Source organism: Phyllobates terribilis, unplaced genomic scaffold (assembly GCF_046119375.1).
Source record: "Phyllobates terribilis strain yellow unplaced genomic scaffold, ASM4611937v1 Scaffold_5__5_contigs__length_657084704, whole genome shotgun sequence".
Classification (NCBI taxonomy): domain Eukaryota; kingdom Metazoa; phylum Chordata; class Amphibia; order Anura; family Dendrobatidae; genus Phyllobates; species Phyllobates terribilis.
The window spans coordinates 382,075,584-382,147,672 of record NW_027362765.1 but is presented as its reverse complement, the minus strand read 5'-3'; positions in this window follow the sequence as shown (position 1 = coordinate 382,147,672).

Genomic DNA, 72,089 nt, shown 5'->3' with positions numbered 1-72,089 from the left:
CAAAAAGTGAGCATCCTGGTGGCCCAACTAACAGGGGCAGCCAAAAGGGAAGTAAAATCCTGGCCACCTGGGAGGAAGACTGTCGCAGGGATACTAACCCGGCTGAAGGACACCTTTGATACCCGCACCTCAGCCGAGATTAAGCTTAGATTCTACGGGTGCAAGCAGCGAGCGCATGAGAGTATAAGGGACTATGCACTAAACCTACAAGAGGCCCTGAGGGCCATAAAGCAGACCGACCCTGATGGGGTGGGAAACGAGGACAGGCTGTTGACTGAACAATTTATAGAGGGTTTATATTGCAATGCCCACCGAACCCAGTTGCGGGCAATGGCCTTACAGGATCCCCATCTGGACTTTGCACAGTTCAAGGACAGAGCCATCCGGGTGCTCCGAGAACCGGCACCAGGTGGCGTTGTGACCCACAGACGCCCCACTACCACTTACTACCAGGAGGCGGCGCCCTTGTCAGCAGGGCCTGTGGGAGCTGATGCGCAGGCTTTGGACAATGACCCGGCTCCAGACCTACACCATCAGGTCCAAGAGCTAGCTAAGAGCGTTGCTGCGCTAACCCGAACTGTGCAGTCTTTACAGGTTTCCACCCCAGGGAAGATCCAGCTGGCATCCGGACCGGAGGACATCCCGTGGCGTCGACCAAGGAGGACCCCACCAGCCAGAGGAAGACCCAGTGACCGATACAGTGAGGACGGACGACCCATCTGCCGCCGCTGCAATCAACCCGGACATATGGCAAGGTACTGTTCTTTAAACGGGCACAACCTGGGGTAGAGGGCCAACCCCCAGGAAAAAGATCACCAGGCCCATCGAACTGGCGCGACAGATATGTGGGAGGACGTCCAGTCTTGCCTGTGGTACTGGATGGCATTCCCATGAGTGCCCTACTGGACACCGGGTCACAGGTCACCACCATCCCGTACGTGCTCTTCAAGCAGTACTGGAATGACTCGGATATTACCCGCTACCCCGACGACGACTTGAGTATCATCGCCAGCAATGGTCAGCCCGTGCCACAGATCGGATTTAAAGAGGTGACCATCAAAATTGGTAGAGTCGAACTGGCCGCACAGGGACTGATCATTGTAGATATTGATAAACATGAGAGTCACCCAAAAATAACTCTAGGAACTAATGTAATTGAAAATTGTCTTGCAGAGGTGATTTTCCTTTTACAGCAGGTTGCCAAGAATGCCAGCTCCGGCGAGCAGCGGGTGCTCCAGAAAGAGATCCGGGCACTGATGCAACGGCAACAAGTGGAACTCTCCGGCGGTGAGATTGGTAGCGTAAGAATGTGTGACCCTTTTCCTATTGCCATGCCCCCAAAAAGTGAAATGATGATTTGGTGCCGGGCAGCTATTGGTCTGAGAGGTAGAGATTACCAGGCAATGGTAGAACCAGTTTACTCAGACAGTAGGCCCACCATTTTGACAGCACGGGGGGTCGTCAATGTACGCCATGGGAGGGTGCCCGTTCGCATAATAAATATCGGGGAGAGGGAAGTGTACCTGCCCCGGTATGCCACGCTAGCCAAATTATATATCACTAATCAAAATTCTATACAATCTGTGGAACCCTTGCCTCCATCTCACCCGGAGGAAGGTAACGGCTCTAAGAAAGACATGGAGGACTGGTGTCAGCAACTACATCTGGGTACTGACTCCACTCCCTCACATCAGAAACAAGGAGTCTATCGGGTGGTTCAAGAGTATGAGAGAGTGTTTAGTAAACACCCGTTAGACTTCGGGCGAGTCAAGGGGGTAGAACATCGCATCCCCACGGGAGATCATCCTCCCATAAAAGAGAGGTATCGACCCGTACCCCCTGCACATTACCAACACGCCAAGGGGATGCTTAGAGACATGAAGGAGGCTGGGGTAATCCGGGATAGTTGTAGCCCCTGGGCAGCCCCATTAGTTTTAGTCAAGAAGAAAGACAACACCATGAGGATGTGTGTAGATTACCGGAAAATCAACCGTATCACACACATGGATGCGTACCCCTTACCAAGGATAGAGGAGTCATTGGCTGCTTTAAGATCTGCTAACTTCTTCTCTACCTTGGATCTCACTAGCGGGTACTGGCAGGTTCCTGTAGCAGAGGCGGACCGGGAGAAGACCGCATTCACCACCCTGATGGGACTTAGCGAGTTCACCTGCATGCCGTTCGGACTCTGCAACGCACCAGGAACCTTCCAACGCCTAATGGAGTGTTGTCTGGGCCACAGAAACTTCGAGACGGTCCTGTTGTACCTGGACGATGTCATCGTATATTCCAAGACGTATGAGGACCACCTGAAACACCTGGCGGAAGTGTTCGAGGCTCTGGCGAGTTACGGCCTAAAGGTGAAACCCTCCAAGTGTCACCTCCTGAAACCAAAGGTGCAGTACCTGGGACACGTAGTGAGCGCTGACGGAGTGGCTCCCGACCCTGATAAAATCACCGCAATTAAGGAATGGCCAAGCCCCTCCAGCGTAAAAGAAGTGCGGCAGTTCCTCGGGTTGGTAGGCTACTACCGAAGGTTTATTCCCGGTTTCACCAAAAAGGCAGCACCTATGCAGGACCTCCTGATAGGCCAGTCCCGGAAGGCCAAGAACCAGAAGCCGCCCTTCAAATGGGAAGAGCTGGAAGAAGAGTCCTTCCGCCAGCTGAAGATGGCCCTCACGGGGGACGAAATCCTGGCGTACCCGGATTATAGCCAGCCCTTTATCCTCTACACCGACGCCAGTAACATCGGGCTAGGAGCCGTACTGTCCCAGATCCAGCAGGGGAAGGAACGAGTAATCGCCTACGCCAGCCGAAAACTGCGACCCACCGAAAGGAACCCCGAGAATTACAGCTCATTTAAGTTAGAGTTCCTGGCCGTAGTATGGGCAATCACTGAGCGCTTTAAGCATTACCTCGCTTCTTCCCGGTTCACCGTGTACACGGATAACAACCCGCTGACACACCTGGACACGGCAAGACTCGGTGCCCTGGAGCAGAGGTGGATGGCCCGTCTGTCCAACTACGAGTTCACAGTTAAATACCGGGCAGGACGCTCCAATACCAACGCGGACGCCCTGTCCAGGATGCCCAACCTGCCGGACGGAGGAGAAGATCCGGAGGGACTGGAAGAAGTTGAACTCCCTGCGTTCCACCGTCATGGGACTATTCAGTATTCCCACCGGGTAAGGAGTAAGCAGGCTGCTACGTTGAACCCCTTACCCCACTACAACTGGGCGGAAACGCAAGACAGCGACCCTGCCGTCCGACTGGTGAAGGAGATGCTGACTCGGCCGGAGGCTCGCCTTGAACCAGACGCTCCGGAGGAAGCCAAACAACTATGGGCAGAGAAGAGTCGACTGTTCCTTTACAAAGGGAAGTTGTGCCGCAGAATGGTTAACTCCCGGACGCATGAATTACTCTGGCAAGTAGTGGTGCCACGAAGAGACGCAGCCATGGTGATGGAGGCATACCACGACGGAGCTGGACACTTTGGGTGGAAAAAGCTGGAGTTCCTGCTGCGCGAGCGGTTCCACTGGGTAGGCATGAGGGGAACCATCGAGAAGTGGTGCAGAGATTGTGGCCCGTGCAACCTGAGAAGGAAGGACCGAGCCAGCCAGCAGACTCCCCTGCAGTCCATCGTCACCCGGCAACCATTGGAACTGGTAGCCTTGGATCATGTAAAACTGACCCCAAGCAGAAGTGGCTACGTCTACGCGTTAACCATCGTGGATCATTACTCCCGGTTCTTGGTTGTCGTCCCCGTCAAGGACTTAACGGCTCAAACAGCAGCTAGAGCCTTCCAGCAGCACTTCTGCCGTCCACACGGGTACCCGGACCAAGTGCTGACGGACCAGGGACCTGCCTTTGAAGCGGAGGTCTTTCAGGAATTCTGCAATCTGTATGGCTGCCGGAAGATAAGGACGACACCCTACCATCCGCAGACTAATGGACTTTGTGAAAAAATGAACCAGGTGGTAATGGATCTTCTAAAAACGTTGCCCCTGGAAGAACGCAGTCTGTGGCCTGAAAAGTTGCCCGATCTGGTGGACCTATACAACCACATCCCGGTAGGTTCCACCAACTGTACCCCGGCTTACCTAATGAGGGCAAGACCTGGTAAGTTACCTGTTGACCTGGAAATGGGAGTCCTGACCCCCGAGGACACTTCACCAGAAACAGACTGGGACACAGAGAGGCAGCAGCAGTACCGGAGAGTACAGGAGAGCGTGGAGCGAAGTCTCTGTCAGGCTAGGGAAAGACAAGAGAAAACTTACAACCAGTATGCTCCCGCTGTTCCCCTGGTACCCGGAGAGCAGGTCTTGAAGAGGAAGAGACGGCTCCACAAGTTGGACGACCAGTGGGAGAAGGACCCGTACACCGTACTGCCCTCAAGCCACGAGAACCCGAAGGTCTGTACCATCAGTAAAGACGGAGGGGAAACCACAGCCATTGTATCCCGGGACCACCTGAAGAAGTGTCCCGAACAACTGAGGAACCCTGAAGAGGAACAAGAAGACCATCGACCCATGGAAGAAAGGGAAGATATGGTTAGTACCGTGCTCGGGGACTTCCCTCAGTCTTGGACTCAAGTCAATGGTGCAGTTGTGGTACCCGTACTCACCTTCCTCCAACCATCATCCCAAGAACCTACGGCGCAACGGGTAGAGCTGGAAGAACAGCCGGTCCAGGAGGCAGAAGACTCCACACAAGCAGAACAGGAGACTCAACCCTCTGCTTATAGTGAGCCTGCCGTACCCCTAGTGAGACAAAGAGCCGGTAGACAGCTGCCCAGTTTACCCTTGACAGCTCCTACACCCTGTAGTTCAGGGCCAGACAGTCAGCTCCGTAGGTCCACTCGGGCCACTAGAGGCCAGTTACCCGCACGCTGGAGAATTTAAAGTGTATAAATTGTTTTATTTATGTTTTTCTGTGTCTTGTTGCTTGTGTATAATTTTGTGTTTCTAGTTATTTTTAGGAATCCTTGGTGGATTTACCGGGAATCCTTGTACATAGTTGGAGCGTAACCCAGGATGGACTAGAGACTGTTAAGGACTCGGGGTAGGACAGACCCCTACCTGGTTACGTCTCCCTGTGTTGGTGAAATGGACACCTTGCTCTCTTCAGAGACTGCACCCGGTTGCGGACACGCCGTAACCATCTTTATATGTTTTCTTATTGTATTATTAATGTTTTTGCCTTGTTATGTTTTTCTAAATGTGTTTAGTCCCGGAGTACTAAATTTCACTAGGGGGGAATGTGGCACCCCAGGGGTCTGGTTTTCCACAGTAATGTAATGTTATGTCTGAGAGCAGGTGGGAGGTCCTTTGGTCAGGGATCCTGTGCATGCCACACCTCCTGCCCAGTCTTGGGAGGGGAAGAACTTCCCCTGTATAAACCCGGGGCTGAGGCAGGGTGAGTCAGACAAGTGGAGTAGAGACAAGAAGCAGCATAGGAAACAGCAGAGTTACAAGGAGTCAGGGGCTGGCAGCTGCAGAGCTCGCCCTGACTAAGAAGACTTCTTACCGGACCCGGAGTCCGAGGCTGTGGGGACTAACTCCTACCCAGCAGCAGAATCCGTCAGGCAGGGGATTTCAGGTCCTCTGGCCCAGAAGCCCGAAGGCACGGTCACACGCGTGGGACCAGCACCGCCATCGTGGAGCGGAAGCCATTAGAAGGCCCCGAGTCACCGGCCATACGGGTGAGCACCACACGGTACACTCAGGGACGTGGGCTACTTACATCAGCTTCTAGCAAGGTAGCCAGAAGAGTACAGTCAGTTTGGGAGGCCTACAACTACGCCTGGCCAGGGGAGATCCCATCTGCTCAAGGACTGACCAGGCCCCGTTCGCTAGCAAGTACTCCGGGAGGGTCTATCGTTGTTACCAGTAAAGACCCTGAACTACACCGTACCGTCTCTGAGTGGTTCCTGCTACCCCCATCATCCACGTCGGCTGCCCTGAGACCATACCCCTCCCGTTGGGGGTTATACTATCACGCTGCATAATCCTACCATCGGCCTCAGCGGTCTGCCCCGCAGCAGCAGCTCCCTGGCTGCACTCAACGGGTGGCGTAGTCATCAACTATTTACTACTAGTAGACTGCCGTCCAGTTTGACTCCCTGGGCACGGACCGGGTCACCGCCACGAGACTACAACCCTCCACGGATCCGGCTCCGGGTAAGCTCCCGCGTGCGCACCGCAGCGCGACACAGGCCCAGGGGCGCGTCAGACACACTTGACAAGAGTCCTCATAAACGGTAGAACAGTAGCATTTAAAAAGAAGCCGCACAGCCAGTGCAAGTTAAGTCTTATGAGCAATAGGCTCCAGTGACAAAGAGTACAGTTTCCTTAGCAGCACAGAAGTTCACAGTCTTCCCAGTAGTACAGGACAGCACAGTTCTAATGCAAAGGCACATTAATGAACACAGCATTCTTTACAGCACAGTGAGATGGAGGAGGGGGAGGGTTTGCTGAAGGAGATTATCCCTGTGACACCATTTCTTCCAGTCCTTATCTGTCTGCCTGACAGTACTCTGCACTGCTAGTTCAGGAACTCGACCTGACCTTTGCTTAGCTTCACTCCTGACTTGAATCCTTTTCACTTGCAAGGGAGCTTCTGAACACACACACCACCTTTCTCTTCTGCTCCAGCCAGACCGTAAACAACTTCCCCACAATCCCCCTGGTGCTCTTCTAAAACACTCCCCTTCTCCTGTGACTGTGTTAACCCCTCTAGTTGCTGGATGTTTCTGGAGCACAACACTTTCGGTCTCCTGTGCCTGTGTTACCTCTAATAGTTGCTGAATGCTTTTAAAGCAACAGCACTACTTCTGCATGTCACATATAAAATATATATAAGCATGTTATATAAAAATGCATCACATCAGACAGGATTCGAACTGACTGAGAGTTGTTTTCATGCTTACCAAAACTACTAATTATGTGAAGTGCCACACACAGGATTCGATTGCTCCCTTAGGAAGAAAAAGATGCTGCAGAAGAGAGGAGATCTTTATTTATATAAGGAAAGATGTGGCTCAAAATGAGTTTATGTAGACTATGTGGAATGGTTCATCATATTACCTACTATTGCCAAGCACGAGAATAGGAAAAGGAAAAGAACTGATGAAGATCACACATCGACAAGACCCGGAGCGACCCGCATCCAAAAAACAACATCAGAAAAAAACAGAAGAAAATGAACAGAAGATGACATCATGATTATACAAAAATTACATGAGTTTTGAAAGATTTATAATATTAAAGCATTAATAGATAGTGAATCAATTATTTTGATTGTTACTTATCACCGTTAGAAGTATATGATTTTTATAAAGTAAGAATAACAAAAAACAATCTAGTTTCATGATGTATTAATCTATAAAAATACTGTCAGACAGGATTCAACCTAACTGACTGAAACAGTATTCTTACTGAACATGTTGGTCTTCTTTGGGAGGAAGTCGGCGTTATCATGAACTCGGAATCCTGCTACTATCTAAAAGGTATACCTCAAAAGGGCCTATAAAAGCTTTATTTATAATAACTTCTATTCTAAAAGCCAGAAGCTAGAGGGGAGAAGAAAACAAAAATTAAGGACAACATGCCGACAAAAACCCCCGCAAAAAACGGAAGTCAGAGCAAAGGATAATACCATTATAAATTATTATTGTATTGAATAAATTTTTATAAAAAGGACACTTATAAAATGGTTACTTAGGAGATTAATTATCAATAGGATCACAGTTGTTATTAGCTATTTCTGGAAACCACTGAAAAGAATCATGTATATTAAATAAAAAATTTTTTTTTATGGATTAAATGTTTTATTATTATTAAATATTTCTGGATATTACTAGAAGAGGTCATGTATAACATATGAATCTCCAAACCTGGTTATAATAAACTAGCTATTGAGCCCGTTCTACACTCAGTGGAGAGCATTTTTATTGGCATATGGTTTCCCATCCTGGTATTTGTGCTGCCCCCATCCTGGTATTTGTGCTGCCCCCATCCTGGTATTTGTGCTCCCCAATCCTGTTCCCGCATCCTGTTATGTGCTGCCCTCATCCCTATCCTGGTATGCATGGAACCCTTCACCCCCAATACTAATATGCATGGCACCCCTCACCCTCAATCCTGGTATGCATGGCACCCCCATCACTAATCCTGGTATGCATGGCTTCCCTCATCCCCAATCCTGGTATACATGGCACCCCTCACCCCCAATCCTGGTATGCATGGTCCCCTCACCCCCCCAATCCTGGTATGCATGGTACCCCTCACCCCCCAATACTGGTATGTATGATACCCCTCATCCCCCAATGCTGGTGTGTGTGGCCCCCTCATCCCCCAATCCTGGTATGTGTGGCCCCCTCACCCCCAAATCCTTGTATTTGTGTCCCCCTCATCCCTTTTACGCTGGACACATACAAAAAAAATACTTATACTCACCTTTCTTCCCTGTGCTCCGGCGCTGCTGTGTCATGTTCTGCTGGAGGCCGGGGGAGGAGTGTGGCGCCGGAGTATGCGCATGCCCATACCGCGCTGTCCGGCGCCATTTTGCTGAAGACACACTGCAAATGTGTCTTCAGTAAAATGGCACCGGATAGCGCTATGTGAATGCACCGATTCCGACGCCTTCACTCTTGCCTCAGTCTCCGGCGAGAAGAGAGGCGCCGCAGCAATGCTCCTCCCGGTCAGGTAAGTATGTAAGTATGGCACCGGAGACCGCGGTATGCGTTCAGTGTCTACACCAACCGTGATCTCCAGCGCCATACACTCCTCTTACCTGTAACTTCTGGATGCGGTCATCTGTCTGGAGCCAGACTGCACAGGCGTGTCGCGCTTGCGCAGTCTATAAAGGCTTCAGACAGAGGGACGCTTGCACGATTATATTATAGATTTTAAAAATTGTATGAATTAATATATATGTAATGACCGCTATAAAAATACATCTGTGTTCTCATTGAGCCCATTGGGAATCAGGGTATTGAGTTTATATATCCAATAAATTTCCTTTCTGTTTAGTTGCTCAATACGGTTTGGTGCATGTGGAGTAATCTGCTCTATTGGAAAAAAAATTAAATGTTTGTATTCCTTATTATGTTGGATTGTACAGTGGCGTGACAACCCATGTTTGAGAAAGCCATTTGAGATATTGGATCTATGTGAATTCAGCCTCTTATGAGTAGTGTTGAGCGAATTTGTTCGGCATTTCAAATTCGTGTTCCGACTTGTTCGCGCCAAAAAATCGGCTCCGCCCAAGAACATCCCTGATTTGCCATGCTGTCTCACAGAAGTCATCTGCGTGACAGCATGGCAAATCATAAATGTTCATGGGGTAGCTGATTTTTTGGCGCGAACAAGTCTGAACCCCGAACACAAACACGAATTTGAAATGCCGAATAAATTCGCTCAACACTACTCGTAATTCAGCCACACTACTTATGAGGATGCTGAATTGTTTTCCCAATATATAATTTTTTACAACAGCAAATAATAACATATACAATAAAATTACTAGAACAGGACATATGATTTTTAATCAGAAAGGTTTGACACGTTTGGTCGTGATGAGTGAAAGAAGTAAGCCCATGGCAGATGGTTTCACAACATAAGCAATTTCTCACGATGCATTTAAACACTCCACGGGTATGGTCAGAAACTGTTATCTCCTTTTTACCACTTTTAAGATCACTAGGTGCTAACATGAATGCATGTTTAATAAGTTTCTTTGGATATTTTTGCTCTCGGAACCTCTGCTTTAAAATATCAGCTTGACTAACATAGTAACATAGTTTGTAAAGCCGAATAAAGACTTGCGTCCATCAAGTTCGACCTGTTAGTTCTGTAATTGCTAAAGTTGATCCAGAGGAGGGCAAAAACCCCAAATGATTTGGCCAATCTTCACCTGAGGAAAAATTCCCTCCCGACTCTGAAACCAGCAGTCAGAATAAATCCCTGTATCAACATACTATTTTATTTTATTTTTAAGTATATGCTGAAATCTGCCTGGTATCTAGAAATGCATCCAGTCCCCGCTTGAACTGGTTTAGTGAATCCGACATTACCGTCTCCTCACTCAGTGAATTCCATATTCTCACTGCTCTTACCGTAAAGAACCCCTTCCTATGCTGGTGCTGAAACCTTTTCTCTTCCAGTCTTAGTGAGTGCCCTCTTGTTACCGTAATATCCCTCCTTTTGAACAAATCCCGGGCAAGATCTCTATACTGTCCCCTAACATATTTGTACACATTTATTATGTCCCCCCTCAACCTTCTCTTTTCCAGGCTGAATAGTCCTAGTTTTGCCAACCTCTCTGGGTATTGCAGTCCCTCCATTCCCTTTATTAATTTTGTTGCCCTCCTTTGTACCTTTTCAAGCTCATTTATATCCTTTCTATATATTGGGGCCCATAACTGAGCACAGTATTCCAAGTGTGGTCTGACCAGTGCTTTGTACAGTGGAAGAACAATGTTCTCATCCTTTGCAGCTATACCTCTTCTGATACATCCCATTACCCTGTTTGCCCTTACAGCAGCGGCCTGACTTTGGGCACTCCAATTTAGTTTGCTATCAATCAAGATGCCCAAGTCCTTCTCCATCTCTGAATGCCCCAATGATTTCCCATTCAGTGAGTACTGGTGACTTCCATTTTTCCTTCCCATATGTATGACCTTACATTTCTCCTCGTTAAACCTCATTTGCCATTTAATGCTCCACCTACCCAGCTTATCCAAATCCCTCTGTAGGTCTTCACTATCCTCTTTTGTATTAATTGTTTTACATAACTTTGTGTCATCTGCAAATATTGATATTTTACTATTTATCCCGTTGACTATGTCATTAATAAAGATATTAAATAACATTGGGCCTAGTACAGACCCCTGTGGTACCCCACTAGTGACGCTTACCCAATCTGAGTATATTCCATTTATAACCACCCTCTGCCTTCTATCCTTTAGCCAGTTAGCTACCCACTTGCAGACATTTTCCCCCAGCCCCATCATTCTCATTTTGTATACCAACCTATTATGTGGCTCGCTATCGAACGCTTTTGAGAAGTCGAGATACACGACATCCACTGGTTCCCCCTGATCTACTCGAGAGCTAACCTCCTCGTAGAAGTCAATCAGGTTTGTTTGGCAGGAGCGATTCCTCATGAATCCATGTTGGTTCGGGATTAAAAGATTATTAGCATCAAGATGCTCCGTAATTGCCTCTTTAATGAAGCTTTCAAAAATTTTGCCCACAACGGACGTCAGACTCACCGGCCGATAGTTTCCGGTGTTACTTTTTGCTCCCTTTTTGAATATTGGCACTACATTCGCCTGTCGCCAATCAAGTGGCACAGACCCAGTCTCAACAGAGTCCTTAAATATAAGATATAACGGTCTGTCTATCACATTACTTAGTTCCCTTAGTACCCGTGGGTGTATGCCATCAGGTCCTGGTGATTTGTTTATTTTAATGTTACTGAGGCGTTTCTGTACCCCAGCTTGGGTTAGATTTGTCATACTTAGTGGAGGATTAAGTTTGTCACTTCTCATTTCTCCTGTTAGTTCTTTTTCCTTTGTGAAAGTTGTCGAAAAAAAATTATTTAATAGATTAGCTTTATCCTCATCTTTCTCTATGATTTTGCCTTCCTCACTTTTTATCGGTCCAATATTATCCGATTTAATCCTTTTACTATTTATATACGTAAAGAACAGTTTGGGATTTGATCTACTTTCCCTAGCAATACGTTTCTCTGTTTCCTCCTTCGCTATTTTTATTTGTTTTTTACAGGTTCTCGTTTTTTCCGTGTAACACATTAGTGCCTCCTTACTGTTTTCCTGTTTTAATCTCTTGAATGCCTCTTTTTTGCTATTTAACGCCCCTTTTACGTTCTTGTTCAACCATATTGGTTTCCTCTTATTTCTGGCCCTTTTATTCCCATATGGTATATATCTCTCGCACTGAGTATTCAGAATTCTTTTGAAGGTTTCCCATTTACTATTCGTATTCCTTTGATTAAGAACTTTGTCCCAGTCAATAAGTTGAAGGCTTTTTTTCAGCTGATCAAACTTTGCCCTCCTAAAGTTTAATGTTTTTGTTGTTCCCTTATTGATAACCCTACTGAAGGGCATTTTGTAGTCGATAATATTATGGTCGCTATTACCTAGGTGCCCCCCTATCTGTACCTCAGTTATTCTATCAGGCCTATTAGTCAATATTAAGTCCAACACGGCCTTCCCTCTCGTTGGTTCCTGCACTAGTTGGGAGAGATAATTATCCTTAATATTTGTCAAGAACCTTTTTCCTTTCTGAGATCTACAGGTTTCTGTTTCCCAGTCAATATCCGGGTAGTTGAAATCCCCCATTACAATCACTTCATTATGTTTTGCTACTTTGTCTATTTGTCCTAATAGCAGATTCTCATTCTCCTCTGTTATATTGGGTGGCTTATAGCAGACCCCCAGTAATATTTTATTATTATTTTTAGTTCCCTCGATCTCTACCCACATGGACTCAACCCCCTCTTCTCCCTCTCCTATATCTTCCCTTAGTCTGGGTTTTAGACATGACTTTACATATAAGCAGACTCCTCCACCTTTCCCCTGTTTCCGGTCCCTTCTAAATAAACTATAATCTAATAAATTTACCGCCCAGTCGTAACTATCGTCTAGCAAGTCTCTGTTATACCTACGATGTCATACCTCTCCTCCGATATAAGCGCCTGCAGCTCATCCGCCTTATTGGTCAGGCTTCTTGCGTTGGTCAGCATGCAAGATAAAACTTTGGGGTTATTTAGCATCCTATTCTTCTCTAACGATCTAACTGTACTATCCCCACCCCCCTCTCCACCCTCATTGTATTCACTTCTCCCCTTCCCCCTTGCTTGCCTCACATCCCACCTATTTCCTTGGTTTCCCCCCCCCGTCTCTAGTTTAAAAACTCCTCCAACCTATTAGCCATCTTCTTCCCCAGCACCGCTGCACCCTCCCCATTGAGGTGCAGCCCGTCCCTACGGTAGAGCCTGTAGCCGACCGCGAAGTCGGCCCAGTTCTCCATGAACCCAAACCCTTCTGCCTTGCACCAACTCTTTAGCCACTTATTCACCTCCCTAACTTCCCGTTGGCGCTCCTGTGTGGCTCGCGGGATTGGTAGTATTTCTGAGAAAACTACCTTGGAGGTCCTTGCCCTAAGCTTCCTACCTAGGTCCCTGAAATCATTTTTAAGGACCCTCCATCTACCACTCACTTTGTCATTGGTGCCGATGTGGACCATGACCGCTGGGTCTTCGCCAGCCCCACCCAGTAACCTGTCAACCCGATCCGCGATGTGCCGGACTCGAGCGCCAGGGAGGCAGCACACCGTTCGGCGATCCCGGTCTTTGTGACAGATTGCCCTGTCTGTCCCCCTAATAATAGAGTCACCCACTACCAGAACCTGTCTTGCCTGCCCTACACTTCCCCCCTCCCCCTCATTACTGGAGCATACACTCCCCCGGCGGTCAGAGGATCTGTCGTGCTCCAATAATGCCGGTTCTGAACCAGCCTTCCTATACTTCTTCCCTCTATCCCTCCTAACTGTTATCCAGCTCCCTGCCTGTTCAGCCTGCACTTCCCCTCTATGCTCCACCCCCAGTATTGACCCATTGAGTGACTAATAAAATCAGAAGTTAATGTACAATTTTTATGTATTCTTTTAAACTGATTTATCGGGATATTCTCAAGCCATTTGTTGTAATTTTTCCCCTCTAGCTTCTGGCTTTTAGAAAAGAAGTGAGTATAAATACAGCTTTTTATAGGCCCTTTTGAGGGATATCTTTTATATAGTAGCAGGATTCCGAGTTCATAATGTCGACTTCCTCCCAAAGAAGACCAACATGTTCAGTAAGAATACTGTTTCAGTCAGTTAGGTTGAATCCTGTCTGACAGTATTTTTATAGATTAACACATCATGAAACTAGATTGATTTTTGTTATTCTTACTTTGTAAAAATCATATACTTCTACCAATGCTAAGTAACCATCAAAATAATTGATTCACTATATAATGTTTTTATATTACAAATCTTTCAAAACTCATGTAATTTTTTTGTATAATCATGATGACATCCTGTGTTCATTTTGTTCTATTTTTTTCTGATGTTGTTTTATGGATGTGGGTCGCTCGGTGTCTTGCCGGTGAGTGTTCCGCATTAGTTCTTTTCATTTTCCTACTCTCCTGCTTGGCAATAGTAGCAAATATGGTGAACCATTTCACATAGTCTAGTCAGTATATAAAAAAGATCTACTCTCTTCTGCAGTATCGATTTCTTCCTAATGGAACAAACGAATCCCGTGTGTGGCACTTCACATAATTAGTAGTTTTTGTCAGCATGAAAACAACTCTCAGTCAGTTAGTTTGAATCCTGTCTGGTATGATGCATTTTTATATGATATGCTTATATATATTTTTTTCAGTGAATAATTAGATTAATTTTTTCTTTCAAATGTGTGACGCACCCCCTGGGCCGTGGGGTACTCAGTAGCGGGGCCGGTCGATGATGGGGGATGTCACAGTGGCGGTGACCCGGTCCGTGACCCAGGGCGGTCTATAAAAGGGGTTTTATAGTTTTTGGATTTAATGTTCGTGACGCCACCTGTGGTATGCAGCTATATGGAGCCGCCACTGCGGAGCAGGTCCTCTGGAGCTGATGTTAATGCAGCAGAGTTGGTTCAGCTCTCCACAGGTAAAGCTTAGCTCCAGGGCAGTGCGGTGATGGTAGATGTTGAAGTAACTGTGGTTGTGCAGTGTGGTGCAAGGGATGATGGCGCAGCAATAATTCACAGAGACAATGGGGTGCATTCTTCAGGGTTTACTCACGGTTCACACGTTGCTCCTGGTTACAACTGCAGTTCATAATCACCCACGTCGTCCGGTGTTTACCTCAGGTAATTCCAGAGCACTTAGCGGGACCCCTTTCTATGTTCCTCCTGGTCATCTTCCTGCGCTGGCTCTCACCCTCCTGCCCTGCGCCTCGCAAACAGTGTCCCAAGACGGTAACCGCAGATCTTGGCGGGCAACTTGAAGTTCCCTGAATCTTGTGTGGCTACCTTTTTGGCGATCAATTGCGGCTGTGGCAACTACACCCTGAAAATGTGAAAGCCTCCGGTTCCTAGTTGAATATTGCAATTCTCACTAGTTAGGGGCCGGTCCCCTTTGCGGCCTGATCCTTCCACTCCTGGTAGATTCGGGTGTACGGGTGGCCTGCAGCACGGCCCGTACCCCTAGGTTCTGGAGCCCTCCTTCCTGCTCCTCTCCTCTTCAGTCTGACCTCCTGTGCCTCTCTCACTCAGGCCCGCTCCTCCCTGAGCAGAGCTCGTACAGAGCTCTTGCTCCCACTCCTTCTCCTCAAACTAAGCCCTCACTTCCAAGATGGTTCCCCCTTTTATATCCTCCTTCTGCCTGTGCTCCCCTAAACTACGTCCTCCACCCACACCCACTACATAGTTCCACCCTCCAGTTAGGGACCAGGGACTGTGCTCTCCCTTAGGAGCAATCTCGCCCTGCCCTACTGAAGTGGAATGTGTTGGATGCAGGTGTTTGGGTCCCGGGCAGTACTCCATCCTTACATGAGAGTGAGATACCACACCTCTGGGTGAGATGCAGTACCTCTGTGGCGACTGAACCAGCAGGGGCACCATATGTGCAATATATATAGTGCTATTAATGTAACATAACATGTTTTATTATGAAATGTGCAATGTTTTGCCGTGCCACAGCTGAACTTTGACACTTGCCCTATTATGTGTACCCCCCCCTCTTTTTTTGACGCTTGTTTTTGAATCTTTGGAGTGTAAAACTGAAGGTTTGTAATTGTTGTCTAGTTTGGGTATACCCTATCCTGTTGGATAAACTTCGAAACGCGTTGATTTTATAACCTGAAGAATAAAAAATCCTTTATTGGAACTTATCTTTTTGAGTTAAATCTTTCCACGTGGACCCACCATTTGCGCAAGAAAAGCCGCTTAAACTCCGCATCTACCACCCTTCCTGAGCAGAGACTATTCTGCTGCCTAAGTTTAGGTAAATAGAGCATGTCTGCCACAAATGTACCGTCCTGCGTTCGAGCCTGTCTACCATACAACCATTGCAGCGCGGCTTTTGAAATTGGAACTGATGGAAGGTGATTTGCTGCCGCTCCACAGATATAATCTTGCTAAATGGTGGATGTTGTTTTCTTTATTAAGAATTGTTAGCGATGCCCAAGGAGAAGCCGGCGATGGTGAAACAATAGTTGGACTTGATCCAATGGACATGATGTAAATCTGTTTTTTATTTGAACTCTCAATTGTACAATAAATGTCCTGCAGGAAGAAGCGCTGGGCTGAGGACGTCACTATTGTGTATTGTGCGCTATCGGCTTGTGCACTTTTTCGCACGAGATGAAACAGAAAAGGTCATCGCCGCTGACCTCCGTGCGGCAGATGAGCCGCTAACGGCCGCCATCTTGTTCTGAAATCCCGCGTCGCTGTTTGGCCGCGGCCGGACCAATCAACGACGCGGGATTTCCTGGACGGACAGACAGACGGGATAAGCCGATTATTATATAGTAGATTTCCAGTAAAAGTAGAACCGGTTCTGGTGTTTACTTTTCAATAAGATTCCTGGCAACAGATTCTACTGCTGTTAAACTGTACATAGATCTATAATACAAGCAAATATAAGACATTTTGCTATTTGTATTATAAGAGAAATATTCTTATTTCTTGAATTATGAGCTATTTCTCCCCTGCCTCCTTAAAAAGGTTGTCCAGGCAGAAAAGATTGATGACTTATCTGTCGGATGTGCTGTCAATCTGAGATTGGAGGAGGTCCGACACCTGACACCGTCACTTTCTATCGGCTCAAGACGGCTCCGGTGGCCACCAGATGTAAACACATTGAATAGAGCTGCTGACCTCTGCCAGGTACGGAGACAGCTCCAATTCAACAAGGTTTGATCGGTTCTACAGTATCCTTCAGCGAGCGCTACACATTGAATTTAATGTGTTCACATCTGGTGGCCGCTGGAAATGTTTTCAGTTGATCGGGGGGAGGTCGGATGTTTGTCACCCACTGATCTCATATTAATGAACTATCCTATGGATAGGTCATGAAATTTTTTTACCTAGACAACCCCTTTAACTCGCAATATACTTTGAAAAACTGCTGACATCTGTCTTGATCTAAACAAGATGGATTGCTAGCTCACTGAAGGATAAGATTACAACTATAAGATTTCAGCTATCTATTTAAGTCTATGAAGAGCTTAGTGGTAAAAAGAAGAGACGGGCAGAAAAAGGCAGAGACACATACAGATCCTACTGCTTCTTTCTAGTAAATGTTTTATCTCACCCACCACCAACCCCAATGCTGGATTCACTTCTACACTGCTCAGTACTGCTATATAATGCTATGACTTCTGAACATGAACTGTATAGTGACAGGAAAGCAGCAATCCCTCATGTCTGTGTGTGCTGTGTATGGGAGACATCATAGTAACCAGTCTCCACCCACCAGCTCAGAGACAAGATGAAAATTAGAAACAGAGCCAACAGAGGAGAAAATTTGTGAAAAATGAAGGATACAGGTAATATAATAACTAGAAATAGAGTTATAACTCATAACTCACATGAAACAGATATGGTTATATGTCCATCTCACTTTATGCTGGTTCTTTTTAGAGTAAATGTAAAAACAAGCCAAAGAGGAAGGAAGAGGTGGGGAAAGGATCATTTAGCCGAAAACTGAACATATCTTGGGAAATAAACAGGAAATCTTGCGTCAGCTCTTTCTAAAAACGCTTGTAGAAAGTTAACCCTTTCAGAACGCAGTAGGTTTTCAATTTTGCATAACTGCAACTTGGGGTATATAATATTTATTAACGAATGTATTCATATATTGTGTTTTGACTGTCAATTTTGCAATACTAGTCATTCTGTAAGGTGCTACTTTAGGCAGGTCTGTTGGCCACATAAACAATGTAGACTAGGGGGCACTCAGCTGCCACTGTAACCTAACAGCACCCCAAATTTGCATTTATGTGGCAATGATTAGGTGACAGATGGATTTCTCTTTGTCAAGCCACTTTGAGTCTGTAGCTATTGATTGTAGCGTTTCAAGAGCTAAGCTGAGATCGGAGATAACCACACTTATATACAGTAGATACTGGGAGGTGATGGCTGAATTACAGTCCTCATTATCGGATCTGGGCTGCGCGAACATGTACAACACTGTGCAGCAGCTCCCCGCGTCTGTGCTGTATGTCTGCAGCGCTGTGTAGGATGGGGTTATCCCTAATATCAATATTTAATCCGCAGTTTTCTGGCCTGAAAGCTGCATCCGGTGCTGTTTGGACTTTTGTCTACGTTGTTACACAGTGATACTGTTACACATCTCTTATATAGAATGCTCATATTTAGAAGGGTCAAGTAATTGTGGATATTTGCTGTAATTTTTTCTTGTCAGGCATCACTGTATTCTAAATAAATGCCTAGAATTGACCAAAAGGTATATAGAGATGGGTACTTCCAAAATACATAACAACCAAGAGAAAGAAGCCACCATATGTATCTATCAAAGATATGTGATTTTGATCAAGTTTACATTACAACGCTAATGAGGCTGCAAACAGAAGTACACTTCACAAATATGGCTAATGTGCTGAAATTTCAATGCAGAGGTAAATATGCAAATACACCGCACAAGGAAGGGTAATATCCATTCATAATCATATTGGAAATATAAAGTGAAAAGGTAAGTATTCCAATATCAATATGAGGTAGAAGACAATAAAGTGCTTGTGAAAGATTAGAGGAATCGGATCCAAGAGGTGGATGTTAAAGCAAGACTGATGCAGGAGACGCAGCATAAAGTGATCAAAGACAGAAAGAGGATACTTGTAAAATGATGTGTCTGCTAGCGTAGGCAAAAAAGTCCAGACGTGCTTTTTGCAATCGCTTCTTCCTGGGGGAAGTGATTGTGAAACGCACGTCAGGGCATTTTAGAGGTACAGTAGCATGAGGCGGTGTCTACAGTATAACCCACAGAAGTTGCTCAGGTAGTGCAGCTCATCCAGGGTGGCACATAAATGCGAGCTGTGGCAAGAAGGGTAGCTGTGTCTCTCTGCACAGTGTCCAGAGCATGGAGCAGATACCAGGAGACAGGCCAGCACACCAGGAAAGGCAGAGGGGGCCATAGGAGGGCAACAACTCAGCAGCAGGACCACTACTTTCTCCTTTGTGCAAGGAGAAACAGGAGGAGCAGAGCCAGAATCCTGCAAAATGACCTCCAGAAGGTCTCTAACATTCATGTATCTGCTCAAACTGTCAGAAATAGACTCCATGAGGGTGGTATGAGGGCACGACGTCCACAAGTGGGTGTTGTGCTTTACAGCCCAACACCATGCAGGACGCTTGGCATTGGCCACAGAACACCAGGATTGGCAAAGTCGCCACTGGCGCCCTGTGCTTTTCACAGATGAAAGCAGGTTCACACTGAGCACTTGCGACAGACGTGACAGAGTCTGGAAACGCCGTGGAGAGCGCTCTGCTGCCTGCAACATCCTTCAGCATGACCGGTTTGGCAGTGGGTCAGTAATGGTGTGGGGTGGCATTTCTTTGGAGGGCCGCACAGCCCTCCATGTGCCCTCCAGAGGTAGCCTGACTGCCATTAGGTACCGAGATGAGATCCTCAGACCCCTTGTGAGACCATATGCTGGTGCGGGTGGCCCTGGGTTCCTCCTAATGCAGGACAATGCCAGACCTCATGTGGCTGGAGTGTGTCAGCAGTTCCTGCAAGATGAAGGCATTGAAGCTATGGACTGGCCGCCCGTTCCCCAGACCTGAATCCGATTGAGCACATCTGGGACATAATGTCTCGCTCCATTCACCAACGTCACGTTGCACCACAGACTGTCCAGGAGTTGGCGGATGCTTTAGTCCAGGTCTGGGAGGAGATCCCACAGGAGACCATCCACAACCTCATCAGGAGCATGCCCAGGCATTGTAGGGAGGTCATACAGGCTCGTGGAGGCCACACACAATACTGAGACTCATTTCCTTGTCTTAAGGCATTTCCACTGAAGTTGGATCAGCCTGTAATTTGATTTTTCATTTTGATTTTGAGTATCATTCCAAATCCAGACCTCAATGGGATATTGATTTTGATTTACATTGATCATTTTTATGTTTTATTGTTCTCAATGCATTCCACTATGTAATGAATGAAGATTTGCAACTGGAATATTTCATTCAGTGAAATCTAAGATCTGGTATTTTATTGTTTCCATTATTTGTTTGAGCAGTGTACATGCCCCCAAAAGGTACTGTACCTAGGACAGATTCAAAACATGTGACTATATAAGACTACATGCAAGTGTCCCTTTGGGGGCATGTACTGTAAGTAGGGTATCGGGGGAATAGTTCACAACTCCCTTTTTACCCGTTCTTATTACATATCTGATTCAACCGGCAAAATAAAGGAACAATCTCACTGTGATTTCAGGTGGTGTCCTCACAATTAGAATCCCAGTTTGATCCCTTTACTGATCGAGATGAACGGTGGATCCTATTGGAGATGTGGGGGGCATCATTCAGCAAGCCACACAGTACCCCACCATTGGAACTCCTAAGGATCACACAAGTGGACGCCCCATGGTAATCCTGACGCATTTCATCTGGCGAATCCTCAGGGGAGATACGGACCAAAAGGGAGGTCTCAGATGTCAGTCATTAAGGCTGGAGAAAAAGTACCCACGTCAACCTGTGGGGAGAGTTATCTGGTGGATGTGGGGAGTCGGACTTTTTCTGAGAGGATGAGAGGAAAATCCTCTAGAAGAGAAATTAAGCTGAAATAAGGAGATAGAGGTTCTCCTACCCATTGCAATGTTAAAAAGTACACTGAGACAATTCTTCTGCTGTCTGTGATTTTTATGAAACTATAAACTTACAGTCATGGCGAAAAGTGTTGGCACACTTTAAATAGTTCCAGAAAACAAAGTATTTCTCCCAGGAAATTATTGCAATTACATACAGTGGGGAAAATAACTATTTGATACACTGCCGATTTTGCAAGTTTTCCCATCTACAAAGAATGGAGAGGTCTGTAATTGTTATCGTAGGTCACTTCAACTGTGAGAGATAGAATGTAAAAATAAAATCCAGAAAATCACATTGTATTATTTTTACATAATTAATTTGCATTGTATTGCATGAAATAAGTATTAAATACAATACAACAACAGAGCTTAATATTTGGTACAGAAACCTTTGTTTGCAATTACAGAGGTCAGACGTTTCCTGTAGTTCTTGACCAGGTTTGCACACACTGCAGCAGGGATTTTAGCCTATTCCTCCATACAGATCTTCTCCAGATCTTTCAGGTTTCGGGGATGTCGCTTTGCCACATTGAGTTTCAGCTCCCTCGAAAGACTTTCTGTTGGGTTCAGGTCTGGAGACTGGAGCCAATCCTTAGTTGCATGGGCTGTGTGTTTTGGGTCATTGTCAGGGTGGAAGACTCAGCCACGATCCATGTTAAATGCTCTTACTGAGGGAAGTAGGTTGTTGGCCAAAATCTTGCAATACATGAATCTATCCATCCTCTCTTCAATACGATGCAGTTGTCCTGTCCCCTTTTCAGAAAATCACCCCCAAAGTATGATGTTTTACCACCATGCTTCACGGTTGGGATGGTGTTCTTGGGGTTGTACTCATCCTTTTTCTTCCTCCAAACATGGAGAGTGGAGTTGATGACCACATGACCTTCTCACATGCCTTCTCTGGATCATCCAGATGGTCATTGGCAAACTTCAAATGGGCCTGGACATGTGCTGAGCAGGGCGACCTTGTGTGCCCTGCAGGATTTTAATCCATGACATCGTAGTGTGCTACTAACGGTAATGTTTGAGACTGTGGTACCAGCTCTCTTCAGGTCATTGACCAGGTCCTCCCGTGTAGTTCTGGGCTGATTCCCGACCTTTCTCAGAATCATCCTTACCCCACGCGGCGAGATCTTGTATGGAGCCCCAGATAGAGGATGTTTGACAGTCATTTTGTGTTTCTTCCATTTTCTAATAATTGTGCCAACAGTTGTTGCCTTCTCACCAAGCTGCTTGCCTATTGTCCTGTAGCCCATCCCAGCCTTGTGCAGGTTTACAATTTTGTCCCTGATGTCCTTAGACAGCTCTTTGGTCTAGGCCATGGTAGAGAAGTTGGAGTGTGATTGATTGAGTGTGTGGACAGGTGTCTTTTATACAGGTAATGAGTTCAAACAGGTGAAATTCATACAGGTAATGAGGGCAGAGTAGTAGGGGTTCTTATAAAAAAATTAACAGGTCCGTGAGAGCCAGAATTTTTGCTGGCTGGTCGGTGATCAAATACTTATTTCATGCAATAAAATGCAATTTAATTATGTAAAAATCATACAATGTGATTTTCTGGTTTTCATTTTTAGATTCTGTCTCTCACAGGTGAAGTGTACCTACGATAAAAATAACAGACCTCTCCATTCTTTGTAGGTGGGAAAACTGGCAAAATTGGCAGTGTATCAAATACTTATTTTATCCACTGTATTTTATTATACATATGTTTATTTCCTTTGGGAGTATTGGAATAACACAAAAAAATAGTGAAAAAGGCAAATTGGACAGAATTTCATACAAAGCCTCAAAAATGGGCCAGACAAAATAGTTGGCACCCTCAACTTAATATTTGGTTGCACACCCTTTGGAATAAATAACTGCAATTAATCGCTTCCTATAACCATCAACTGCTTCTTACACCTCTCAACTGGAGTTTTGGACCACTCTTCTTCTTCTTACAAACTGCTCCAGGTCTCTCATATGTGAAGGTGTCTTCTCCCAACAGCAATTGTAAGATCTCTCCACAGGTGATCAATGGGATTTTTATCCAGACACATTGCTGGCCCCGTCAGAACTTTCCAGCGCTTTGTTTCCATCCATTTCTGGGGGCTTCTTGAAGTATTATTGTGTCATAGTCCTGCTGGAAGACCCATGACCTAGGATGCAAACCCAGCTTTCTGACACCAGGCACTACATTGTGACCAAAAATACTTTGGTAATCTTCATATTTCAGAAAAAAAATGTATATATGCAAGCTTTCAGAGCACAGAGGCTCCTTCTTCAGGCAGGATTACAAAGATTACAAGATTTGTAATATTGCCTGAAGGAGCGTGTGTGCTCTGAAATCTTGCATATATACATTTTTTTTCTGGTTAGCCAATAAAGGTATCACTCCGAGAATACTTTTAGCATTTTTGGGCATAAAAGTATTTACATAAATATACATATATATAAAATTGATGCAATGATATACTTATTAAAAAATGATTATAACATTCATTTGTAAATTTCAATATCATTCCTCTGTACACATCAGGGTTCTTGTTTTCCGATTGAAGTTTTCGCAGGACCCATCACATTTCAGAGTCTTGATTATTTTCATGGATGGTATAATGTTCAGAATCATTATCATCAGGTTCCGTTGTCTCCATTCATAGTCCATACATAGTCTTTGTTATGGCAGAGTCAATAAGTCTATGTGCAAGTCCTCTAATGCACGGTATAGCACAATATCCACAAACGGTGAGTACACTAGCTGTGTTGGCAGGAGATATCAGCACTAGTGTTGAGCCACCCCCGTAGTGTTCGGGTTCGGTTCGGTTCGTCGAACACCGGGATGTTCGAGGAACTGTTCGTCGAACTGTTCGTCGAACACCTTAGAACACCGTCGATCACCGTTAAAACCAATGGCAGGCAAACAAAAACACATAGAAACACATAGAAAACACCTTCAAAGGTGTCCAAAAGCTGACAAACTGCTCAGAAGACGCTTTCTTTAAAAAAGCCGGCCGGCAATTCAGCAGCGGCATACACCGGTACCCGACAATTTAGACAAGAAGGAATAGAGCATCACACATAGATTAGATAGATAGAAACATGTCAGTCACATATATATGAAGTACAGTGACAGTGTTGCTTACTGTACTTGTCATTTAGTGTAAAGGATTTATTAAAAAATATAATAGTGTTTTCATGCACCGTCTCTTTAAAAAAGCCGGCCGGCAATTCAGCATCTGTACCCGACAATTTATAACAGACAGAAGAGAGTTTCACACATAGATTAGATAGATAGAAACATGTCAGTCACATATATATGAAGTACAGTGACAATGTTGCTTACTGTACTTGTCATTTAGTGTAAACGATTTATTAAAAAAAATAATAGTGTTTTCATGCACCGTCTCTTTAAAAAAGCCGGCCGGCAATTCAGCATCTGTACCCGACAATTTATAACAGACAGAATAGAGCTTCACACATAGATTAGATAGATAGAAACATGTCAGTCACATATATAGTAAGTACAGTGATAGTGTTGGTTACTGTACTTGTCATTTAGTATTAAAATAAAGGATTTATTATTAAAAAAAATTGGTGTGGGGTTCCCCTTAATTTTAGTCTCTAGCGGAGGTTAAGCAGACAGCTGGGGCAGATGTTTGAAGCCTGGGAAGGGCCCCCAGCTGAATACATAGCCTTTACTAGCTATTAAAATGGGGGACCCCCCCAAAAAAATGACGTGGGGTCCCCCCTAAATTAATAGCTAGCAAAGGCTAGGCAGACAGCTGGGGGCTGATATTAATAGCCCAGGAAGGGTGCCATGAATATTGGCCCCCTCCCAGGCTAGAAACACCAGCCGTCAGCCGCCCCAGAAATGGCGCATTCATAGGATGCGCCAATTCTGGCACTTAGCCTCGCTCTTCCACGCTGCCCTGTAGCGGTGGCAGGGGGTAATAGGACTGGGGTTGATGTCAGCTTATAATGCCAGCTGACATCAAGCCCAGGTTAGTAATGGAGAGGCGTCTATAAGACACCCCCATTACTAACCCCATAGTCAAAGTTAAAAAAAACACAAACACCCAGAATAAAGTCCTTTAATTGAAATAAAGACACAATCCTTTATTGTTCTAAATTAAACCATACACGCCCATTCCAGCTGAAGCCAACGATCTCCTGCAATAAAAGAAAAATAATAAACCAACATCATCCTTACCTTTCCATGGTTCCCACGACAGCTTCAGCTCTGCTACATCGAGATGACAGGCTGGACCGCAGCAGAACGCCGCCATCCAGCCTGTCATCCCGCAGACACTGAGAAGAGCAGGCATGCTTGCGCTCCTCAGTGTCTCGCTGTGACGGCATCCAGATGAGCCGAGGTCATGTCCAATGAACTCAGCTCACCTCCTGCACGTCACTGGCAGCGTGGGAGAATTCTCCTGCACTCAGCGCTTCAGCGTGAGAATTCTCCCACGCTGAAGCGCTGAGTGCAGGAGAATTTTCCCACGCTGTCAGTGACGTGCGTAAGGTGAGCTCATGTCCAATGAACTCAGCTCACCTCCTACACGTCACTGACAGCGTGGGAGAATTCTCCTGCACTCAGCGCTTCAGTGTGAGAATTCTCCCACGCTGAAGCGCTGAGTGCAGGAGAATTTTCCCATGCTGTCAGTGACGTGCATGAGGTGAGCCGATTTCATTGGACATTAACTCGGCTCATCTGGATGCCCTCACAGAGAGACACTGTGAAGCGCAAGCAAGCCTGCGCTTCCCAGTGTCTGCGGGATGACAGGCTGGATGGCAGCGTTCTGCTGCGGTCCAGCCTGTCATCTCGATGTAGCAGAGCTGAAGCTGTCATGGGAACCACGGAAAGGTAAGGATGATGTTGCTTTATTATTTTTCTTTTATTTCAGGAGATCGTTGGCTTCAGCTGGAATGGGTGTGATGGTAAGTATGGTTTAATTTAGAACAATAAAGAATTGTGTGTTTATTTCAATTAAAGGACTTTTTTCTGGGTGTTGTGTTTTTTTTAAATACTTTACTAGAAATTCATGGTGGTCATGTCTAATATTGGCGTGACCCCATGAATTTTGGGCTTAGGGCCAGCTGATAATGCCAAGCTGGCCCTAACCCCTTTATTACCCAGTGAGCCACCGCATCAGGGCCCTGGATGAGTTGGGTACAGCGCCAGAAGATGGCGCTTCTATGAACGCGCCATTTTCCGGGGTGGCTGCGGACTGCAATTTGCAGCGGGGGTGGCCCAGAAAGCTTGGGCCTCCCTGCGCTGCGGATTTCAGCCCCCAGCTGCATAGTTGTACCTGGCTGGACACAAAAACAAGGCGAAGCCCCACGTCAATTTTCTTTAAATTATTTCATGAAATAATTAAGAAAAAAAGGGCTTCCCTATATTGTTGTGTCCGGCCAGGTACAAATAGGCAGCTGGTGGTTGGGGGCAGCCCGTTCCTGCCTGCTGCACCTGACTGGACACAAATATAGTGCGAAGCCCCACGTCAATTTTTTTTTAATTACTTCATGAATTTCCTGAAATAATTTAAAAAAATTGAAGTGGGGCTTCGCACTATATTTGTGTCCAGCCAGGTACAGCAGGCAGGAATGGGCTGCCCCCAACCACCAGCTGCCTATTTGTACCTGGCCGGACACAACAATATAGGGAAAGCCTTTTTTTCTTAATTATTTCATAAATTTCATGAAATAATTAAAAAAAATTGAAGTGGGGCTTCGCACTATATTTGTGTCCAGCCAGGTACAGCAGGCAGGAACGGGCTGCCCCCAACCACCAGCTGACTATTTGTACCTGGCCGGACACAACAATATAGGGAAGGCCTTTTTTTCTTAATTATTTCATGAATTTCATGAAATAATTAAAAAAAAAATACATGGGGCTTCGCCCTATTTTTGTGTCCAGCCAGGTACAACTAGGCAGCTGGGGGCTGGAATCTGCAGCGCAGGGAGGCCCAAGCTTTCTGGGCCCCCCCCGCTGCAAATTGCAGTCCGCAGCCACCCCGGAAAATGGCGCGTTCATAGAAGCGCCATCTTCTGGCGCTGTACCCAACTCATCCAGGGCCCTGGTGCGGTGGCTCACTGGGTAATAAAGGGGTTAGGGCCAGCTTGGTATTATCAGCTCATGTCCAATGAACTCAGCTCACCTCATGCACCTCACTGACAGCGTGGGAAAATTCTCCTGCACTCAGCGCTTCAGCGTGAGAATTCTCCCACGCTGTAAGTGACGTGCATGAGGTGAGCCGAGTTCATTGGACATGACCTCGGCTCATCTTTATGCCGTCACAGAGAGACACTGTGGAGCGCAAGCATGCCTGCTCTTCTCAGTGTCTGCGGGATGACAGGCTGGATGGCGGCGTTCTGCTGCGGTCCAGCCTGTGATCTCGATGTAGCAGAGCTGAAGCTGTCGTGGGAACCATGGAAAGGTAAGGATGAGGTTGCTTTATTATTTTATTTTTATTACAGGAGATCGTTGGCTTCAGCTGGAATGGGCGTGGTGGTAAGTATGGTTTAATTTAGAACAATAAAGAATTGTGTCTTTATTTCAATTAAAGGACTTTATTCTGGGTGTTTGTGTTTTTTTTAACTTTGACTATGGGGTTAGTAATGGGGGTGTCTTATAGACGCCTCTCCATTACTAACCTGGGCTTGATGTCAGCTGGCATTATAAGCTGACATCAACCCCAGCCCTATTACCCCCTGCCACCGCACCAGGGCAGCGTGGAAGAGCGAGGCTAAGTGCCAGAATTGGCGCATCCTATGAATGCGCCATTTCTGGGGCGGCTGACGGCTGGTGTTTCTAGCCTGGGAGGGGGCCAATATTCATGGCTCCCTTCCTGGGCTATTAATATCAGCCCCCAGCTGTCTGCCTAGCCTTTGCTAGCTATTAAATTAGGGGGGACCCCATGTCATTTTTTTGGGGGGGTCCCCCATTTTAATAGCTAGTAAAGGCTATGTATTCAGCTGGGGGCTGATATTAGTATCCTGGGAAGCTCCGTGGGTATTACCCCCTTCCCAGGCTTCATACATCTGCCCCAGCTGTCTGCTTAACCTCCGCTAGAGCCTAAAATTAAGGGGAACCCCACGCCAATTTTTTTAATAATAAATCCTTTATTTTAATACTAAATGACAAGTACAGTAACCAACACTATCACTGTACTTCATATATATGTGACTGACATGTTTCTATCTATCTAATCTATGTGTGAAGCTCTATTCTGTCTGTTATAAATTGTTGGGTACAGATGCTGAATTGCCGGCCGGCTTTCTTAAAGAGACGGTGCATGAAAACACTATTATTTTTTTTAATAAATCCTTTACACTAAATGACAAGTACAGTAAGCAACACTGTCACTGTACTTCATATATATGTGACTGACATGTTTCTATCTATCTAATCTATGTGTGAAGCTCTATTCTGTCTGTTATAAATTGTCGGGTACAGATGCTGAATTGCCGGCCGGCTTTCTTAAAGAGTCGGTGCATGAAAACACTATTATTTTTTTTGATAAATCCTTTACGCTAAATGACAAGTACAGTAAGCAGCACTTTCACTGTACTTCGTATATATGTGGCTGACATGTTTATATCTATCTAATCTATGTGTGATGCTCTATTCTTTCGGTTCTAAATTGTCGGGTACCGGTGTATGCCGCTGCTGAATTGCCGGCTTTTCATGTTTCACTGTTCCCATCGATTTGGGCAATCACTGTAATGTCACAACCACCATGGCTGTGGCATTACAGTGAGTGGCAGACAATCCCTGCATGATTGGTGCTCTAAATAGTGCCAGACATGCAGGACACGCTTTTGGTGCACGAACAGTTATCGAACATAACCTCGAACAGCCGAATTTTTTGCAAATCGTTCGGGTTCGTCGAACAACTCGAACACCGCCCAAAACAGGTCGAATTTAAGATTGGCGAACAGTTCTAGTCGAACACCGCTCATCTCTAATCAGCACAGAAGTGACCAGATCCCAAACCATCCTTCAATTCAGGATGTAAATATGTCATTATATCCAGAGTTCTCAGCCAGTTCATTAGATAGGGCAGTCAGTCCATCAAGGGCCTTGGTGATGCTACCATCAGGAGCTGTATTACTAGGGACAAAAGTGCAACAAATTCCTCCAAGAATCCTACATAAACCTCCTCTTTATGCTAAGAGCATGTCTAGTGCCATTCTATTCTGCCAATCCATGAGTGAAGTTGTTCCTAGCTGCTCAGCTATCCCTTTAACTGCATCTAGAGTGTAATTAACAAATCTCTGTTGGTTATAGCATATGTAGTTTATCCTTCAAACGTGAGATTTCAATTCTTAAAATGCCAATGCTCTGGATTTTCTCACCCTACTGGATTTAATGTTCTCCAGTGTCCCATTACTATGGATATGATTCCAAAAATAACTATCCCTGGGGCATTTTCTTTTTTTTTTCTTTTCTACAGCCTACCCTGTCTCCATCCACCGGGAAAGTGAAGTGGGTTTCTTCACCGGTTTGAAATGAATTCTCCCTTTTGGAGAACCCCCCTTTGTAGCCGGATTTATGCTTCAGGAAATTGGGTTTGTTCCCTTCCTAACTTTCACTCGACTTCTATCAACCCTTTCAATAGTTTACAATAGGATAGATGTATCCATTATGTACCTTCAGAAATTTTGACAGCAGTAGGAGTGGTCAATAGTACTTGGTAAGGACCTTCCCACTTAGGCTGGTGCCAATGTTCCTTCTTTATCACCTTCACAAGGACCCAGTCAGCAGGTTTCATGACCTCAGGTTTTGTTAGTAGTTCTCCTGGAACAAAATTAGGAGTGGACATTTCTTTATGGGTTAGTATCTTAGATTCCCTTGTGAGTTGCTTTTTGCACAAGTAAGGCAGGTTGACTCCACAGAGACGACACCGGGGAGATCACGCAATATCTCACCGTGCCGTCACTATGTCACGGATTTCGTCAGGAATTCGCGAGCACACGATCCAAACTACTCACTACTTAGGTATCGGCAAGCGACCAGTGAGCGTATGGCGTCACACCTCCGGATTCCAACGATTGGAATATGTGTATACGCGCCGTACGGTCACTGTCATCTTCACGATAGCCGATATTTTAAATTATTCGCTGCCACCACCGTCCAGATTTGAAATATAATACAGGCCTGGGCGGACACCTGTGTTCTGGTAGCGTATATGGCTTCAGGGGAGGGAACGATTACAGAACAAAAGAAACAGAACTATTACATTTTATATTTAATCCAAAAGGGAAGCAGTGTTCTGAAAAATATACAAGATGTTACAAAAGGGTACAATACAATACATAAGCAGTTGCACAAAATAATAAGGATTAAAGCAGAAACTTACTATACGATCACTGAGATGATTCAATATAGCTGGAGAGGAGCTCTCCTCTGATTTCAACAGGATTCGTTGCTATAATAAACATAACTCCCGCAATGAATGCTCATCTATCCTCCGTGGATACTCTTATACCTAAGGGGAGACCTGCCCACACACCCCCTGTGCTGACATCACGTGGGATGGACTCTAGCCTGCACATTTTTATTAAGAGAACTGGTTTTTGGGATAACTTCTCGCTGGTTGATCACAGAAGCCCAAAAGTGATACCATATTTTCTATTATGATTTTTCCTTCATTTAGAGACCACGCATGGTGGAGTTGCGATCTGGTATTTTGTTAATTTTGCGCCACAGCCCCTGGGAGGGGCTTATGGCTATGAAAAAATAAGCATCATGTTCCTTGGCTAACCTTGCCACTAAAAATATGGGTCCCAAAAGCCTGGGGACTTCAGTTAAATTCCCTTTGAAGTCCTGGGAATGAAACTTCCTCAGCCACATCTAAATTGTCGCAAACCTGCGTTTAATCATCCCCAGCCTTTATCAGGGGAAAACACACTCGCAATTTAAGTAAGTTGGTGGCACCTCTTGTGTGCCAGTGTTTGTTTAAGTTGCTTCGGCTGTGGGTGATAATTTGCAGAGAGACAGATGCTGGACTGTCAGCTCTTCTATGACAAATGGGGGATAAGGGAGGGGTGAAGAGTGGCTTGGGAGAAAGACTTCTTAATATCTACGACATGGGGAGAAAGAATGTTTTCAATATTTCTCAATATTTCCCTGACAATCACCTGCACAAGGACCCAGTCAGCAGGTTTCATGACATCAGGTTTCGTTAGCAGTTCTCTTGGAACAAAATTAGGAGTGGACACTTCTTTATGGGTTAGTATCTTAGATTCCCTTGTGAGTTGCTTTTTGCACAAGTAAGGCAAGTTGAATAAAAATTTTAGTTAGTAAAGCCGTATGTTGTAAATACTTTAGATATGATATCTACCATCCCTCCTGTTGAGACATAGCAACATAGTAACTTAAGTTGAATAAAGACCTAGGTCCAGGCAGTTCAACCTTTCTCCCCCAATTGTACTCCCTACACTAACTTACTAACTTACTGGGACTATGCCTCACAAATGTATTATTACCATTTTTATTATTGCTACACTGTTACAATTAAAAATTAACAAGGTTATAATTTTTTAATCAGTTTTATATTTTGTATTACTCTTTTGATTCCAATAATGGTATTACTAAAATCCCTATGCATAAATCTGTTGATCCAGAAGAAGGAAAACACTCAAGGACACATTCAGCCAATTTGCATCACGGGGAAAAATTCCTTCTTGACCCCGAGAAAAGGTGATCAGTAGAGATGAGCGTTGTTCTACTCGAACTGTTCGCCAATCTCAAATTCGAGCTGTTTTGGGCGGTGTTCGAGCCGTTCGGCGAACACGAACAATTTGAGAAAAATTCGGCTGTTCGAGGTTATGTTCGGTAACTGTTCGTGCACCAAAATCATAACTGGATTTTTTCTCAGTAATGATGAAAATTAATGTTAATACGCAGTTTGAGTGTACAGCGGGGTGGGGGGAGGGGCAGGGGATGGATCTCTGCAGGAACAATGAAGATCTCCATTTTTTTTTTCTCTTTCCCGCATTTACAGTGGGGAGGTGCAATCTGTCAGCCTATCAGCAGCGCACACACGGAGCGAAGTGCTTTTTTTCACACAAGCAAGGGCATGTGTCATTGGCAGTGTATGTCACATGTCCTTGCCCTATAAGACCAAGCCATTTTCCCCGTCGCCACCATTTTCTCACTGCTGCAGCTGCGTGTTAGACGGCACCGCTGTTGCTGTGTGCGCTATACCTTGTTAATTTCAAGCCAATTTTCGCACAAATCTACAGATAGCTTGAGTGTAGGGAATAGTTGTGATTGCAGTCCTTTTAAGGACTAGGTTACAGCATTTCCTACGACTTTTATCAGGCAGGTCTGTGCTCTTAAATAGATAGATTGTGGGAGTAAAGACTAATTGTAATTGGAGTCCTTTTCAGGACTAGGCTACATCAGTTCCTATCAGTTTTTGCCAGGCAGGTCTGTGCCAGTGCTGTGCAAGTTTTTTTCACAGCATTTGGCTGAATCTAGCAAAGCTAATCCTTTTTGGCCTATTGCAGAGTGTGTTAGTCAGTGGAGTAGCCTATCTGTGTTGCAAGATATACCACCTGTGTATAGAATACCAATTTTTTTACTGCACCTAGTGAAGTAAAATCTTTTGGGCATAGCATCATTCTATTAGTCCATCTATACTGACCTCCATCAGGTTGCAAACTGCATATATTTTTTTCTTCATCTACCTCTGAAAAAATATTGGGCTTCTAGCTGTGTGTGGGACTTGTTCTATTAATCCATCTATACAGACCTCCATCAGGTTGCAAACTGAATATATTTTTTTCAGCATCTACCTCTGAAAAAATATTGGGCTTCTAGCTGTGTGTGGGACTTGTTCTATTAATCCATTTATACAGACCTCCATCAGGTTGTAAACTGAATATATTTTTTTCTGCATCTACCTCTGAAAAAATATTGGGCTTCTAGCTGTGTGTGGGACTTGTTGTATTAGTCCATCTATACTGACCTCCATCAGGTTGCAAACTGAATATATTTTTTTCTGCATCTACCTCTGAAAAAATATTGGGCTTCTAGCTGTGTGTGGGACTTGTTCTATTAATCCATCTATACAGACCTCCATCAGGTTGCAAACTGAATATATTTTTTTCTGCATCTACCTCTGAAAAAATATTGGGCTTCTAGCTGTGTGTGGGACTTGTTGTATTAGTCCATCTATACTGACCTCCATCAGGTTGCAAACTGAATATATTTTTTTCTGCATCTACCTCTGAAAATATATTGGGCTTCTAGCTGTGTGTGGGACTTGTTGTATTAGTCCATCTATACAGACCTCCATCAGGTTGCAAACTGAATATATTTTTTTCTGCATCTACCTCTGAAAAAATATTGGGCTTCTAGCTGTGTGTGGGACTTGTTGTATTAGTCCATCTATACTGACCTCCATCGGGTTGCAAACTGAATATATTTTTTTCTGCATCTACCTCTGAAAAAATATTGGGCTTCTAGCTGTGTGTGGGACTTGTTCTATTAATCCATCTATACAGACCTCCATCAGGTTGCAAACTGAATATATTTTTTTCTGCATTTACCTCTGAAAAAATATTGGGCTTCTAGCTGTGTGTGGGACTTGTTCTATTAATCCATCTATACAGACCTCCATCAGGTTGCAAACTGAATATATTTTTTTCTGCATCTACCTCTGAAAAAATATTGGGCTTCTAGCTGTGTGTGGGACTTGTTGTATTAGTCCATCTATACTGACCTCTATCAGGTTGCAAACTGAATATATTTTTTTCTGCATCTACCTCTGAAAAAATATTGGGCTTCTAGCTGTGTGTGGGACTTGTTCTATTAATCCATCTATACAGACGTCCATCAGGTTGCAAACTGAATATATTTTTTTCTGCATCTACCTCTGAAAAAATATTGGGCTTCTAGCTGTGTGTGGGACTTGTTGTATTAGTCCATCTATACTGACCTCCATCAGGTTGCAAACTGAATATATTTTTTTCTGCATCTACCTCTGAAAAAATATTGGGCTTCTAGCAGTGTGTGGGACTTTCTCTATTAGTCCATCTATACTGACCTCCATCAGGTTGCAAATTGAATATAATTTTTTTCTGCATCTAACCCAGCCAATAGTTTTGGCCTAATACCACAGTTTGGCCACTCAGCTCTGCTCGGTTCCCATCCATTGTTTTTTTGTGCAAACAACTCCAGAGTTGTTAATTAGTTAACCACCAAAATGAGTGGAAAAAGGCCTGCTGCTGGTGGAAAGGGGAATAGGTGTGTTGGGAAGGGGAAAAAAGGTTGTGTCCGTGGGGTAGGTGTTAAAGCAACAGTAACATCTGCAGAAGAAAGACCATCTTCCAGCCAAACTAAAATGTCTACTTCTTTTAGCGGACAATGTGATAAGATCCCTTTCTTACGGCCACGCCAATCGCTACAAATTCCAGATGAGGCACAAAAACAGCAGGTGCTTCAACGGATATCAAGTGCTCCTTTAAGTGGGCTCTCCTCCACATCAACTTCAACATCACAAATACTCCAGTCCTCAAAGGTGTCACCCCAATCGCACTTGCTTCCTCACAGCTCCCAAATCTCCAGCTGCCCGTCTGAGTATGAGGTAGAACAGATGGTTGAGTCTGCAGAGCTGTTTACTCATACTATAGCCTGGGAATCAGAGGTCGACTCCAGCGCTTCTGTGAATCCAGACGAGGAAATGATCTGCACTGATGCCCAGAATCTTTATGAGTCGGATCCAAGACCAGACGCAGAAGGTTCTGACCATAATGTAGACCCTCATTCCCAAACTGTAACTCCTGTTGGTGGAGACAATGAGGAAGACGATGATAAGACTCAAATACCTGATTGGAGCGACAACTTTAGTTTTTTGTCAGGGCAGGAACAGGTTGGCTCTGAGGACGACGGGTGTGATAACGCACAGGGTGATGATGATGAGGTTGGAGATCCCACTTACTGTCAACCCACAGTCAGCCAAGAGATGAGGTCAGCAGAGGAGGTGGAGGAAGATGCTAGTGACGACGAGGTCAGGTTCCACCTTCCTGGACAGAGACGTAGTACTGGAAGCACGTCAACAACTGCATCCTCAAACACAACTCTGCCTCTCACCACAAGTCGTGGTGGCTCTTCAGGTCGCATGGGTGCTAAGCCTTGCATAGCCTGGGCATTTTGTCAGATCGATAAAGATGACCCAACTCGTGTTATCTGTAACATTTGTCAGCAAAAGCTAAGTAGAGGCCAAAAAATACATAGTTTGAGTACTTCATGCATGAACCGGCACATGGACATGAAGCATAAGTTGCAGTGGGAAGCTCAGTGTGCTACAATGCGGCCTAGCCGGCCGGGCCAACCACCGTCTGCCATATCTTGTGCATCCGCGGCCTCTTCATCCTCTGTGACTGGGGGGACAGCAGTCACACCTGTTTTGGGGTGCAGACCTGCCACTTCTTTACCCGCAACAGCCAGCGTGATTGGCAGGTCATCATTTTCTTTGGAGGTGGTAACACCAGCTGGTGTTGAGCGCTGTCCGACATCGATAGCACCACCTTTGGATCAAGGCAACCTAACATGTCCGCCTGCATCTTCCTCACAGACCGGCAGTTTGCCGGGGACACCCTTATCAACCCCGTCTAAGCACAATAGCCAGCCCTCGGTCCCTCAGATGTGGACAAGTAAAAGACCATTTCCTCCTAGCCATGAGAAAGCTAAGAGGTTGAATTTCACCATCTGCAAGTTCTTGGCTACAGAAATGCTGCCTTTCCGCCTGGTGGACACAGAGGATTTTCGAGACCTTATGTCCGTCGCAGTGCCCCAGTACCAGATGCCCAGTCGGCACTACTTCTCAAAGAAAGGTGTGCCTGCGCTCCACCAGAATGTCGCACACAACATCACCGCTTCTTTGAGAAACTCTGTGTGTGACAGGGTGCATTTCACCACAGACACTTTGACGAGTAGGCATGGACAGGGGCGTTACATGTCGCTGACTGGGCACTGGGTAACTATGGTGACAGCAGGACAAGGGGCTGCTGTCCAAGTCTTGCCGTCCCCACGAGTTGTGCGTCAATCCTCTTTATGTCAAAGTTCCTCCACTGCTTCTGCCTCCTCAACCTCCTCTCGGTCTTCCACCTGCACCCAAAGCCTGTCTGGTCATGTCACAAGCTTTCTAACTGCGCAGAAGGGATCCTGCACACCTCCTTACTATGCTGACAGTAGGGCTCAACGTCATCAGGCGGTTTTTACATTGAAATGTCTGGGAAATGTGAGTCACACAGCTGAGGAGTTGTGGTCAGCTCTGGAGAACCAATTTCATGAATGGTTGTCTCCACTGGACCTGAAACCAGGGAAGGCCGTGTGCGACAATGCTGCAAACCTGGGTGCGGCCCTTCGCCGGGGCAATGTCACACACGTGCCTTGTATGGCTCACGTGTTGAGCCTGGTTGTCCAGCAATTTTTAGCCCACTATCCCAGACTAGATGGCCTTCTGCAGAGGGCACGGTCGCTGTGTGCTCACTTTCGCCGTTCGCATCCCGCAGCTCAGCGACTTACATCTCTACAGAAGTCGTTGGGCCTGACACTTCACAGGCTAAAATGCGATGTGCCTACCCGGTGGAATTCAACTCTGCACATGTTGCAGCGACTGTGGCAGCACCGACAAGCCCTGGTGCAATACGTTCTGACGTATAGCCTGGGCCAACGAGATCCAGAGGTGGGGCAAATCACGCTGGAGGAGTGGTCTCAGATCAGGGACCTATGCACCCTTCTGCACAGTTTTGAAATGGCGACGAAGATGTTTAGTGCTGACGATGCCATTATCAGCATGACTATTCCGGTGATTTACATGCTGGAGCACATGTTAAACAGAATTCGGAGTCAGGTGGTGGCACAAGAGGAGGTGGAGGAAGTAGAGGAGGAAGAGTTGTATGCGGAAGGGCTAACATCTGCAAGGTCCAGACGGTCGGCAGCACCAAGGCGGCAGGCATGTGAGGGTGGGGGAGATGGTTTTACCAGGGCGCATGGTAGCAGCCAAACTAGTGAGGAAGGTGCAGGAGCCCAGGAAGAAGTGGAGGACGAACTGATGGAAGACTCATCAGATGAGGGAGACCTTGATCACATTTCTGTTGTGCGAGGTTGGGGGGAGAGGACAGAGGAAGGAAGCATGATTGTTACCTCGCCACCAACACAACAGGGACTTGGTGCTCCTGGATGCGCAACACACATGAGTGCCTTCTTGCTGCACTACCTGCAACATGACCCTCGAATTGTGAGAATTAGAAATAATCCTGACTACTGGGTTGCCACACTGTTAGATCCCCGGTACAAAAGTAAATTTGCAGAAATTATTCCTGCCATAGAAAGTGATGCACGCATGCAGGAGTATCAGCAGAGACTGTTGCAGAATCTTACATGTGCTTTTCCACAAAATACCAGTGGTGCACGCAGTGAATCTCACAGTTCAAACTTGCCAACCGTGGGACCGTCAAGTGTTCAGCACTCAAACCGTAACAAAACCACAGTATCTGCTGGTAACATCAATTTTGCGGAATCATTTCACCACTTTTTTAGCCCATCCTTTGCAAGGCCACAGGAGACAAGAAGTCTGACACATAGTCAACGCCTAGAGACGATGGTACAGGAGTATCTCCAAGTAAACATTGAAGCCACGACTGTGTCACTGGACCCTTGCTCTTTTTGGGCTTCCAATCTGGATAAATGGCCGGAGCTAGCCACTTACGCCTTGGAGATCTTGTCATGCCCCGCAGCCAGCGTTCTGTCTGAACGTGTGTTCAGCGCTGCTGGTGGTGTGCTGACAGATAAGCGCACGCGGCTCTCCACTGATAATGTAGACAGACTCACGTTCATAAAGATGAACAAATCATGGATCCGAAACGACTTTTCTACCCCTGTGTCATCCTGGGGAGAGTAAAAGCTTGATGATTGGTTAAAATCATCCTACCAACCGTTTTAAGCTTTCAAATTACTAATCATGTTTATCTGTATCTTGGCTGGAAAATAATTTGGGCTTTGTAGCAGTGTGCAGCACTAATTCTATTAGGCCATCTATAATAAGCTCCACCAGATTTAAAATTACTAATCATGTTTATCTGTATCTTGACTGGAAAATAATTTGGGCTTTGTAGCAGTGTGCAGCACTGATCCTATTAGGCCATCTATACTAAAGCTTCACCAGATTTAAAATTAATAATAATTTTTAGCTGCATCTAGCCCGGAAAATAATTTTGGGGCTCCGAGATGCGCAAGACACATAAGTGCCTTCTTGCTGCACTACCTGCAGCATGACCCTCATATTGTCAGAATTCGAAGTAATCATGACTACTGGGTTGCCACACTCTTAGATCCCCCAAACTTTTCGATCAACCTTTTCATTTTAATAAAGACCAAAAAAATGGTCATTTTTGAAATTATAAGCATTAGCAGGTTGTTAGAAACTGAAATCAAACAGTTTTCAACTCAAAACTTTATTCTAGGTGATGTTACATTTTCACATAGGACCCCTTGTTCGAAAGGAGCTTCTGAACTCTCTCGTCCATTGAATTTGTCAGGTTTTGGATGGTTTCTGCTTCAATTGTTTTGCATGAGCACAGAATACCCTCCCAGAGCTGTTGCTTAGATGTGAACTGCCTCCCGCCATCATAGACACTCCTTTTAATGATGCTCCAAGGGTTCTGAATGGGGTAGAGGTCAGGGGAGCATGGGGGTCACACCATAAGTTTGTCCCCTTTTATGCCCATATCAGCCAGAGATGCAGATGTTTTATGTGCAGCATGAGATGGTGCATTATCATGCAGAAAAATGATCTTGCTGTGAAATACACGGTTCTTCTTCTTGAACCATGGCAGGAAGTGCTGTTTGAGAAAATCCACATACATTATGGAGTTCATCTTTAGCGCCTTCAGGGATCCTAAAGGGGCCGACAATCTCTCTCCCCATGATTCCAGCCCAAAACATTACTCCACCTCCTCCTTGTTGGCGCTGTAGCCGTGTTTGCGTGGGGTGTCCATCAACCAGCCATCCTCCACTCCATCCATCTGGACCATCGAGCGCTGCACGGCACTCATCCGTGAACAAAACAGTTTTGAAATCAGTCTTCATGTAATGTTTGGCCCACTGGAGCCGTTTCTGCTTGTGTGAAGTGGATAGAGGAGGTCGACAGGATGGCGTATGCACAGCTGCAAACCTCTGAAGGACCCTGCATCTTGTTGTTCGGGGGACGTTGGAGGCACAAGCAGCTTCAAAAACTTGTCTGCTGCTATGACAAGGCTTTTTTGCCGCTGCTCTTTCAACCTGACGTAATTGCCTGTAGGAAAGAGTCCTCAATTTGCCCATATCAGCACGCACACGTGTGTACTGTGAATCAGCTACATACTTCTTGATTGCCAAGACACTGCATCCTGATCATCGCACAATGTTGATTGTAGTCATGCCTTGACCTAAACACTCCACAATTTGTTGCTTCTCAGCAGCCGACACATCCTTTTTCTTTCCCATTTTGGCAGAAAATGTAGGCTGCTTAATAATGTGAGACAGCCTTCTTAAGTAGACTTGCCTTTCATTGGACACACCTGCCAAACTAATTAGCACAGGTGTCTGCAATTGCTTACAGTGATATAAAGAGCCCTGACACACATCACCATCAATGAGTTTAACTGACAAACAAACAAATTCTTCCCTTATCACTCCTAAACACTTTTTGCATAATAATTTGGAACACAGTGTACATGTGCTTTTCCACAAAACACCAGTGGTTCACGTAGTGAATCTTACAGTTCTAACTTGCCAACCGTGGTCTGTATGGAGTTGTTCAATAAAGGGCCCAAAATTAAGATAACATAGATGGGAGAGGTCTCTATGAATAGGAATTCCTAAGTATTTGATACCCTGTGTGGGCCAGGCAAAGGGAAAGTTGGACTGGATGGAATCCTATATGGATTTGGGGAGGGAGACATCGATGGCCTCAGACTTCGCTGCATTGATTTTAAAATTTGACCATGTAACAAAGTGATCTATTTCAGCCATAACAGCATGGATGGATATATGTGACTGAGTGATATATACTAGGACATCATCAGCAAATAGAGAGCACTTGTACTCGGTGCCTCCCACCTCAATCCACCTAATATTGGGGTTATGGCGAATTGATGAGAGCAGGTGCTCCGTCACTAGGATGTATAAGAGAGGGGACAGAGAACATCCCTGCCTTGTCCCATTGGTGATTGTGAAAGGTGATGAAAATGTTCTGACGCGCCCCCTGGGCCTTGGGACACCCGGAGCCGGACCCTTTTTGGTGGATGCTGGTGGTTGTAGTCTCCGTGGCGGCAACCCGGTTCCGTGGCTCAGGGCGGTCAAACCAGTGGCGGAACTATTTATGTGGTTTTGATGTTTAAATGTCCGACTACGCCACCCGTGGATTGCGGTCAGAGTGAACCGCCGCTCCAGGGCAGACCGCTGAGGCTGGTGTTGTGGGTGCAGCAGAGCGTAGCATAACTCCCCACGGGAGGAGTATAGCCTCAGGGCAGTGTATGCGGAGGATGGGGGTGATGGTGCAGGGCAGCAGCAGTAATGACACGGAGTCAGTGATGCAGTCCAGGGCCTTTACTCACAGTTCTTATTATCCAGACCACGTCTGCAGGTAACGGCTGCCCACGTCGTACTGTGCTCACCAGGTGAGGGGCTCAGACAACTCCCAGATAACTTTGGAGTGCTTCACAGGACCCCCTTTGTGTGTCCTTTGTCTGGCTTTTCTTACCAACCCTTCTGTCCGGCTGCCTCGGGCCTCCTCTTGGTAAACTTGGTGCCAGTTTCCCTGACCCTATGTGGTGCCTTCCTAGCGGGTGTAGCGAGGGGCTGCGCCACATAAAAGGTCACAGCCTCCTGTTTCTAGCTGAGGGTCGTTTCCTGCCTCCACTAGTTTCGGGGACCGGTCTCCCCCTTTGGCCTGACCCCTCCACGCAGGTGGATTCGGGCATGCGGTGGCGACTCGCCCGTCTGCACCCCTGAGATCCCTTCGTTCCTCGTTCCTGGAGCCTTCTCCGCTCCTCTTCCTTCCTTCTCCCTCTTCCAGGCCTGGGCCTCTGTTACTAGGCCCGCCTCCGGAGCAGAGCTCATGCAGAGCCCCCTCCCTGCCACTTCTGCTCAGACTTCTCTGCACTGAACTAAGATGGTGCCCACCCTTTATACTCCCTTCTCAATGCACCCAGGAACTGCTTCCTCCCTGCTCCTGCACTACAGGGTTCCCCTTCCTCAGTGTTCCCTCCCCCCACTCCAGCCAGTGACAGGGACTGTCGTGCCCATCTCAGGGGCATATTGGTCGCCCTGCCCCACGGCAATGTGGTGTAATGCATGCAGGTGTCGGGTCCTGATCCACACTACATCCTTACCTGAGAGTGAGATATCACACCTCTGGGTGAGGTGCAATACCGCTGTAGCAACCGAGCCCTCAGGGTGCTACAGTTCCATTTATCTTCAGCCTAGGTGACGTATTGCGATACAGGGCCGTGATTTTGGCTATAAAAGGGTTCCCTAGACCCCTACCCCAAGCTTTTTAAGAGAATCATATATGGCGTGCCAGGAGATTCTATGGAATGCTTTCTCAGCATCCAACGAGAGTATCTAATTACAAATTTTTAACTGCATCTAGCCCAGGAAATACTTTGTGCCTAGTAGCAGGGTCTGCTAGTCAGCGGATTATCCCGGCTGTTAAGCAAGCTACACCACCTGTAGTTTGGACACTTCATTTTTTCAAAGGAAATGCTTCGGGACCACGGGATACTCAGTGAAGAGCATCAGGAGGCACCCCAAGGCATAGGGGCTCGGAGTGGCAGTAGGATGCCTTGCGGTGGACAGCCGAGCTCGATCCTTATAAAAGCTTTTTAACTGCAGCAGCTTTAGTGGACGCTACTGGAGCTGGAATTACGCGGCTGCTGGCATGAGACTTGCCCTCCAATAGATCCTTGTAAATGGATTTAAAGTGTATTCATTCAAATTAGAGAGACAATTTAAATTAAAAAGCTTAGAGCTGCCTCCACCACAGGGGGGCTCGCTCGACTCACCAGCGGACAGGCACCAGTATTGGGAGAGGGGGGCTGGCCGTCAGGGTTCACCGCGGCTCTGGCACAAACCCGGCGACACGGAGGTGGCACGGGCAGGAGCGGACTGAACGTGTCGGCTTCTCACTTTTTGGATTTTAGAAGGGCATGACATGCCTATATCTGTGTCTCCCCCTCCTTTTACTCCTCCACCTCTTTTCTTTTCGCATGACTATATGTACTTGTCACTTTTCCATGTGTTAGTTGTGTCTTCTGAGCAGTTTGTCAGCTTTTGGACACCTTTGAAGGTGTTTTCTATGTGTTTCTATGTGTTTTTGTTTGCCTGCCATTGGTTTTAACGGTGTTCGAAGGTGTTCGACGAACAGTTCGACGAACAGTTCGGCGAACACACGGGTGTTCGACGAACCGAACCGAACTCGAACACTACGGGGGTGGCTCAACACTAGTGATCAGTCCTAGAACCCTGGATCAAACCTAATTATGATACTAGTTATGTAATTACTACTAACGTATTAAACGTACTACTATAGGTGTAATATTTTATCTAATATAACTGTAGCCCACAATGTTATGTGTATCGAGGAAATCGTCCAGCAATTTTAATAGTGTCGGCCATTACTACCTCTTGTGGTAGGGAATTCTACAGCCCAACTGCTCTGATTGTAAAGAACCCTTTCCTGTTTAGGTGCCAGAATCGCCTTTCTTCCACCCGTAATGAGCGACCCCTTGTCCTTAGTATGGTCTTTGGAAGAAATAAGTCATGTGCTACTCCTTTGTACTGACCACACATGTCTAATGCCATGGCTCTTTACTGCAGCATATCTAAAGAGGTTAATGGGCAATAAGTATTTGTCTTCTGCAGATACGTATAGGCCATCTTTTAAGTTAACACCCTTTGTTACCCATTTAGTTTGACCCATTCTTATGGTCAACTATCTAAGTTTGCATAGTCTGATAACCCCAGTACTGAGGAGCTCTTGGAATCACAGCCCTATTTACATGTTGAAGGTCCTGCACCATGTACCATCCAGCAGATGGGGGCGCTTTCCTGACTGGAAACAAGGGTGTATTGCAAGGTGAGCTGGGACACAGTATGATCACCCGTACCTGGAGAAGGTTCTGTATGATGGGTTCTATACCTTCTTCAGCTTCAGGTTTTAGCAAATACTGTCTTTGATAGGGCCTAAAGGTGTTTTTTGGTGTTATTGTGACAGGATCTACTCCTTTTATCAATCCCAAGTCTTCAGACCCTGTAGTTTTCAGGTCCAGATTATAGTAGTATATGGGATGCCTATAACCTTGGACTACCATTGTCTCAGCCATGGATTTCACCTGGAGTCCTGTAGCAGTGGAAATTTTTCCGAAGCTCATGGCTTGCATCCTATCTCTTCCAAGTAAATTAGAGGGACCCACAGTTGACATTACAATCTGTGCAGTTGCACTTTTACCTGTGCCAGGGTCCAGTATTTCCATTGGTGTAGACAATGGTCTTCTGTGTGCCTTAACATCCTCTCCTTTTATCACTATACAAGCAGCGGATAATCCAATAGTGGGTGTTTCATTTGGATGTACTAAGGTTCAGGTGGCTCCTGAATCTACAAGAAAAGTGACCTCGTGGCTTTCCATGAGAAGTATGATATAAAGTTATTTGTAAATGCATTTCTATTTCAGCCAAATTAAATATTTCCTCAATGTTATTACTTTCTTTTTCTTGTCAGAAGGGGTCTGATGGTAGCTCTATATATATACATTTTTTTTATTCACTCATTGAGAGACACTGGGCCACTGCTGACCCACGTAAGTGTGTTCTTCTCTTTCAGCCATCCTTTTCTCTATGGTTATATATTTCCAGGTTCTGAATATACTGGCTGGTTAAGAACTACAACTCATATCATGACATTTCCTCTCTTAAGTTCACAAAACACAGACACCAAGGATGATTCATCAGAACTAATTCACAATACGCCAGTTACTCAATTCACACTTCCCTTTTAAGGGACCAATTTTTCTCTTCATCATGTGTGAAGGAACACACCTTACGGGATCCCTAATCAATCAGACCGTAGTCCCTTATTGGTCACTCAAAACTCATTCAGTCCCACATTCAAGGATCTTCACAGTTTACAGCAGTATAATTCCATATATAGGTCAAATAGACAATGAAGATTACATATATCAATCCTCTGACTCCTGAAATCTACTGAAGAATTAGAAAGGTTCTTGCATACAAGTCTCATTCGATCATTAGCTATACATCTAAAGACACACTGAAACATATAAAAGACCATGGATTATCTTATATCTTTATTATTTCAATCATACACACAAAAATTCAAACACTGGCAAAGGTTTGACAAGAATGGTCTTGTAGGACCACTATGTACACGTCTCGGACCTCCAGGAAACACTGAAACATTTTGTAAATCAAAGGGTTACTTATTACGTTTTTTATTTTGTTTTTTTTCTCCATTCAGTGCCTCCTGGGAAGGTCCTTGCAATTAGGTCACAGAGAGGTCCAGTTAACTATCCAGGTAGTTTCGGCAACATATAAGATCACGGAAATTTAATTTTAGAAAAAAAACTTTGGGGTAGACTCCAGGATCTAGCACATTTGCCAGGTTTGACTAAATTAGGTCGTCGACCGGTTGAAGACAAGCAGAAATACACTTTGTTTGGGTACAAAGGCTGTTACTGTACATATACACTGGTTACAATCAGTCATCTATAAAAAAGAAATTGTCCTATATCTCTGCTTTTGATCCCTGTATGTTTTATATAACAGAAAAACAGAAAACAAAAATACAAGGATCGAAGCAAAACCTTCAGTCCAGTCAACATTGACCCACCTCAGTGTATCATGACATGGGTTGTTATTCATCTGGAAGCAGAGAGAAAACTTTACTGTTTGTTTGTACAAAACTAACTTCTTAGTATACCCAAGTCTTTTTCACACATGCTGTTGTTTAGCCCTATTCCTCCCATTCTGTAGATACTTTTTTCATTTTTCTTGCCCAGATGTAGGACTTTGCATTTCTCCCTGTTAAAAACCGTTAGTTGCTGCCCAACAGACTGGAACTGTGGGCAGCAATGGTTTTTAACAGGGAGAAATGCAAAGTCCTACATCTGGGCAAGGAAAATGAAAAAAGTATCTACAGAATGGGAGGAATAGGGCTAAACAACAGCACGTGTGAAAAAGACTTGGTTATACTAATAGATAACAGACTGCACATGTGTCAGGCAAGGTGTGGGAAAGACTTAGTGCAACACAAAGAGAAGAGGGAAAGGGAGCCCAGACTCAAGGGAAAGGGGGGAAAGAGTAGACCTCTTAGGTTGATCTAGCGTCACCCTGTCTCCCCTAACATCCCTGTATTGGCTCTTCACCAGTCGTCACACGCGTACCTCGCCCTGTCTTTCCCTGGCACTTGGCTCAAGCTAGGGAAGGGAGGAGATGAGCACTAGTCGACCTCCACTAAACACTATAGACGACAAGGAAGGACAAACAGGGGGAAATTGCTTAGCTTAGCTTTAGATGACTCCAGACAAATGCACAAACATGTCCTCAAGCTCCAGAGAGGAAAAGGTACTGCTCTTGCTAAGCCTTCACAAGGAATAATGAATATCGCCGGCACCTCCCTCTGGAACACAGCAGGTATTTATACACCCAGGACAGGGAGCTACTTAGCCAGAGGAAGGTAGCCGCTGGGTCTTAGAGACAGTCTAGGAAGATGTCTGTAATGCCAAATATAGAGATCTCCTGCAACCAACTGCAGGGCGACTGTCTGTCACTTCTGACACACCCGTGACAACATGAGTCAACAGTGTGATGCAGCAGCAAAAAAGGCAAACACAATTCTGGGTTGCATTAACAGAAGCATACAGTCTAGATCACGTGAAGTAATTATCCTCCTCTACTGCTCTTTGGTCAGACCTCATCTGGAATATTGTGTCTAATTCTGGGCACCACATTTTAAAAAAAACATGAAAAAGCAAGCAAATTCAGAGAAGAGCGAACAGAATGGTAACCGGTCTGCAAACAATGTCCTATGAGTAAATGTTAGAGGATCTGGGAATGTTTAGCTGCAAAAGAGAAGACTGAGAGGAGACTTAATAGCTGTCTACAAATATCTCAAGGCTGTCACACTGTATAGGGATCAGCTTTATTCTCATTTGCACAAAGAAAGACTAGAAGCAATGGGATGAATCTGAATAGAAGATACAGATTAGACATTAGAAAAAACTTTTTGGCAGTTATGGTGACCAATGAGTGGAACAGGCGGCCACGAGAGGTGGTGAGTTCCCCTTCAATGGAAGTCTTCACCCAGAGGCTGGACAGATATCTGTCTGAGATGATTTAGTGAATCCTGCATTGAGTTTGGATGGGTTGGATATGATGACCCTGGAGATCCCTTACAACTCTGCCTTTCTATGTTTCTATGTCAATGTTTCTAAGAGCTTTAATTTACACACTCCACCTTCATAAAGTATACTTCCCCAAGCGTTGACTCTATCTCTCCAAACAACAGCGATTGGGTATACAGTATATATAGCTATATCCAACAACTCTAAAAATCAATATCTATCATGAATTCTAACATATAGACACTTAGCCAATATAATATTATAACTTGTGAAATGTGTCAATCAGGCATCTTAGAAATTTGGTATAAGATATAACATGCCTGTTGACAATCACAGTCATGTGTATTCTACTTCAACACATAAGACAGGCAACATTTCCAATAACAGGCAAGAAGGCAGGTGAAGACATTTCAGATACCTCTATGTTGCCATTGTGTGACCGAGATATAAAGTGTTTTTTTTTACAGACCAGTTCCCCCAAGGGCTACCTGATCTGGTCTTGGTCAGATCATTTCTGTGCAAAACTAAAGGAGGCACTTTCCTAAATTCCTCGTCCTGGGAGGAGGACTATTATCTTCATATGGCGGTGGTCTTGTCACCATTTTGTCATGTTCTCTATCACACAAGGGCAAAACTTCTGCTTTTTCCTTATTTCTACCCTCCCTCATTTTGGATGCCTCTAATAACCCTAGCCCTAGAGAGGTGAGACCCCCCATAACACCCAGTGTACTGTGGTAGCTCTAAAGGGGTGTTAAACAAACAACAGAGTCACTGTGCTTGATTGGCAGCAAACTCACCTGACCTTAACCCCATAGAGAATCTATTATAGAGAATCTATGGGGTATTGTCAAGAGGAAGATGAGAGACACCAGACCCAACAATGCAGACGAGCTGAAGGCTTCTATCAAAGCCACCTGGGCTTCCATAACACCTCAGCAGCCACAGGCTGATCGCCTCCATGCCACATTGCCGCATTGATGCAGTAATTGATGCAAAAGGAGCCCCGATCAAGTATTGAGGGCATTTACTGAACAGACATTTCAGTAGGACATTTCGGATTTTAAAAACATCTTTCAAGCTGTTGTTATAAAGTATTCTAATTTACTGAGATAATGACTTTTGTGTTTTCATTGGCTGTAAGCCATAATCATCAACATTAACAGAAATAAACACTTGAAATAGATCACTCTGTCTGTAATGACTCTATATATATGAGTTTGCCTTTTGGTATTGAAGAGCTGAAATAAATTAACTTTTTGATGATATTCTAATTTAGTGAGATGCACCTGTATGTGTATAATTATTTGCAGCTCTCTCCTCGTGAACTCAGTTGACTATCACTTCTGGTACAAAATTATAATATATATCAACACCACCTATGACTTGCTACCTGAAGTGACTTTGTTTTCAATCTCCTCCCTTTTTTAATTTATTTTATTATGTATGTCTTGTTGAATAATTGTTAAATAAAAATTGTTTGTTTCATTATTTGTATGGGATTTCTCTTTTGGCTGCTCCTATAGACTTTTTTGACCTTCTTTGGTTGATATTAGAGATGAGCGTTGTTCTACTCGAACTGTTCGCCAATCTCAAATTCGAGCTGTTTTGGGCGGTGTTCGAGCCGTTCGGCGAACACGAACAATTTGAGAAAAATTCGGCTGTTCGAGGTTATGTTCGATAACTGTTCGTGCACCAAAATCATAACTGGATTTTTTCTCAGTAATGATGAAAATTAATGTTAATACGCAGTTTGAGTGTACAGCGGGGCGGGGGGAGGGGCAGGGGATGGATCTCTGCAGGAACAATGAAGATCTCCATTTTTTTTTCTCTTTCCCGCATTTACAGTGGGGAGGTGCAATCTGTCAGCCTATCAGCAGCGCACACACAGAGCGAAGTGCTTTTTTTCACACAAGCAAGGGCATGTGTCATTGGCAGTGTATGTCATATGTTCTTGCCCTATAAGACCAAGCCATTTTCCCCGTCGCCACCATTTTCTCACTGCTGCAGCTGCGTGTTAGACGGCACCGCTGTTGCTGTGTGCGCTATACCTTGTTAATTTCAAGCCAATTTTCGCACAAATATACAGATAGCTTGGGAGTAGGGAATAGTTGTGATTGCAGTCCTTTTAAGGACTAGGTTACAGCATTTCCTACGACTTTTATCAGGGAGGTCTGTGCTCTTAAATAGATAGGTTGTGGGAGTAAAGACTAATTGTAATTGCAGTCCTTTTCAGGACTAGGTTACATGAGTTCCTATCAGTTTTTGCCAGGCAGGTCTGTGCCAGTGCTGTGCAAGTTTTTTTCACAGCATTTGGCTGAATCTAGCAAAGCTAATCCTTTTTGGCCTATTGCAGAGTGTGTTAGTCAGTGGAGTAGCCTATCTGTGTTGCAAGATATACCAACTGTGTATAGAATACCAATTTTTTTACTGCACCTAGTGAAGTAAAATCTTTTGGGCATAGCATCATTCTATTAGTCCATCTATACTGACCTCCATCAGGTTGCAAATTAAAACTAATTTTTATCTGCATCTAAAGTACCTCTGAAAAATATTTGGGCTTCTAGCAGTGTGTGGGACTTGTTCTATTAGTCCATCTATACTGACCTCCATCAGGTTGCAAACTGAATATATTTTTTTCTGCATCTACCTCTGAAAAAATATTGGGCTTCTAGCTGTGTGTGGGTCTTGTTCTATTAATCCATCTATACTGACCTCCATCAGGTTGCAAACTGAATATAATTTTTTTCTGCATCTAGCTCTGAAAAAATATTTGGCCTTCTAGTAGTGTGTCGGACTTTCTCTATTAGTCCATCTATACTGACCTCCATCAGGTTGCAAATTAAAACTAATTTTTATCTGCATCTACAGTACCTCTGAAAAAATATTTGGGCTTCTAGCAGTGTGTGGGACTTGTTCTATTAGTCCATCTATACTGACCTCCATCAGGTTGCAAACTGAATATATTTTTTTCTGCATCTACCTCTGAAAAAATATTGGGCTTCTAGCTGTGTGTGGGTCTTGTTCTATTAATCCATCTATACTGACCTCCATCAGGTTGCAAACTGAATATAATTTTTTTCTGTATCTAGCTCTGAAAAAATATTTGGCCTTCTAGTAGTGTGTCGGACTTTCTCTATTAGTCCATCTATACTGACCTCCATCAGGTTGCAAATTAAAAATAATTTTTATCTGCATCTACAGTACCTCTGAAAAAATATTTGGGCTTCTAGCAGTGTGTGGGACTTGTTCTATTAGTCCATCTATACTGACCTCCATCAGGTTGCAAACTGAATATATTCTTTTCTGCATCTACCTCTGAAAAAATATTGGGCTTCTAGCTGTGTGTGGGTCTTGTTCTATTAATCCATCTATACTGACCTCCATCAGGTTGCAAACTGAATATAATTTTTTTCTGCATCTAGCTCTGAAAAAATATTTGGCCTTCTAGTAGTGTGTCGGACTTTCTCTATTAGTCCATCTATACTGACCTCCATCAGGTTGCAAATTAAAACTAATTTTTATCTGCATCTACAGTACCTCTGAAAAAATATTTGGGCTTCTAGCAGTGTGTGGGACTTGTTCTATTAGTCCATCTATACTGACCTCCATCAGGTTGCAAACTGAATATATTTTTTTCTGTATCTACCTCTGAAAAAATATTGGACTTCTAGCTGTGTGTGGGTATTGTTCTATTAATCCATCTATACTGACCTCCATCAGGTTGCAAACTGAATATAATTTTTTTCTGCATCTAGCTCTGAAAAAATATTTGGCCTTCTAGTAGTGTGTCGGACTTTCTCTATTAGTCCATCTATACTGACCTCCATCAGGTTGCAAATTAAAAATAATTTTTATCTGCATCTACAGTACCTCTGAAAAAATATTTGGGCTTCTAGCTGTGTGCGGGACTTGTTGTATTAGTCCATCTATACTGACCTCCATCAGGTTGCAAACTGAATATATTTTTTTCTGCATCTACCTCTGAAAAAATATTTGGCCTTCTAGTAGTGTGTCGGACTTTCTCTATTAGTCCATCTATACTGACCTCCATCAGGTTGCAAATTAAAACTAATTTTTATCTGCATCTACAGTACCTCTGAAAAAATATTTGGGCTTCTAGCAGTGTGTGGGACTTGTTCTATTAGTCCATCTATACTGACCTCCATCAGGTTGCAAACTGAATATATTTTTTTCTGCATCTACCTCTGAAAAAATATTGGGCTTCTAGCTGTGTGTGGGTCTTGTTGTATTAGTCCATCTATACTGACCTCCATCAGGTTGCAAACTGAATATATTTTTTTCTGCATCTAACTCTGAAAAAATATTTGGCCTTCTAGTAGTGTGTCGGACTTTCTCTATTAGTCCATCTATACTGACCTCCATCAGGTTGCAAATTCAAAATAATTTTTTTCTGCATCTAACCCAGCCAATAGTTTTGGCCTAATACCACAGTTTGGCCACTCAGCTCTGCTCGGTTACCATCCATTGTTTTTTTGTGCATACAACTCCAGAGTTGTGAATTAGTTAACCACCAAAATGAGTGGAAAAAGGCCTGCTGCTGGTGGAAAGGGGAATAGGCGTGTTGGGAAGGGGAAAAAAGGTTGTGTCCGTGGGGTAGGTGTTAAAGCAACAGTAACATCTGCAGAAGAAAGACCATCTTCCAGCCAAACTAAAATGTCTACTTCTTTTAGCGGACAATGTGATAAGATCCCTTTCTTACGGCCACGCCAATCGCTACAAATTCCAGATGAGGCACAAAAACAGCAGGTGCTTCAACGGATATCAAGTGCTCCTTTAAGTGGGCTCTCCTCCACATCAACTTCAACATCACAAATACTCCAGTCCTCAAAGGTGTCACCCAAATCGCACTTGCTTCCTCACAGCTCCCAAATCTCCAGCTCCCGTCTGAGTATAAGGTAGAACAGATGGTTGAGTCTGCAGAGCTGTTTACTCATACTATAGCCTGGGAATCAGAGGTCGACTCCAGCGCTTCTGTGAATCCAGACGAGGAAATGATCTGCACTGATGCCCAGAATCTTTATGAGTCGGATCCAGGACCAGACGCAGAAGGTTCTGACCATAATGTAGACCCTCATTCCCAAACTGTAACTCCTGTTGGTGGAGACAATGAGGAAGACGATGATAAGACTCAAATACCTGATTGGAGCGACAACTTTAGTTTTTTGTCAGGGCAGGAACAGGTTGGCTCTGAGGACGACGGGTGTGATAACGCACAGGGTGATGATGATGAGGTCGGAGATCCCACTTACTGTCAACCCACAGTCAGCCAAGAGATGAGGTCAGCAGAGGAGGTGGAGGAAGATGCTAGTGACGACGAGGTCAGGTTGCGCCTTCCTGGACAGAGACGTAGTACTGGAAGCACGTCAACAACTGCATCCTCAAACACAACTCTGCCTCTCACCACAAGTCGTGGTGGCTCTTCAGGTCGCATGGGTGCTAAGCCTTGCATAGCCTGGGCATTTTGTCAGATCGATAAAGATGACCCAACTCGTGTTATCTGTAACATTTGTCAGCAAAAGCTAAGTAGAGGCCAAAAAATACATAGTTTGAGTACTTCATGCATGAACCGGCACATGGACATGAAGCATAAGTTGCAGTGGGAAGCTCAGTGTGCTACAATGCGGCCTAGCCGGCCGGGCCAACCACCGTCTGCCATATCTTGTGCATCCGCGGCCTCTTCATCCTCTGTGACTGGGGGGACAGCAGTCACACCTGTTTTGGGGCGCAGACCTGCCACCTCTTTACCCGCAACAGCCAGCGTGATTGGCAGGTCATCATTTTCTTTGGAGGTGGGAACACCAGCTGGTGTTGAGCGCTGTCCGACATCGATAGCACCACCTTTGGATGAAGGCAACCTAACATGTCCGCCTGCATCTTCCTCACAGACCGGCAGTTTGCCGGGGACACCCTTATCAACCCCGTCTAAGCACAATAGCCAGCACTCGGTCCCTCAGATGGGGACAAGTAAAAGACCATTTCCTCCTAGCCATGAGAAAGCTAAGAGGTTGAATTTCACCATCTGCAAGCTCTTGGCTACAGAAATGCTGCCTTTCCGCCTGGTGGACACAGAGGATTTTCGAGACCTTATGTCCGTCGCAGTGCCCCAGTACCAGATGCCCAGTCGGCACTACTTCTCAAAGAAAGGTGTGCCTGCGCTCCACCAGCATGTCGCACACAACATCACCGCTTCTTTGAGAAACTCTGTGTGTGACAGGGTGCATTTCACCACAGACACTTGGACGAGTAGGCATGGACAGGGGCGTTACATGTCGCTGACTGGGCACTGGGTAACTATGGTGACAGCAGGACAAGGGGCTGCTGTCCAAGTCTTGCCATCCCCACGAGTTGTGCGTCAATCCTCTTTATGTCAAAGTTCCTCCACTGCTTCTGCCTCCTCAACCTCCTCTCGGTCTTCCACCTGCACCCAAAGCCTGTCTGGTCATGCCACAAGCTTTCTAACTGCGCAGAAGGGATCCTGCACACCTCCTTACTATGCTGGCAGTAGGGCTCAACGTCATCAGGCGGTTTTTACATTGAAATGTCTGGGAAATGTGAGTCACACAGCTGAGGAGTTGTGGTCAGCTCTGGAGAACCAATTTCATGAATGGTTGTCTCCACTGGACCTGAAACCAGGGAAGGCCGTGTGCGACAATGCTGCAAACCTGGGTGCGGCCCTTCGCCGGGGCAATGTCACACACGTGCCTTGTATGGCTCACGTGTTGAACCTGGTTGTCCAGCAATTTTTAGCCCACTATCCCAGACTAGATGGCCTTCTGCAGAGGGCACGGTCGCTGTGTGCTCACTTCCGCCGTTCGCATCCCGCAGCTCAGCGACTTACATCTCTACAGAAGTCGTTGGGCCTGCCACTTCACCGGCTAAAATGCGATGTGCCTACCCGGTGGAATTCAACTCTGCACATGTTGCAGCGACTGTGGCAGCACCGACAAGCCCTGGTGCAATACATTCTGACGTATAGCCTGGGCCAACGAGATTCAGAGGTGGGGCAAATCACGCTGGAGGAGTGGTCTCAGATCAGGGACCTATGCACCCTTCTGCACAGTTTTGAAATGGCGACGAAGATGTTTAGTGCTGACGATGCCATTATCAGCATGACTATTCCGGTGATTTACATGCTGGAGCACATGTTAAACAGAATTCGGAGTCAGGTGGTGGCACAAGAGGAGGTGGAGGAAGTAGAGGAGGAGGAGTTGTATGCGGAAGGGCTAACATCTGCAAGGTCCAGAAGGTCGGCAGCACCAAGGCGGCAGGCATGTGAGGGTGGGGGAGATGGTTTTACCAGGGCGCATGGTAGCAGCCAAACTAGTGAGGAAGGTGCAGGAGCCCAGGAAGAAGTGGAGGACGAACTGATGGAAGACTCATCAGATGAGGGAGACCTTGATCACATTTCTGTTGTGCGAGGTTGGGGGGAGAGGACAGAGGAAGGAAGCATGATTGTTACCTCGCCACCAACACAACAGGGACTTGGTGCTCCTGGATGCGCAACACACATGAGTGCCTTCTTGCTGCACTACCTGCAACATGACCCTCGAATTGTGAGAATTAGAAATAATCCTGACTACTGGGTTGCCACACTGTTAGATCCCCGGTACAAAAGTAAATTTGCAGAAATTATTCCTGCCATAGAAAGGGATGCACGCATGCAGGAGTATCAGCAGAGACTGTTGCAGAATCTTACATGTGCTTTTCCACAAAATACCAGTGGTGCACGTAGTGAATCTCACAGTTCCAACTTGCCAACCGTGGGACCGTCAAGTGTTCAGCACTCAAACCGTAACAGAACCACAGTATCTGCTGGTAACATCAATTTTGCGGAATCATTTCACCACTTTTTTAGCCCATCCTTTGCAAGGCCACAGGAGACAAGAAGTCTGACACATAGTCAACGCCTAGAGACGATGGTACAGGAGTATCTCCAAGTAAACATTGAAGCCACGACTGTGTCACTGGACCCTTGCTCTTTTTGGGCTTCCAATCTGGATAAATGGCCGGAGCTAGCCACTTACGCCTTGGAGATCTTGTCATGCCCCGCAGCCAGCGTTCTGTCTGAACGTGTGTTCAGCGCTGCTGGTGGTGTGCTGACAGATAAGCGCACGCGGCTCTCCACTGATAATGTAGACAGACTCACGTTCATAAAGATGAACAAATCATGGATCCGAAACGACTTTTCTACCCCTGTGTCATCCTGGGGAGAGTAAAAGCTTGATGATTGGTTAAAATCACCCTACCTAACGTTTTAAGCTTTCAAATTACTAATCATGTTTATCTGTATCTTGACTGGAAAATAATTTGGGCTTTGTAGCAGTGTGCAGCACTGATCCTATTAGGCCATCTATAATAAGCTCCACCAGATTTAAAATTAAAAATAATTTTTAGCTGCATCTAGCCCGGAAAATAATTTTGGGGCTCCGAGATGCGCAAGACACATAAGTGCCTTCTTGCTGCACTACCTGCAGCATGACCCTCATATTGTCAGAATTCGAAGTAATCATGACTACTGGGTTGCCACACTCTTAGATCCCCCAAACTTTTCGATCAACCTTTTCATTTTAATAAAGACCAAAAAAGTGGTCATTTTTGAAATTATAAGCATTAGCAGGTTGTTAGAAACTGAAATCAAACAGTTTTCAACTCAAAACTTTATTCTAGGTGATGTTACATTTTCACATAGGACCCCTTGTTCGAAAGGAGCTTCTGAACTCTCTCGTCCATTGAATTTGTCAGGTTTTGGATGGTTTCTGCTTCAATTGTTTTGCATGAGGACAGAATACCCTCCCAGAGCTGTTGCTTAGATGTGAACTGCCTCCCGCCATCATAGACACTCCTTTTAATGATGCTCCAAAGGTTCTGAATGGGGTAGAGGTCAGGGGAGCATGGGGGTCACACCATAAGTTTGTCCCCTTTTATGCCCATATCAGCCAGAGATGCAGATGTTTTATGTGCAGAATGAGATGGTGCATTATCATGCAGAAAAATGATCTTGCTGTGAAATACACGGTTCTTCTTCTTGAACCATGGCAGGAAGTGCTGTTTGAGAAAATCCACATACATTATGGAGTTCATCTTTAGCGCCTTCAGGGATCCTAAAGGGGCCGACAATCTCTCTCCCCATGATTCCAGCCCAAAACATTACTCCACCTCCTCCTTGTTGGCGCTGTAGCCGTGTTTGCGTGGGGTGTCCATCAACCAGCCATCCTCCACTCCATCCATCTGGACCATCGAGCGCTGCACGGCACTCATCCGTGAACAAAACAGTTTTGAAATCAGTCTTCATGTAATGTTTGGCCCACTGGAGCCGTTTCTGCTTGTGTGAAGTGGATAGAGGAGGTCGACAGGATGGCGTATGCACAGCTGCAAACCTCTGAAGGACCCTGCATCTTGTTGTTCGGGGGACGTTGGAGGCACAAGCAGCTTCAAAAACTTGTCTGCTGCTATGACAAGGCTTTTTTGCCGCTGCTCTTTCAACCTGACGTAATTGCCTGTAGGAAAGAGTCCTCAATTTGCCCTTATCAGCACGCACACGTGTGTACTGTGAATCAGCTACATACTTCTTGATTGCCAAGACACTTCATCCTGATCATCGCACAATGTTGATTGTAGTCATGCCTTGACCTAAACACTCCACAATTTGTTGCTTCTCAGCAGCCGACACATCCTTTTTCTTTCCCATTTTGGCAGAAAATGTAGGCTGCTGAATAATGTGAGAGAGCCTTCTTAAGTAGTCTTGCCTTTCATTGGACACACCTGCCAAACTAATTAGCACAGGTGTCTGCAATTGCTTACAGTGATATAAAGAGCCCTGACACACATCACCATCAATGAGTTTAACTGACAAACAAACAAATTCTTCCCTTATCACTCCTAAACACTTTTTGCATAATAATTTGGAACGCGGTGTACATGTGCTTTTCCACAAAACACCAGCGGTTCACGTAGTGAATCTTACAGTTCTAACTTGCCAACCGTGGTCTGTATGGAATTGTTCAATAAAGGGCCCAAAATTAAGATAACATAGATGGGAGAGGTCTCTATGAATAGGAATTCCTAAGTATTTGATACCCTGTGAGGGCCAGGCAAAGGGAAAGTTGGACTGGATGGAATCCTATATAGATTTGGGGAGGGAGACATCGAGGGCCTCAGACTTCGCTGCATTGATTTTAAAATTTTACCATGTAACAAAGTGATCTATTTCAGCCATAACAGCATGGATAGATATATGTGATTGAGTGATATATACTAGGACATCATCAGCAAATAGAGAGCACTTGTACTCGGTGCCTCCCACCTCAATCCACCTAATATTGGGGTTATGGCGAATTGATGAGAGCAGGTGCTCCGTCACTAGGATGTATAAGAGAGGGGACAGAGGACATCCCTGCCTTGTCCCATTGGTGATTGTGAAAGGTGATGAAAATGTTCTGACGCACCCCCTGGGCCTTGGGACACCCGGAGCCGGACCCTTTTTGGTGGATGCTGGTGGTTGTAGTCTTCGCGGCGGCGACCCGGTTCCGTGGCTCAGGGCGGTCAAACCAGTGGCGGAACTATTTATGTGGTTTTGATGTTTAAATGTCCGACTACGCCACCCGTGGATTGCGGTCAGAGTGAACCGCCGCTACAGGGCAGACCGCTGAGGCTGGTGTTGTGGGTGCAGCAGAGCGTAGCATAACTCCCCACGGGAGGAGTATAGCCTCAGGGCAGTGTATGCGGAGGATGGGGGTGATGGTGCAGGGCAGCAGCAGTAACGACACGGAGTCAGTGATGCAGTCCAGGGCCTTTACTCACAGTTCTTATTATCCAGACCACGTCTGCAGGTAACGGCTGCCCACGTCGTACTGTGCTCACCAGGTGAGGGGCTCAGACAACTCCCAGATAACTTTGGAGCACTTCACAGGACCCCCTTTGTGTGTCCTTTGTCTGGCCTTTCTTACCAACACTTCTGTCCGTCTGCCTCGGGCCTCCTCTTGGTAAACTTGGCGCCAGTTTCCCTGACCCTATGTGGTGCCTTCCTAGCGGGTGTAGCGAGGGGCTGCGCCACATAAAATGTCAGAGCCTCCGGTTTCTAGCTGAGGGTCGTTTCCTGCCTCCACTAGTTCGGGGACCGGTCTCCCCCTTTGGCCTGACCCCTCCACGCAGGTGGATTCGGGCGTGCGGTGGCGACTCGCCCGTCCGTACCCCTGGGATCCCTTCATTCCTCGTTCCTGGAGCCTTCTCCGCTCCTCTTCCTTCCTTTTCCCTCTTCCAGGCCTGGGCCTCTGTTACTAGGCCCGCCTCCGGAGCAGAGCTCATGCAGAGCCCCTGCTCCCTGCCACTTCTGCTCAGACTTCTCTGCACTGAACTAAGATGGTGCCCACCTTTTATACTCCCTTCTCAATGCACCCAGGAACTGCTTCCTCCCTGCTCTTGCACTACAGGGTTCCCCTTCCTCAGTGTTCCCTCCCCCCACTCCAGCCAGGGACAGGGACTGTCGTGCCCATCTCAGGGGCATATTGGTCGCCCTGCCCCACGGCAATGTGGTGTAATGCATGCAGGTGTCGGGTCCTGATCCACACTCCATCCTTACCTGAGAGTGAGATATCACACCTCTGGGTGAGGTGCAATACGTCTGTAGCAACCGAGCCCTCAGGGTGCTACAGTTCCATTTATCTTCAGCCTAGGTGACGTATTGCGATACAGGGCCGTGATTTTGGCTATAAAAGGGTCCCCTAGACCCCTACCCCAAGCTTTTTAAGAGAATCATATATGGCGTGCCAGGAGACTCTATGGAATGCTTTCTCAGCATCCAACGAGAGTATCTAATTACAAATTTTTAACTGCATCTAGCCCAGGAAATACTTTGTGCCTAGTAGCAGTGTCTGCTAGTCAGCGGATTATCCCGGCTGTTAAGCAAGCTACACCACCTGTAGTTTAGACACTTAATTTTTTCAAAGGAAATGCTTCGGGACCATGGGATACTCAGTGAAGAGCATCAGGAGGCACCCCAAGGCATAGGGGCTGGGACTGGCAGTAGGATGCCTTGCGGTGGACAGCCGAGCTCGATCCTTATAAAAGCTTTTTAACTGCAGCAGCTTTAGTGGACGCTACTGGAGCTGGAATTACGCGGCTGCTGGCATGAGACTTGCCCTCCAATAGATCCTTGTAAATGGATTTAAAGTGTATTCATTCAAATTAGAGAGACAATTTAAATTAAAAAGCTTAGAGCTGCCTCCACCACAGGGGGGCTCGCTCGACCCACCAGCGGACAGGCACCAGTATTGGGAGAGGGGGGCTGGCCATCAGGGTTCACCGCGGCTCTGGCACAAACCCGGCGACACGGAGGTGGCACGGGCAGGAGCGGACTGGCCGTGTCGGCTTCTCACTTTTTGGATTTTAGAAGGGCATGACATGCCTATATCTGTGTCTCCCCCTCCTTTTACTCCTCCACCTCTTTTATTTTCGCATGACTATATGTACTTGTCACTTTTCCATGTGTTAGTTGTGTCTTCTGAGCAGTTTGTCAGCTTTTGGACACCTTTGAAGGTGTTTTCTATGTGTTTCTATGTGTTTTTGTTTGCCTGCCATTGGTTTTAACGGTGTTCGAAGGTGTTCGACGAACAGAACTCGAACACTACGGGGGTGGCTCAACACTAGTTGATATATCTCAGAATGTCAGTTCTTTCTGACCGCAGAGATAACATCTGTCTACTTTCATGCTATGACCTTACAGTAAACTTACAGTAGGTATTCTATAACTAAGGATTCAAATCCATACGAATGAACACAATGAATATATATATATAAAATAGATGAAATTATATACTTATTACAAAAATTATTGTAACAATAAGGCAGTGGGGAAGGGGGAACTGGGGCACATTTCTGTAAAAATTACACAACTTTTTAAAAAGTCACAATTAATGAGAGAGCTGAAAACATCTTGAAATTCAAACCACAATGGTGAACATAAATAAAAACAAACAAAAATGAAATAGACTTCATAAAAGGCCCAAATTAACCCCTTAGTGACAGAGCCAATAATGTCCTTAATAACCAGGCCAATTTTTACAATTATGACCACTGTCACTTTATGAGGTAATTACTGTGGAAAAATTTCTTTGATATGATTAGCGTTTATTTATGAAAAAAATCGAAATTTGGCAAAAATTTACCAATTTTCAAACTTTAAATTTTTATGCCCTTATATCAGATATGTCACACAAAATATTTAGTGAATACAATTTCCCACATGTCTACTTTACCTCAGCACAATCTTTGCGACAATTTTTTTTTTGTTAGGGAGTTATAAGGGTTAAAAGTTGACTAGAGATTTTTAATTTTTCCAACAAAATTTACAAAACCATTTTTTTAGGGACCACATCACATTTGAAGTGACTTTGAAGGTTCTATATGACCACAAAATTTGTTGTGCAATTTCTCCTGAGTACCCTGATACCCTATATGTGGGGGAAAACCACTATTTGAGCGCACAACATGGCTCGAAAGTCGTTTGACTTTTTGAATGCAAAATTGACTGGAATCTAGAGCGGACGCTATGTCATGATGGGGAGCCCGTGACATATTTGGGGAGCCTAAACAGTGGAAACGCCCACAAGTGGCACCATTTAGAAACTAGATCCCTCAAAGATTATATCAAGGGGTATAGTGAACATTTTGAACCCAGAGGTCTGACACAAAATTTGATATTATTAGGTCATCATATTGAATATGTCGTCATTAGTGTTGAACGCAAGTGCTCACTACTTGGGTTTGCATTGGTTGCTTGAGTATGCACCAAGTATCGCGAGTGTTCAAGTGAGATGCTCGAGTCCCCACCCAGCATGTTTCGCAGCTGTTAGACATAAAAAAAAAAACATGCAAGGATTGCCCGTGTATGACAGGCAATCTCTGCATGTGTTTTTTTTTGCTGTATAACAGCCACGAAACATGAGGGGCAGGGACTCGAGCATTTCACTCGAGCACCCGCGATACTCTGTGCATACTCAAGTAGCGAGCATTTGTTCTCAACACTAGTCGTCATATCTTATAAAAAATTTTCTTTACTTTTGAAAAAATCCCAAACCCTAACAAAACCCTAACCCTAAAACAATCCTAATCCTAACCCCAACATAACCCTAATCCTAACCCAACCCCTAATCCTAACCGTAACCCTAACTGCAAAGAATAGAAAAAAATATTTTTTTATTTTATAATTTTTATCTAATTAAGGGGAGACAAAGGGGTATTTGATTTATAATTTTTTTTCTTTTCATCACTGTGATAGGGTTTATCACAGTGATCAAAAGGAACCAATAGGGAAAATTCCCTATTGTTGTCTGGCATCGGCTGGCAGATCTCGGAGGGCGCACTATGCATGCGCCCGCCATTTTTTTATTGCCGGAAGATAACGGACAGATCAGGCCGGGAGGTTCGGGGCCTTCATTTCTCTCTCCTCTGACATGCATATTATGTCAGGGGAGAGAGAAATCATTTTAATGTCCGGGGGACGCCAAGCAATCCCCGCCTATGTGCTTATTATTCCCCCAAATCCCCACCTATATGCTTAATTATCATGTTCCCCCTCTGCCCTGCACGTCACAGGGCCCTGTGACGTGCATTGTGCTCCCTGACTTCCCGGGCATGCGCAAAGCGCCAATCACACAGAGCGCACTTTGCTTCATCCCGGCCCTGTCTGCATGTGCTCTGAGCCGCAGGGATCTATTGAGCAGGTGCCGGGAAGTGACAGTGACTCCCCAGCGCCTGCACAATAGAAACCTACGGCGCAGTACATGGAGAGACGGGGCCGGAATTAAGCAAATCGCACTCTATGTGAGCGGCTGTGGGGGTGTATTTACTATGTGTGTAGGGGGGTGTATATACTCTGTGTGTGAGGATGTATATACTCTGTGTGTGTGTGGGGGGTATATATACTCTGTGTGTGGGGGGTATTTACGGTTGGGGTGTATATACTGTGAGGCATATATACTGTGTGTTACACGCGTGCCGCCTAAGTTCAGATAGGGGCGAGACCAGTTACATGAATTCATTGAACTCCTGGGGGAACCATTACTCAGGGCGACCATAAGCTGCAGCTTCTCTCAGGCACACGATAGATTAAGTTGCTGACGAGACACATCTGACAAGAGTCTTCATAAACGGTAGAACAGTAACATTTAATGAGGCATGGCCAGTGCAATGCAAATGTCTCTTTGAGCAACAGGCTCCAGTGATAACAGTATAGTCTCCTTTGCAGCACAGCAGTACACAGTTTATTATCCGGTAGCACAGTACAGGACAGTTTTAATGCATACACAACCACAGGCTTTTCCTTCACAAGGACTCAAAAGTACACAGCATTCTTTATCCTGCATGGACATGGAGGGGGGGAGGGTGTAATGAGGGAGATGATCTCTATGACAGGCTTTCTTCCAGTCCTTATCTTCCTGGCCAATAATACTCCACACTGTTAGCTCAGGGAGACTAACTGACCTTTGAATTCTGTTCCCTTGACTTCTGTGAGATACAGATCATAAGCCACCTTTCTCTTCGGCTCCGGTGAGACAGTAAACAACTTCCCCACAATCCCCCTGGGGCTCTGCTAAAACACTCCCCTTCTCCTGTGACTGTGTTAACCCCTCTAGTTGCTGGATGCTTCTGGAGCACAACACTTCCTGTCTCCTGTGCTTGTGTTGCTTCTAATAGTTGTTGAATGCTTTTAAAGCAACAGCACTACATCTGCATGTCACACTTTGCAACAGCACTACATCTGCATGTCACACTCTGCAACAGCACTACTTATGCATGTCACACTCTTCCCTCCTTTCTGAATTTCGTCCTCGACATTCGTCTTAATTGGTCAATCTGACCAATTTTGAGACAGTGGTGAAAGTAGGATAACTTTATATACAAATTGGCATTTTGAAATTGGTATAACGTTCATAAACATTGATAACAACCTAATCTTACAACCTTTTTCTTGTAGGACGCCTGTAAGAAATAAACAATTAACACAATTTATACAATCCACATCTCTTCAGCTGGAGCTTTTCGTACGTCTTCAACCAACTCTCTCTCACTATGCTTTAACAGTTCTTTGTTTCTTTTAATGAAAATCAAAGCATGAAAACAAGTCTCTCCACCAGGCAACATCTCCCATACTGCCTCTCGGTGGTGAATACCACTCAAGTGGGCTTACCTGATCCACAGGCAGAGATACCTGTTTCCAGTCGACAGTCCTTGGCACTTGACTCGGTTCACCAAGTGTCTCATATGTCAGCATCACGGGCCTCCTCCCTTCTCGAGTCGACATCCACCTGGTGGGTTGTTCCACAGAGACCACTGGCTCTTCGGCCACAGAAGTTTCTTTCGCCGCACTCATTTCCCGTGCTTCCTCGGATGCTCTTGGAGCTGCCTCTGTAAGTTCCTGTACTTCTCCTGAGTCGCTTGTTTCCACACGGTCTGGTAATTCTGCTCCTCCTGAGTGTCGCTGAGTGTCGATCGGTCTCTTCAGGGGCCGATGTTCGATCATCAGATCTGAAATGGACTTCATCTGTGTAACGGGTCTGGGAGGTGGAACCTCTGAGCAACTATACAAGGGGGCGGTCCTTGTAAGGAAGCGGGTGGCTCCCAGGGAAGACGGGCAGGTAGTCACGGCAAGTGACAGGAACAGTCTCTGGGTGGAAGGGCAGGTAGTCACGGCAAGTGACAGGGACAGTCTCTGAGTAGAAGGGCAGGTAGTCACGGCAAGTGACAGGGGCAGTCTCTGAGTAGAAGGACGGGTACTCACGGCAAGTGACAGGGACAGTCTCTGGGTAGAAGGACAGCAGGCAGGTGGCTGGTGAGCGCTCCCAGGTGAGCGGGCAAGAGTCTCTGGACAGGCAGGTGGTCACGGCAAGTGACAGCAGAGCCTCCAGGTAGGCTAGCAGGCAGGTAGCAGGTGAGCGCTCCCAGGTGAGCGGGCAAGTCTCTGGACAGGCAGGTGGTCACGGCAAGTGACGGCAGAGCCTCCAGGTAGGCTAGCAGGCAGGTAGCAGGTGAGCGCTCCCAGGTGAGCGGGCAGGCTGGTCCATAGACAGACTGACAGGTGTAGGAAGGCAGACCGTCGGACCGCAGGCTTGCAAGCAGGTAATCACGAGTCAGGCAGGTATCAGACAGGAAACTGGCAGGTAACTGGCAGGTAACTGGCAGGTAACTGGAAACGGGACCTGAGGGCTGAAGCAGAGTGATGAACTGTGCTACAACATTGCTCGGGCACCTCCATTTTGGAGGAGGTGCCTTATATATGGTGAGGTCCTCCGGCCATTGGCCGGGGACTCCTTAGGACGGCGCGCGCGGCCCCTTTAAGAGAGGGGGAGCGCGCGCTCGCCCTAAGCACAGTGGCCGGGAAGCAGCGCGTGCTGCCAGCAGAGCGGGAGGAGGACGCTGGGCACGGAGAGGAGAGGTGAGGGGAACGGCGTCCCTGCCTAGCAGGAGGCAGGGACGCCGGCGCTACAGTTCCCCCCCCTTTTTTAGGCCAGACAGAAATTTATCAAGGATGAGAGGGGCATGGATGTTCTCCCGGGGCTCCCACGTTCTCTCCTCAGGACCAAACCCCTTCCAATCTACCAGAAAAAAGGTCTTTCCTCTTACCCTTTTGGTGGCCAGAATGTTCTCTACCTCAAACTCGTTCTCAGCGGAAACCGGAGCAGTGGGCGTACCTGTAGACTTGGAAAAAGAGTTAAGTACCACGGGTTTGAGGAGAGATACATGGAAGGAGTTAGGGATCCGCAAGTTGGCCGGGAGTTTCAATTTATAGGCCACAGGTTTGATTTGTTTGATAACTTCCAGTGGGCCGATGAACCGAGGCCCTAACTTGTAGGAAGGAATCTTGAGCCGGACATACTTGGACGAGAGCCAGACTTTATCTCCAGGACGGAATTGTGGAGGATCCAGGCGTTTTTTGTCAGCGTGTTTTTTCATCCGCTCGGACGACTGAAGCAGTGCGGATCGGGTACTCTCCCAAATGGAGGAAAATTTGCTAAAGAGAGACTCCGCAGCCGGATTGTCCACCGAGGTGGAGACGGGAAATGGGATCCGAGCATGCTGACCGAAGACTACAAAAAACGGGGATTTGGAGGAAGATTCGCTCTCGTGATTATTATAAGAGAATTCGGCCCAAGGCAGGAGATCCACCCAGTCTGAATGGTGGGCATTAACGAAGTGCCGGAGGTAACTGGTCAGGATCTGATTGATTCGCTCCACTTGACCATTGGACTGTGGGTGGTATGCGGAGGAGAAGTCCAGGGTGACGTCTAGCAGCTTACATGTGGCTCTCCAGAAGCGTGAGGTGAACTGGACCCCACGATCCGACACGATGTGGAGGGGCAGGCCATGGAGATGGAAGATGTGGCGGATAAAGTCTTTAGCCAGCTCGGGTGCAGACGGGAGGCCTGGCAGGGGAATGAAATGAGCCATTTTGGAAAAGCGATCAGCGACCACCCAAATGACCGTACAACCGGCAGAGACAGGAAGATTCGTTATAAAGTCCATAGCAATATGCTGCCACGGGGCAACAGGTACTGGAAGAGGAAGAAGGCGACCGGCTGGCAGGTGTCTCGGAACTTTGTTGCGGGCGCAGGACACACAGGCAGAAACAAAGTCTATTACATCCTTGTGCAGGGTAGGCCACCAGTAATGCCGGGTAATGAGCTGGAGGGTCTTTTTCTGACCGGCGTGGCCAGCTAGCTTAGATGAGTGACCCCAGTGTAGGACCTTCTTCCGATCAGGTACTGTTACGAACGTCTTACCGGGAGGGAGACGATTTAGATTCACGGGAGCCACTTGCATTACTCTGGCGGGATCAATGATGTGCTTAGGTAAGGTTCCTCCTCTAGATCAGATACCAGGAAGGATCGGGACAAGGCGTCAGCTTTGATGTTTTTGTCTGCCGGGCGAAAATGAAGAACAAAATCAAAGCGGGCAAAAAACAAGGACCACCGGGCTTGGCGCGGGTTTAGTCTCTGGGTGCTCTGAAGGTAAGCCAAGTTCTTGTGGTCCGTGTAAATTATTACCGGGTGAAGAGCCCCCTCGAGCAGGTAACGCCACTCCTCCAGTGCCAGCTTAATGGCTAACAATTCTCGGTCTCCAATAGAATAATTGCGCTCAGAAGAGGAGAAGAGTTTGGAGAAAAAAACGCAGGTTACCATTCTTCTGGAAGATGACTTTTGGGTAAGTACCGCCCCGGCTCCGGAGGAGGAAGCGTCAACCTCTAGGAAGAATTGTTTGTTACCGTCCGGACGATGCAGCACCGGGGCGGAGGAGAAGGCCTGTTTTAAGGAAAGAAAGGCCTCCTCAGCTTCGGGCGGCCATCTTCTGGGATTAGTACCCTTACGGGTGAGCGCAGAGATAGGGGCAGTCCGGGAAGAGAAGTGCGGTATGAAGAGGCGGTAAGAGTTGGTGAAGCCCAGGAACCGCTGAATAGCCTTCAACCCCTCTGGTCAGGGCCACTTCTGGATGGCAGACAGTTTCTCAGGATCCATTTGTAGGCCGGTCTGAGAGATTATGTAGCCCAGAAATGGAAGAGAGGTCTGCTCAAAGATGCACTTCTCATATTTAGCGTAGAGGTGGTTCTGCCTGAGCCTGAGCAGGACCTGACGAACATCCCTCCGGTGAGTAGGAAGGTCCGGAGAGAAGACCAAGATGTCGTCCAGGTACACCACCACGCAGGAGTAGAGAAGGTCACGGAAGATGTCATTGACCAACTCTTGAAAGACGGCAGGAGCATTACAGAGTCCGAAGGGCATTACAAGGAACTCATAGTGGCCGTCCCGGGTGTTGAATGCCGTCTTCCACTCGTCCCCCTGACGGATACGGACCAGGTTATACGCCCCACGGAGATCCAGTTTGGTGAAGATTCTAGCCCCCCTCAGGCGGTCAAATAATTCAGGAATGAGCGGGAGGGGGTATTTATTCTTCACTGTAATCTGGTTAAGGCCTCTATAATCAATACATGGACGAAGAAGAAGCCTGGTCCCGCCGGGGAGGTAGATTTCCGGATAAATCCCCGGGCAAGGTTCTCCTCGATATATTCAGACATGGACCGGGTCTCTGCTGCGGACAAAGGGTAGATACGCCCACGGGGAGGAGTAGAGCCGGGTATCAGGTCGATTGGACAGTCATATGGTCTATGAGGTGGTAATGTCTCTGCTTCTTTTTTATTGAAGACATCCGCATAAGACCAATAGGGAACCGGTAGACCGGGTAGATTGACTGGGGTAGGAGAAGGACGAGCAGGATGAACGGGAGCTAGACAAGTCTTATGGCAGTCCTGTCCCCAGCGAAGGACTTCTCCGGTCTGCCAGTCAAGCACGGGTGCATGTTTCTGGAGCCAAGGTAGACCCAGCAAGAGTGCGTGAGAGTCCAGGCAGAACATGAAAGGAGATGCTCTCAGAATGCAGCATTCCCACCTGCAGAGTTATAGATTCGGTGATGAGTTGGATGGGATGTGGTAAGAGGCCCCCATCCACGGCGGCGACAGATAAAGGTACGGCCAGAGGTTTGGTGGGAATGCGGTACTTCTCTACCAGGGACTGAGAGATGAGATTACCAGCAGCTCCTGAGTCAAGTTGAGCCAGTTCGAAATAGCGGTTCTCTCCACAGGTGATAGAGACTGACAGCATCAGGGATGGAGAGGGTTTACTCTTGTCTAGGGCGACCTCTCTGAGCGACCCTAGACACAGGCGTTTCCCGATCTCTCAGGGCAGGAACGGATCCGGTGCTCCTTACTGCCACAGTAGAAGCAGCTCCCCTCGGCACGGCGTGAGTCTTGACGGGTTTTGATCATCTTGGTCTGGTCGACCTGCATAGGCTCAGGTGAGTGTGCCTGGGGAGAAACGGAGGGAATGACGGGTTTCTGGAAGGTGGGGGCTAGATGTGGAAACCTCCTCTCACGGGTGACCTCTTTAGCGCGCTCCTGGAATCGGATGTCAATCCGGGTGGCAAGTGTTATTAAGTCGTCGAGAGTGGTAGGAATGTCCCGACCGGCGAGTTCATCTTTAATACGGCCAGACAGACCCTCCCAGAAGACAGACACCAGGGCGTCGTTATCCCAGGCCAGCTCCGAAGCAAGGGTACGGAACCGTATGGCATATTGGCCCACGGTGATATCTCCTTGACGGAGGCGTAGCAGAGACGATGCGGATGAGGTCTTCCGTCCGGGTTCGTCGAAGACTTTGCGGAAAGCCGTGAGAAAGGCTGGCAGGTCGGACACCAGGGGGTCTCCTCTCTCCCATAGAGCATTTAGCCAAGCCAGTTCCTCCCCCCGTGAGATGGGACATGATGAAGGCAACTTTGGCCCGGTCGGAGATAAACTGGTGGGACAGGAGTTCAAAGTGCAGGGTGCACTGGTTTATGAAGCCCCGAGCTTGAGCGGGGTCGCCTCCGAAGCGAGGAGGTGCAGAAAGCCGGGGTCCGGGGCAGGATACCATGGTATTGGTAGGCAGCGGCGCTGCCGGGTTGCGAGTCATGACACTAGCGGTGGTTGCTGGTGGAGCAGTCAGAGTGTCCAGGCGAGAGTTGACATTCCGCAGGTGACCCAGGATGGACTCCTGTTGGGACCTCTGACGGGACAGTTCATGACATAGGTCCAAGAGCGAGGGAGCTTGGGTGCCACCGGGTTCCATGGCCCGAGCAAACTGTAACGGGTCTGGGAGGCGGAACCTCTGAGCAACTATACAAGGGGGCGGTCCTTGTAAGGAAGCGGGTGGCTCCCAGGGAAGACGGGCAGGTAGTCACGGCAAGTGACAGGAACAGTCTCTGGGTGGAAGGGCAGGTAGTCACGGCAAGTGATAGGGACAGTCTCTGAGTAGAAGGGCAGGTAGTCACGGCAAGTGACAGGGGCAGTCTCTGAGTAGAAGGACGGGTACTCACGGCAAGTGACAGGGACAGTCTCTGGGTAGAAGGACAGCAGGCAGGTGGCTGGTGAGCGCTCCCAGGTGAGCGGGCAAGAGTCTCTGGACAGGCAGGTGGTCACGGCAAGTGACGGCAGAGCCTCCAGGTAGGCTAGCAGGCAGGTAGCAGGTGAGCGCTCCCAGGTGAGCGGGCAAGTCTCTGGACAGGCAGGTGGTCACGGCAAGTGACGGCAGAGCCTCCAGGTAGGCTAGCAGGCAGGTAGCAGGTGAGCGCTCCCAGGTGAGCGGGCAAGAGTCTCTGGACAGGCAGGTGGTCACGGCAAGTGACGGCAGAGCCTCCAGGTAGGCTAGCAGGCAGGTAGCAGGTGAGCGCTCCCAGGTGAGCGGGCAAGTCTCTGGACAGGCAGGTGGTCACGGCAAGTGACGGCAGAGCCTCTAGGTAGGCTAGCAGGCAGGTAGCAGGTGAGCGCTCCCAGGTGAGCGGGCAAGAGTCTCTGGACAGGCAGGTGGTCACGGCAAGTGACAGCAGAGCCTCCAGGTAGGCTAGCAGGCAGGTAGCAGGTGAGCGCTCCCAGGTGAGCGGGCAAGTCTCTGGACAGGCAGGTGGTCACGGCAAGTGACGGCAGAGCCTCTAGGTAGGCTAGCAGGCAGGTAGCAGGTGAGCGCTCCCAGGTGAGCGGGCAGGCTGGTCCATAGACAGACTGACAGGTGTAGGAAGACAGACCGTCGGACCGCAGGCTTGCAAGCAGGTAAGCACGAGTCAGGCAGGTATCAGACAGGAATCTGGCAGGTAACTGGCAGGTAACTGGCAGGTAACTGGAAACGGGACCTGAGGGCTGAAGCAGAGTGATGAACTGTGCTACAACATTGCTCGGGCACCTCCATTTTGGAGGAGGTGCCTTATATATGGTGAGGTCCTCCGGCCATTGGCCGGGGACTCCTTAGGACGGCGCGCGCGGCCCCTTTAAGAGAGGGGGAGCGTGCGCGCCCTAAGCACAGTGGCCGGGAAGCAGCGCGCGCTGCCAGCAGAGCGGGAGGAGGATGCCGGGCACGGAGAGGAGAGGTGAGGGGAACGGCGTCCCTGCCTAGCAGGAGGCAGGGACGCCGGCGCTACAATCTGTACTCCTTGTTATGAACTCTGGAGCCTCAGGACTTAGTTCACTCTCCTGAGGATGGCACATCCCTCTCCTTCCCGGAAACACAACGGTGTGTTCTTCTCCATCGGAACTTTCAAGGTCACTATCCACCTCCGGAGCTTCAGTCTGTGGTGGCCCCTTAGTCGATCTCGGACGATGTCGGTCTACTTCTGGGAAGTCTTGTTGTGGTGGGAGATAATTACAAGGTAGTAATAAATTTGGATGGACTACTCTGGTTTTCTTTTCCCCTGTTTCCAATCGGATTTCATACACTGGGCTGTCCTCCTTACAACCACATACACCTTGTCTTCCCACTACGAACAAAGTTTTCCTGGACCGCCTTTCTCACGTACATCCTTGACAAGCACCCGGCATCCCGGTGCCAATTCTGCTCCATAACATGTTCGATCATAGTACTCCTTACTCTTGCTCTGTCCTTGCATAACCACTTTGAACGTTATGTTGTATGCCTCTACCATCCGTTCCTTCCATTTCCGGACGTACTCCGGATACGTTCTGTAAGTCTCTGACACCGGAGTATCAAACATGATGTTGATTGGCAGTCTTGGCGATCGTCCATACAATAGGAAAAAGGGTGAGTAACCCGTTGCATCGCTCTTTGTACAGTTATAGGCATGTACCACTTTTGACAGAGAACTCTTCCAGTCTCTCTTCTCATCAGCTGTTAAAGTGCAAAACATCGACAATAATGGTCGGTTAAAATGTTCCACTTGTCCATTACCCTCTGGGTGATAGGGTGTTGTGTTGGATCTCTGAATTCTACAGTACTTTCCTAGCTTGGCAAAGAGCTGGTTCTCAAATTCTCTTCCATGGTCGTGGTTTAACCTCGTAGGGAACCCAAACCTCAAAGCAAAATCATTGAAGATCTTCTCTGCAGCTGTTCGACCCGATTTATTGGTGGTGGCATATGCTTGAGCAAATTGAGTGAAATGGTCCATCACTACCAAGATGTATTGAAAACCACCCTTGCACGTCTCGAGATGTAGAAAGTCTATTGAGACCATCTCAAACGGATACGTAGTTTGGATGTTGCCCATAGGTGCCTGGGTTGATGTGTTGGGACGTTTATCTTTCAGACACCCATACTCCCTGGTAATGTACCTCTCAATATCTCTCTGCATGTACGACCAGAAGAAACTTTCGCGGATCAAGTTGGTTGTCCTTTCCACTCCCAGGTGTCCCATGTTTTCATGGAGTTCATTGAAGACCAACCTACGGAATACTCTGGGTAGTACCAACTGCCGGTTTTGTCCTCCTCTATGATACAGGATACCGTCTTCACTGACGCAGATCTTCGTCCATTCTTTAATTAAAACAGATACTGCTGATGACTCATTGTCTCTCTTCTGTTTATTTGGAAACTGATTTTGGTCCACATAATGTAGTATTCTACCAATTATCTGATCTTCCCGTTGTGCTCTACGGATTTTCCCATTTGGTAGTTGTTGAATAGACCAGGGGTGATCTTGGTCTCTCGTTTTTATGGTAGTTTCCACCGTTAACAGACACCACAATGGTGTGTCTTCCTCCTGATAAGCTTGTACTACTTGGGTAGTGCTCTCAATTGCTTCCAGACTGACTTCCTCCGAGCATTCTTGCATAAACTCCTCAGGCTCTAGTGGCATTCTTAACAATCCGTCAACATCTGCATAGCATTTTCCTGGCCTGCACTTGATGCAGAAATTGAAGTCAGCTAGTTTAGCGACCCATCTCTGACCCGTTGCATTCAGTTTGGCTGCAGTAAGGACATACATCAAGGGGTTGTTGTCAGTGTATACCTCAAACTCTTTGTTGTAGTAGAGATAATCTCTAAATCATTCACAGATAGCCCATTTCAATGCCAGGAACTGCAAATTTCCGGAATGTAGATGGTAATTCTTATCGGCATCTGTCAACGTTCTAGAACCGTAAGTGATAACTGTCATTTTTCCATCTTGATGCTGATACAGGGCAGCTCCCAGTACAACTTGAGAAGCATCACAATGAAGAACAAATGGTAAATTGAAATCAGGATATCCCAAGATGGGTGGTTTTACCAGGTAGTCTACTAGTTCTTCCAGTACCTCCTGGTGGTCTGCTCTCCAGAGAATGGGCTGTTGGGATGAAATGACGTTGTTTCTTTTAAGCCCAGTCCTACCCTCGTTCTTCTTTTTCTCCGTGGGTGTTGTTGTCTCTGTTGTCCCCCCTCAAGAGGGGGGAAAATGGGACGGCAATCCTGGAGACATTCCGAATGTAAGTACAATAGTAGGAGAGGAATCCTAATATCTGCCTCAACTCCACAACGGTAGAGGGCCGCTTGTCTTTTAAGGCCTGTACCGGAGCGATTTCTGCTGGGTCCATGGTATATCCTTCTCCGGAAACTATTTTCCCTAGAAATCGAACTTGGCTTTTGAACAGTTCACACTTCTTTGGGGTAAACTTAACTACGTGTTGTTGATACCGTTGTAATAAGGTCCTCACGTGTTCAACATGCTCCCGGAAGGTTTTGCTGTGTACCACATTGTCATCCAACTATGGCTGGCAGATATCGTCTCTCAATCCTTCTAAACATGTCTCCATGCTCCTATGGAATTCTGCTGAAGCTGAACTGAGCCCAAACGGTATGCTGATCCATTCATATAATCCCCACGGTGTGATGAATGCTGTCAAGGGTCTACTGGACTCTTCCACAAACCCTTGGTGGTATACCTTACCCTGATCGAGGACAGGGAACCAGGTGCTTCCTGATAGGCTATCTGTTA